We start from the raw sequence: 72,089 nt of genomic DNA on the forward strand, positions 1-72,089 counted from the left end.
TGCTGCAATTCTAACATTGTGTGGATGTTGTTGTATTCCATGTCTCCGAGGCCTTGTAAATAGAATGATAACCACAGCAATAAGTCCAGGACCAGGAGGGGGACCAGCATCATATCCACTCCTGGGGCAAGACGACACCGAGGAGGACGATGACTCCCATGACCTGTACCCAGACCAATGGAAGTATGATGACCCAGACACCGATGATGGTGACAATGATTACATCACCTCTGGGGTGTAAGCCTATAGAACATACCATGATGAACCTCTTAGTGAAAATCTCAAAAAGAAGTGCTAAGCTGGGTGATGCCTACTGTATGTTTAACAGGCGATAAACAGGAGGGGAATGTTAAAGATTTTGCATATATGTTATCACTGTTAAACATTTGGACCTTTGTCTTCTTTCTCATGAGAACGGTGTTGTGCTGTTTTACACCTAACCCTGAGACTGTATGTGTTATTCAACCTTGTTTTAGCATGCTGGGGTCAATCTGAACTGGGAATGAAGAGCTGGATGTACTTATTATTATTATACAACTTGTTTTTGTAGCCGCTAACGACTGGGAGTGAAGCATGACGGGGTCAGTCATGAACTGGGAGTAATAGACCTGAAGGTTGTTTTGACTGTTGTGATGTGATGCTTAGTGTGAAGACCAGGACACTCCAGGCAGATGCACAACAGCTGATAACTGCAACAGACGAACGAGATGTGCTGACCTCCGACGATAAGAGTAAAAGAAAGAAACTGTTTTTCCTTACAGCTGCGCTTATTGACGTATGTGTTTATGTTACGGGAAGAAACTTGTCTCGTGTTGTCCCCCCCCTTAGGACAAGTTTTATGATGTAATAAGGGCATCTCTAATAAAAAGAGCAGGAGCACAGGCCAGACTTTAGTGTAGCCTTGGTGTACAGCCTGGCCGCACTCCGCGCGTGATTAATTTGACTTTCTGTCTCACTGGTGTTTCTTGACTCTGTTTGTCTTATCAAAGGTTTTAAGAATGTTTGGAGGAGAAAATACCCAACAGTAAGTACAGACTCAACACTGGATGTCCAGCCAATACAGGATGTTCTTCTTGGTGAGACTGGCAACCTTGAATTCAGAAGATGACACCTTTGTGATGTTGGCCACTGGAACACTTTCAGCATTCAGTCCTTTGAATTTCATGGATATCGCATAATCAGTCCTGTTGTTTGGCAGGGAGAGCAGATTCTGCTCCAGTGTTTGGGTGATGAAGTGAAACATCTGCACAAAGTTATAGGCTTTGATCTTCTGAAAAATGACTTCCTTGACAACCCTTATACTAGCTTCTGCATAGTTGTTTGCGTTGTGCCCCCTAGTGATCAGCTCTGATCGGCAACATTCCTTGGGGCGGGTATACAAAGTGTTGTAGTACTTGAAAAACTTGCCGTACTTCTGGGCAAAGGAGCTGGACATGAACGTTTTGTGTAGTTCATCCAGTCTCTCTGTTTCTGCACACAGGACATCTGAAATGGCCTTCATAAGGTTTTTGTCAGCCACTTTATTCTTTGCACAGTCAGTTTTTGAGAACTGTCTACTCCATGCAAATTTACCATAAAGGTCCATACTGTTTTGTATTTCTTTGTAATTTATGTAAATAAAGTGTTGTGTGGGCCGCCAGGAGGTACTGCTGGCCCACCACCAGAGGGCGCCCTGCCTGAAGTGCGGGCTTCAGGCACGAGAGGGTGCTGCCGCCTCAGGAACAAGCCGTGGTGACAGCTGTCACCCATCATCCGTGACAGCTGTCACTAATCATCCAATCCACATCTGGAATAAAAGCAGGAAGACACCTCCACCACACTGCCGAGATATCATCTTCTACCAGAGGTAATATCCTCAGCCTTTTTTTGTGGTATATTGTAAATCAGTTTATTGTGAGTGTTTGCAGGAGTACCGGTCCTTTTTGTGGAGGCTGTGCAAGACGGCACTCTTTTTCCTCTGAGGGATCGCTGCAAGTATTGAGTGAGAGGTGGAGGTGGAATTCCCACCAGGATTGTTACTGGGTGTTCACACACCCACCCTTGATTGTCTTTGCTTTCTGCCAGCAGTACCAGATCCGACACGCCGTGAAGGTGGCCACCTGGGGACTTCGGGACTTGGCGGCTCCAGTATTCCTCGGGTTCGGTGGCAGTGGAAATCGTGTGGTTCCGGTTCGTTTCCAGATGGGCATCTCCTATCGTCGAGCCTGCCCACACGACACCTTATTGATTGACTTTTGCACATTCTGTAATCTGCTGTGTTTGGTTGTGTCATTCACAACAGTAAAGTGTTATAATTTGACTCCTTCATTGTCCGTTCATTTACGCCCCCTGTTGTGGGTCCGTGTCACTACACTTTCCCAACATAAAGTCCAAGACATATTCAGTGGCAGATTTACCATCAGAGAGCCTCGTCCAAAACTACCACAAAAGACTCCAAGCTGTCGTTGATGTTAAAGGAGCAATACACAGTATTAAGAACAGGGGTACGTAAACTTTGGATCAGGGTCATTTGGGTAGTTCTATTGTCATTTTGATTTAAATTGTTTGGCAATAAATGGCTTCACCCAACCACTGACCATGAGTGAAAAAAAAAAGTTTTTCTGTTGTCATTCATATTCTCCTAAAAATGGCCAAAAAAAGCAACAATTCTGCTGGGGTATGTAAACCTTTGAGCACAACTGTAAGTATTTGGTCACCCACAAACAAGCAAGATTTGTGGCTCTCACAGACCTGTAACTTCTTCTTTAAGAAGCTCTTCTGTCCTCCACCTGTTACCTGTATTAATGGCACCTGTTGGAACTCCACAGCCTCAAACAGTCAGACTCCAAACTCAACCATGGCCAAGACCAAAGAGCTGTTGAAGGACACCAGGAAGAAAATTGTAGATGTGCACCAGGCTGGGAAGAGTGAATCTACAATAGTCAAGCGGGTTGGTGTGAATAAATCATCTGTGGGAGCAGTTATAAGAAAATGGAAGACATACAAGACCATCTGTGGGAGCAGTTATAAGAAAATGGAAGACATACAAGACCATTGGTCCCAGCTCTCTGCAGGTCATTCATCAGGTCCCTCTGTATAGTTCTGGGATTTTTGTTCACTGTTCTCAGGATCATTTTGAGCCCACGGCATGCCATCTTGCGTGGAGCCCCAGATCGAGGGAGATTGAGATATATAGGTCCAACACCATAGTAGGAGAAACATGCCCATATCATGATGCTTGCACCACCATGCTTCACTGTCTTCACTGTGAACTGTGGCTTGAATTCAGAGTTTGGGGGTCGTCTCACAAACTGTCTGCGGCCCTTGGACTCAAAAAGAACAGTTTTACTCTCATCAGTCCACAAAATATTCCTCCATTTCTCTTTAGGCCAGTTTATGTGTTCTTTGGCAAATTGTAACCTCTTCTGCACATGTCTTTTATTTAACAGAGGGACTTTGCGGGGAATTCTTGCAAATAAATTAGCTTCACACAGGCGTCTTCTATTTGTCACAGCACTTACAGGTAACTCCAGACTGTCTTTGATCATCCTGGAGCTGATCATTGGGTGAGCCTTTGCCATTCTGGTTATTCTTTTATACATTTTGATGGTTGTTTTCTGTTTTCTTCCACGCATCTCTGTTTTTTTTTTTTTTTTTTTGTTCATTTTAAAGCATTGGAGATCATTGTGGATGAACAGCCTATAAGTTTTTGCACCTGCGTATAGGTTTTCCCCTCTCCAATCAACTTTTTAATCAAACTACGCTGTTCTTCTGAACAATGTCTTGATCGTCCCATTTTCCTCAGGCTTTCAAAGAGAAAAGCATGTTCAACAGGTGTTGGTTTCATCCTTAAATAGGGGACACCTGATTCACACCTGTTTGTTCCACAAAACTGATGAACTCACTGAATGAAAGCCACACTACTATTATTGTGAACGCCCCCTTTTCTACTTTTTTTAACTAATAGCCCAATTTCATAACCTTAAGAGTGTGCATATCATGAATGCTTGGTCTTGTTGGATTTGTGAGAATCTACTGAATCTACTGGTATCTTGTTTCTCATGTAACAATAAGAAATATACTCAAAACCTGGATTAATCTTTTTAGTCACATAGCACTACTATTATTCTGAACACTACTGTATGTAAGCCACATACCCACACAGATGCTTCTTGCTTTATAGAGTCATAGTGATACATTTACTCTGTGGCTATTCAAAAACTGAAACAAAAAACCCTTAAGATCTGCACTACCAGAATTAAGTTAGGATGGGTACTGGTAGGAATTTTGATTCACATTCAATCAATCAATCAATCAATTTTTTTATATAGCGCCAAATCACAACAAACAGTTGCCCCAAGGCGCTTTATATTGCAAGGCAAGGCCATACAATAATTAAGTAAAACCCCAAAGGTCAAAACGACCCCCTGTGAGCAAGCACTTGGCTACAGTGGGAAGGAAAAACTCCCTTTTAACAGGAAGAAACCTCCAGCAGAACCAGGCTCAGGGAGGGGCAGTCTTCTGCTGGGACTGGTTGGGGCTGAGGGAGAGAACCAGGAAAGACATGCTGTGGAGGGGAGCAGAGATCGATCACTAATGATTAAATGCAGAGTGGTGCATACAGAGCAAAAAGAGAAAGAAACAATGCATCATGGGAACCCCCCAGCAGTCTACGTCTATAGCAGCATAACTAAGGGATGGTTCAGGGTCACCTGATCCAGCCCTAACTATAAGCTTTAGCAAAAAGGAAAGTTTTAAGCCTAATCTTAAAAGTAGAGAGGGTGTCTGTCTCCCTGATCTGAATTGGGAGCTGGTTCCACAGGAGAGGAGCCTGAAAGCTGAAGGCTCTGCCTCCCATTCTACTCTTACAAACCCTAGGAACTACAAGTAAGCCTGCAGTCTGAGAGCGAAGCGCTCTATTGGGGTGATACGGTACTACGAGGTCCCTAAGACAAGATGGGACCTGATTATTCAAAACCTTATAAGTAAGAAGAAGAATTTTAAATTCTATTCTAGAATTAACAGGAAGCCAATGAAGAGAGGCCAATATGGGTGAGATATGCTCTCTCCTTCTAGTCCCCGTCAGTACTCTAGCTGCAGCATTTTGAATTAACTGAAGGCTTTTTAGGGAACTTTTAGGACAACCTGATAATAATGAATTACAATAGTCCAGCCTAGAGGAAACAAATGCATGAATCAGTTTTTCAGCATCACTCTGAGACAAGACCTTTCTGATTTTAGAGATATTGCGTAAATGCAAAAAGCAGTCCTACATATTTGTTTAATATGCGCTTTGAATGACATATCCTGATCAAAAATGACTCCAAGATTTCTCACAGTATTACTAGAGGTCAGGGTAATGCCATCCAGAGTAAGGATCTGGTTAGACACCATGTTTCTAAGATTTGTGGGGCCAAGTACAATAACTTCAGTTTTATCTGAGTTTAAAAGCAGGAAATTAGAGGTCATCCATGTCTTTATGTCTGTAAGACAATCCTGCAGTTTAGCTAATTGGTGTGTGTCCTCTGGCTTCATGGAGAGATAAAGCTGGGTATCATCTGCGTAACAATGAAAATTTAAGCAATACCGTCTAATAATACTGCCTAAGGGAAGCATGTATAAAGTGAATAAAATTGGTCCTAGCACAGAACCTTGTGGAACTCCATAATTAACTTTAGTCTGTGAAGAAGATTCCCCATTTACATGAACAAATTGTAATCTATTAGACAAATATGATTCAAACCACCGCAGCGCAGTGCCTTTAATACCTATGGCATGCTCTAATCTCTGTAATAAAATTTTATGGTCAACAGTATCAAAAGCAGCACTGAGGTCTAACAGAACAAGCACAGAGATGAGTCCACTGTCCGAGGCCATAAGAAGATCATTTGTAACCTTCACTAATGCTGTTTCTGTACTATGATGAATTCTAAAACCTGACTGAAACTCTTCAAATAGACCATTCCTCTGCAGATGATCAGTTAGCTGTTTTACAACTACCCTTTCAAGAATTTTTGAGAGAAAAGGAAGGTTGGAGATTGGCCTATAATTAGCTAAGATAGCTGGGTCAAGTGATGGCTTTTTAAGTAATGGTTTAATTACTGCCACCTTAAAAGCCTGTGGTACATAGCCAACTAACAAAGATAGATTGATCATATTTAAGATCGAAGCATTAAATAATGGTAGGGCTTCCTTGAGCAGCCTGGTAGGAATGGGGTCTAATAAACATGTTGATGGTTTGGATGAAGTAACTAATGAAAATAACTCAGACAGAACAATCGGAGAGAAAGAGTCTAACCAAATACCGGCATCACTGAAAGCAGCCAAAGATAACGATACGTCTTTGGGATGGTTATGAGTAATTTTTTCTCTAATAGTTAAAATTTTGTTAGCAAAGAAAGTCATGAAGTCATTACTAGTTAAAGTTAATGGAATACTCAGCTCAATAGAGCTCTGACTCTTGTCAGCCTGGCTACAGTGCTGAAAAGAAACCTGGGGTTGTTCTTATTTTCTTCAATTAGTGATGAGTAGAAAGATGTCCTAGCTTTACGGAGGGCTTTTTTATAGAGCAACAGACTCTTTTTCCAGGCTAAGTGAAGATCTTCTAAGTTAGTGAGACGCCATTTCCTCTCCAACTTACGGGTTATCTGCTTTAAGCTACGAGTTTGTGAGTTATACCACGGAGTCAGGCACTTCTGATTTAAAGCTCTCTTTTTCAGAGGAGCTACAGCATCCAAAGTTGTCTTCAATGAGGATGTAAAACTATTGACGAGATACTCTATCTCACTTACAGAGTTTAGGTAGCTACATTATTTTGCATTGAATCATAGACATAACCATGTGTGTTCTTCATTTACCAACCTCCATATTGTGATCTGTATCTATTTCATTTCGATGCATTTTCATGTTTATTTGCATTGTTGCTGAGTCTCGAGGAGTTGTTTTTTGAATTTTGTCATTCCTTCCCCCTTGACTGCACCTCCTACGAAGTAGAAAGAAATGTCTGTAGTTAAAGAAATATTATGCCCCCCCAATACTTGCACTACCAACATTATCAAGATAATTTTATAAATCAACATTTTCAACCAATGTCATTTCAGTGAATATAGATTTAAGCAAACCATAGACATCCTGGTTACAATGTGTTTTAGCTGCTTTGATCCTGAATTTTTAAACTTCAATGTTCTTCTGATCAAAAGCAGTTGCCAGACATATGGAGATCGCAATTATGGACATTGCAGTCCCTACAGTACTCAATGCTGCCGTCAAGATATTAAAGCCTGTAAGAAAAGTGCAAGAAAGGATCGGATTAAAGTTGAGAGTGAAATAACAGGCATGCATATGTCTTCTTCTTCTACATTGAAATAATTGTATAGATAATATAACCATTTACAATAAACAAGTTTTCATCATATATGATCAGTTTTTGCAGATTCTGCATATTCTGCTATAAATCCAGTTGCCCTTCCTTGAAAGTGGGATACATTAGCTCTTGATCGATTGATTTTATTTATTTTTACATATTTTTACCTTTTGACCAACCAAAGTGTATTTTGGTTAGTTGGCAGTTGAACTAGAAGTGGTAAAGGGACGAAGAAGTCGAAAGTCTGGTCGATATTTGACTGAATTACATGGCCAGTGTGGCTAATAATAAGGTTCCTTGACACTTGGATGAATTTGATCTCTGCATTGGCACACAATTTGGTGTGCCAGTGAGTAAACTTGTAAACTGTGTGTGAGCTGTGTGTAGCTGTGTGCAAGTGCACAAAGAAAATTGTGAAATCTTCAAAATGTCTGGCACGCATTCATTTTGTGAACTAGATGTGAATGTTGCGCAGCCTATTCAAAGACAGTGTGTCACTGCATGTCAGTGTGTTTCATTGCCGCAGTGCAGCACAGCGCATCTGAACGATTGTGATGAGATGTTAAACCCATAATAAACATAATTTTACAGATAAATTATCTAACTCCTAAGGAATGAAAATGCAACTGTTTGACTAAACCATTGCAATATAAATATTATAAATAATTACCTTTGAGATGGTTCCAAATGCTTTCTCCACCTCATGAAGCACACGAGAAAAGCTGCAGCTAATTCCTCTGTGATTCAGAGTTCCACGTTCTGAGAGCAAATAACTAATCTGCTACAAAATAATTATTTTATATAGCAGGAAATAGCAGGTTGCACTGACACGAGGAATTGCACGGCAGTGTAGGAATTAAATGCGTGCAAGTGTCAAGATGAAGGGCACGCTGCTGCGCCATGTGTCTGCATGAAAAAAAGCCATGCTCGTTGGCCTAATTATGTATTCAAGATGGCGACGAACCTTGTGTGAAATATAAAAATAATGCGTAGGGAGCCACATCAAAGCATAGGGGCCCCTTACGCTCAACTGTGCTGGCGGGAACCCTGAGCTTCCATTTGCTGTTTGTTATACTTATGTATTTTGGGTCAAGGATGAATGCTGGCAAAATGGGACGTTGATAAGAGAAGCTATGGTTATGAGCTAACAACACTGAACAATGGATGTTGGCATTGCTAACTATATTCTGGATTCACACCATTCCAGCGGGGGGTGGTAAATCATCTTTATATTAAAAGTGTGAGTGCATGATTTTATTTAGTAAGTTCTATGTAAGTGCATAATAAAATTGTGAAAACATTACAAATACATGGATGACAAAAGAAAGTGAAAACACTTATTTCCATTGTGGTTCATTTAAAAATCAAATGACAAAATAGAAGTAATAATAAAATATAATAATAATAAGAAGAAGAAGAAGAAGAAGAACAGAATAGATGTTTATTTTCATTGCATTTCTACAATGAAATTTTGGTGGCACTTTCCAAACAGCTATACACATAAACAAATTTCATTTTGTATCTTTTTTGTGGGTCCTCCCGATTGGAACACGGTTCATCTCATTGATAACTCTGAAATTATAACACTGCACAATGCAGTATTGTTAATTGAACTATAATAAATATTTTGACAGTATTTTTCTGATCTTGCCTCTGTACACTACCACAGTGATTTTGATGTGTATGGATCTTCAGCTTCAATTTAGATTGTTTTACAAAGATGTTGTGTTGTGTTGTGTGGGAATTAATTTGGGAATTTTTATACATAGTCCCTCCAGTTTTTAGAGGCCAAACATAAGTGGGCAAACTAGCATAGTTATAAATATAATGATGATTTTTTTTTTTTTCCTTTTTTTAGAACTTGAATAGAAATCTTGCATTTTGGGGGTGGGGTGGGACTTATTACATAAAGGTTGGACCTTGTTGTTGGTAATTAGACTCAAAGTGAATTCCCTAAATTATTCTTCTTTCGGCTACCCCTTTTAGAGGTCGCCACAGCAGATCAGTTATTTCTATCTCATCCTGTCCTGCATCTTTCTTTGTCACACCAACCATCTGCGTGTCCTCTCTCAGCATCCATAAACCTCCTCTTTGGCCTCCGTCTTCTCCTCCTGCATTGTGGCTCCATCCTCAGCATCTTTTTTTCCCTATATACTCTGGGTCCCTCCTCTGCACATGTCCAAACCATCAATCTCGTCTCTCTGACTTTGTCTTCAAACCGTCCCACCTGAGCTGTCCCTCTGATATGTTCATTCCTAATCCTGTCCATCTTTGTCACACTCTGCCGGCTCCAGCTCTGCCTCCTAACTTTTTGTTAGTGCCACTGTCTATAAGCCATAAAACATAGGTGCTGGGTGTGACATCTTGCACTTGCTAATTTACTCTGTCCACATCATGCAGCCTTCTCTCTCTCTCTCTCACTCATATATTGTCAAAATATTCCCTTCACCTTTTCAACTCACTCTCCTCACTTGTCAGCACATTTCCATCTGCATCCTTTATCACCCTAACCTGCTGCACATCCTTTCCGACTTGGTCCCTTTGTCTGAGCAATTGGTAAACGTCCTTTTCTCCTTCCTTAGTGTTTAACTTTATGTACAGCTCGCTCTATGCCTTTTCCTTAGCCTTAGGCACTTCTCTTTTCACCTTAAGCCACATTTCCTTATACTCCTGTCTGCTTTATTTATCTCTCTGACTATCCCAATTCTTCTTTGCCAATGTCTTTCTCCTTATGCTTCCCTGAACGTCTTTCCACCAGCCTCCTTCTCTTCTTTCCACTGTCCAGATGTCACACCCAGCACCTTCCTAGCTGTCTCCCTCACCACATCTGCAGTACTTTTCTAGTTGTACATTACTTCACCTTCATCCAGTGCCAGTGTCACCTCCTCCCTGAATTTCACACAACTTTTCTTCTTCAGCTTCGACCATCTGATCCTTTGTTGAGCTCTCACTCTTTTTCTCCACCTTGAAAGTCATCCTACAAGCCACCATCCGATGCTGTCTCGCTGTACTCTCCCCACCTGATAGAGTCTCCGGAGTCTTTTAGGTTGCATCTCTTACAAAGAATGTAGTCCTCCTGTTTGCACCTTCCTCCACCCTTATACGTCACCCTATGCTCTTCCTTTTCCTTAAAATAGGTATTTTCAACAGCTATTTCCATTGTTTTTGCAAAATCAACTGTCATCTACCCTTCTACATTCCTGTCCTTGATGCCATATCTACCCATTATTTCTTCATCACCTTTGTTCCCTTCACCAACATGCCCAGTTTTGCTCCAGTCACCACTCTTTCATGCTCTTATACAGTCTCCAGCACCTCATGTAACTCACTGCAGAAAACTTTTTTCTCCTTCATCTCACAGTGTACTTCTGGGAAATATGCACTGATGATATTCATTGTCACCCTTTCAGTTTCCAATTTCACACTCATCACATTGTCAGACACTTGCTTCACCTCTTAAAATACTCTTCCTTTAAAATGAACCCAAAACCATTTTTCTTCCTATCCACACCATGATACAGCCCATTTAACCTACTGCCTAGGTCCCTGCTCTTACTTCCCTTCCACCACTCTGTCTCTTGCGCACACACAGTACATTTATCTTTTTCCTCTCTATCATGTCGGCCAACTCTCTCCCTTTACCAGTGATACTGCCAATATTCAGTGTCCCGGTTCTCACTTCTGCCCTTCTAGTTTTCCTCATCTCCTTCTGTCTGTGGTCACGTTTACCTCCTCTTCTTCATCTTTGCCCAGCAGTAGCCAATTTCCGCTGGGAGCCTGTTGGGCAACAGCACTGGTGGTGGTGGTTGTTGTGGTTAACCCAGGCCTTAACTGATCCGGTATGGAAATCTGATTTGCAACCTGCATTAATATGCTTGCTTTTTTACACTAGATGCCCTTCTTGTTGCAACCCTACTCATTTATCCGGCCTTGGGACCGACCCTGAGTGTACTGGCTACACACCTCATGTGGCTGAGATTTTACAAAATTTAGAGTTAATACCCTGCCTCCTTGTTCCCTCCTCATTTTTCCAGGTTTGGGGACTGGCACTCAGAATGTACTGGCTGCACACGCCATGTGGCTGAGTTGTGAATTCCCTAAATTAATGCTCAGAAAAATTGGGGTCATGCATCAATGATGTTTAACATTCATGGTGCAAAATAAAATGTGTTGAGGCATTTTTATTAAGTACAGGTGACACTGTCACCAAGTAATTATGTTGTCTAAATTGTATTGAAGCAAATAAATAGTTATTTAACTGCCTGATAGAGCAGCAACTCTACATACCTTTATGTGGTCCATAGATCATGGACAGTTGGGTACAGTTACTTTTGGCCTCTAAAGATGGGAGGGAGTATGTATGAAAAAATGTAAGTGAAGCATAAATTATGGATCAGGATGCCACATGGCACAAATGCATGCTTTTAAAAAATAAGGCAAACACAAGACCCAATTCCAACAGTGAAGTGAAGTGTCCCTTCACCCCTCCACTTTGCCTTTTCCCTCCATTTTGCAAATTCCTGTAAATTGCAATGTGTCCCATTTCTCTTCTGTTTGGCTGTGGTGGAGTGATCATATCTTCTGCCAAACAGCCCTTGAAAATGACAGAGAATGCTTTAGGAACAGAGGCATTGCAAAATGATCACGACCTGTTTAATAACCAGGCTTAAAAAAAAAAAACTTTCAAGAAACCACAATTGGAATTCTGTATTTTATTTTGAATTTTTAAACACAATGGTGTATTTCTGAAGGTAGGAAGTGGGTACACATTTTAATTATAAAAGCTCATGTCCAGGGGTGCACATAACTTGCACTCATGCTGATGTGTGCTAACAATCATTGATGCACACAGAAGGATACACTTTTCCTACAATCAGTCATTGCTTTCCTCCTATGAAGTGCTTCCCTTGTGTTTTCTGCTGCACATCATTTATTTTTAGCATGTACAAGCACATTGAGTACCGGTTATGTGCATGCCTACGTATGTCATTTTCATTGTTTATAAAGTTGTTTTTTCCCCCTGTATCCCACTATCTCCAGTGTATGTGGTTTTTACTGTCGAATCTGTTTTCCCAGAACGATCTGGAGGCCAGTATGATCATTTTGACATTATGGAGCAGATTGAGATGGGTCAGATGGCCTCTATGTTCTTTAATAAAGGTAATGATTTTCTTCTTACCTGAAGCTTTTTTTCCTGATGACTTTTATTCCATTGCAATCTCACTGTGTAACTTCTAACTAAGATAAGTCATCTGATTCACAGTGCTATAAAGGTGATTGGAAAGAAGGATCACCACTCCCTTTAATTTGTGTTCAACCAGTCTGCCCGGAGGGTAGCGACCGACCCTTCACATGCACAGAATATGAGCTCCTGCCCTCTGGTAGACCTTATAGAGTCCCCCACTGTAAACGTAACCATTTCAAAATATCATTTGTGCCCATTTCAGTCAAATCTAATGATGTTACCTGAAAAATGCAATAGTTCTGTGGTGTTTGTGGGGTGCGAGCAATATGAGTTGATGCCCAGTGCTTATTGAGTTGGGGGGTGTGGGGGAGTCTTGTGATGTCAATCCATTATGTGTTATTTATGCCATATTGTCTGTTTTACAATGGAGATTGTTTTTACTTCTTATTGTACTGTGAAGTCATATGTACAGTAGTGTTCAGAATAATAGTAGTGCTATGTGACTAAAAAGATTAATCCAGGTTTTGAGTATATTTCTTATTGTTACATGGGAAACAAGGTACCAGTAGATTCAGTAGATTCTCACAAATCCAACAAGACCAAGCATTCATGATATGCACACTCTTAAGGCTATGAAATTGGGCTATTAGTAAAAAAAAAAGTAGAAAAGGGGGTGTTCACAATAATAGTAGCATCTGCTGTTGACGCTACAAACTCAAAACTATTATGTTCAAACTGCTTTTTTTTAGAAATCCTGTGAATCACTAAACTAGTATTTCTTCACATCTGCGAGGCATTAATTTTGTTGGTTTGGAACCAAGATTTTGCCCGTTTACTAGTGTGCTTGGGGTTATTGTCAGCATAAGGCAACATGACCTCTTGATCATCCTGGAGCTGATCAGTGGGTGAGCCTTTGCCATTCTGGTTATTCTTCTATCCATTTTGATGGTTGTTTTCCGTTTTCTTCCATGCGTCTCTGTTTTTTTTTTTTTTTTGTCCATTTTAAAGCATTGGAGATCATTGTAGATGAACAGCCTATAATATTTTGCACCTGCGTATAGGTTTTCCCCTCTCCAATCAACTTTTTAATCAAACTACGCTATTTTTCTGAACAATGTCTTGAACGTCCCATTTTCCTCAGGCTTTCAAAGAGAAAAGCATGTTCAACAGGTGCTGGCTTCATCCTTAAATAGGGGACACCTGATTCACACCTGTCTGTTCCACAAAATTGATGAATTCACTGACTGAATGCCACACTACTATTATTGTGAACACCCCCTTTTCTACTTTTTTTTTTTTACCAATAGCCCAATTTCATAGCTTTAAGAGTGTTGTGAAAGTGAAATGACACGGACCCACAACAGGGGGCGTAAATGAACGGACAATGGAGATGCCAAAATATATCAATTTAATGTTGTGAAATGTGCACAACGGAATACAGATGCTGCTTTTAGATAACAGTCAATTAAATCACAGATGGCATGTGGGCAGGCTTGAGGATAGGAGACACCTGTCCAGAGAAGAGCCGGGACCAATACGTGCAGTGCCTAATGTAATACTTAGGAAATTTAGGAGTGGATACGCCAGCTCCTCCAAATTCCCACAAAACTAGCTCCAAGCTGTAAGTATTCAGAAGGTTACGACTGCAAAGAGTTTACAAGCAAATATGTGCGTACGGCACAGAGACGGCTGAGAGGTTTACCTGTCGTTTAAGCTGATTTCTCGGCAGGGAGGTGGAGTCACTGCCCGGCTTTTATGGGATGAGGTGTGATGATGGGTGATGACTGACAGCTGTCAGCACTGGTGCTCCTGGTGCTCCTGTGAGGCGACTGCGCCCTCTGGTGCCTGAAGCCCGCTATCAGGCAGGGCGTCCTCTGGTGTTGGGCCAGCAGTACCTCCTCTTCAGCGGCCCACACAACAGGACCCCCCCCTCCCCCAACGGGCCTCCTGGCGCCTGACCAGGCTTGTCAGGATGGCGTGTGTAGAAGTCGGCCAGGAGGGCCGGGTCCAGGATGAAGCTCCTCTTCACCCAGGAGGCTCTTCGGGTCTGTAACCCTCCCAGTCCACCAGATACTGAAACCCCCGGCCCTTTCGACGGACGTCCAGGAGCCTGCGAACAGTCCATGCAGGCTCCCCGTCGATGATCCAGGCAGGAGGCGGCGCCGGTCCGGGGGTGTAGAGGGTTGAGGTGTGGTGAGGTTTGATCCTGGAAACACGAATAACCGGGTGGATCCACAGTGAAGCTGGCAGCTTCAGTTTCACTGCGGCCGGACTGAGGACCTTTAGGATTGAAAAGTGTCAGATGAAATGGCCCTTCAGCTTTTGGGATTCCCCTTGTTGCAGGGGCCGGGGATCGCCGGCGGTCTGCATGGGCCTTGGCCCTCGTCCGGGCCGTTAGCAGGGCAGAGCGGGCAGTGCGCCACACCCGACGGCACCTCTTTAGGTGGGCCTGGACTGAGGGAACCCCGACCTCTCCCCCCACGAGCGGGAACAATGGGGGCTGGTACCACAAACACACCTCAAATGGGGAGAGGCCGGTAGCTGATACTTGGCTATTGTGAGCGTACTCGATTCAGGCCAGATGGTTGCTCCAGGCCGTCGGGTGCGCGGAGGTCACACAGCGGAGGGCCTGCTCCAACTCCTGGTTCGCCCGCTCTGCCTGTCCGTTGGTCTGGGGATGATACCCGGACGACAGGTTCGCGGTGGCCCCCAGTTCCCTACAGAAACTCCTCCAGACTTGCGAGGAGAACTGGGGACCACGGTCGGAGACGATGTCAGTAGGAATCCCACGCAGACGCACGACATGGTGGACCAGGAGGTCTGCTGTCTCCCGGGCCGTCGGGAGCTTCGGGAGGGCCACGAAGTGGGCCGCCTTGGAGAACTGGTCCACTATCGTAAGGATGGTAGTCATACCCTGGGACGGCGGGAGGCCCGTAACAAAGTCCAGGCCGATGTGGGACCAGGGGCAACGAGGCACCTGCAACGGCTGGAGGAGTCCTTGTCCCTTTTTGTGATCTGCCTTGCCCCTGTCGCAGATGGTGCAGGCCTGGACGTATTCCCGGATGTCGGCTTCCATCGACGCCCACCAGAAGTGCTGCCGGACCACTGCCACGGTTCTTTGCACCCCTGGGTGGCAGGAGAGCTTAGAACCATGACAGAAGTCCAAGACTGCAGCCCTGGCCTCTGGTGGGACGTACAGTTTGTTCTGGGGTCCATTTCCCGGGTCCGGGTTTCGTGTCAGGGCCTCCCGGACAGTCTTCTCCACGTCCCAGGTGAGGGTGGCCACGATAGTGGACTCGGGGATGATGGTGTCTGGTGGATCTGACAACTCTGTCTTGACTTCCTCCTCGTGCACCCGGGACAATGCATTGGACCGTTGGTTTTTGGTCCCGGGGCGATACGTGATTTGGAAGTCAAAACGACCGAAGAACAATGACCAGCGGGCTTGCCTGGGGTTCAGACGCTTGGCGGTCCGGATGTATTCCAGGTTCCAATGGTCCGTGAAAACCGTAAATGGTACCGCAGCTCCCTCCAACAGGCGTCTCCACTCCTCAAGGGCCTCTTTCACCGCCAGGAGCTCCCGATTGCCGATGTCATAGTTCCTTTCAGCTGGGGTCAACCTGCGGGAAAAATAGGCAAAAGGGTGGAGGACCTTATCGGACTCCCTGCTCTGGGACAGCACGGCTCCTATCCCTGAGTCAGAGGCATCCACTTCCACTATAAACTGGCGGTTAGGATCGGGCTGCACCAGAACAGGCGCAGTCGAGAACCGGCGTTTCAACTCCCTAAATGCGGCTTCGCACCGATGCAACCAGGTGAAGGGGACTTTTGTGGAGGTCAGGGCCATCAGGGGACTAACCACCTGGCTATAGCCCTTTATGAACCTTCGATAGAAGTTTGCAAAGCCGAGGAACTGCTGCAGTTTCCTACGGCTTGTTGGTTGAGGCCAATCTCTCACCGCCGCAACCTTGGCCGGATCAGGGGCGATGGAGTTGGAGGAGATTATGAACCCCAGGAAGGACAAAGAAGTGCGGTGGAACTCACACTTCTCACCCTTCACAAACAGCCGATTCTCCAATAACCGCTGCAGGACCTGACGTACATGCTTGACATGGCTCTCAGGATCCGGGGAGAAGATGAGAATATTGTCCAGGTATACGAAGACGAACCGATGCAGGAAGTTCCGCAAGACGTCATTTACCAAAGCTTGGAACGTCGCGGGCGCATTTGTGAGGCCGAACGGCATGACCAGGTACTCAAAGTGACCTAACAGGGTGTTGAATGCCGTCTTCCACTCCTCTCCCTTCCGGATCCGAACCAGGTAATAAGCATTACGAAGATCCAGTTTTGTGAAAATTTTGGCTCCATGCAAGGGTGTGAACAGTGAATCCAGCAGAGGTAACGGGTATCGGTTGCGAACTGTGATCTCGTTCAGCCCTCTGTAATCAATGCATGGACGGAGTCCGCCGTCTTTCTTGCCCACAAAAAAGAAACCAGCACCCATCGGGGAAGTGGAGTTCCGGATCAACCCGGCAGCTAAAGAGTCCCGGATGTAGGTCTCCATTGATTTGCGCTCAGGACGTGAGAGGTTGTACATCCTGCTGTACAGGTACTCAACGCCCGGGACCAAATCAATGGCACAATCGTACGGACGGTGTGGGGGCAGCGTGAGTCCCGGATCTTTGCTGAAGACGTCAGCAGGATCGTGGTACTCGGCTGGCACCGCCGCAAGATTGGGGGAACTCGAACCTCCTCTTTAGCGGTCACACCGGGTGGAACCGAGGATCCTAAACACTCCCGGTGGCAGGTTTTGCTCCATTGAGCCACAACCCCAGACGGCCAATCAATCCAGGAATTGTGTTTTATCATCCATGGATAACCCAAAATTACTCGGGAGGTAGAAGGTGTTACAAAAACACAATCTCCTCCCTGTGATTTCCAGATACAACCAATGTTACGGGCTGTGTCTGGTGTGTGATTAGTGGAAGAAGGGTGCCATCTTGTGCCCGTACCTTCAATGGTGAAGGGAGGGCCACTAGAGGGAGCCCTACTTCCTTTGCCCATCTGCTGTCCAGCAGATTCCCTTCCGACCCCGTGTCCACAAGTGCTGGGGCGTGAAGGGTTAAATCCCCACTCAGGATCGTGACTGGGATTCATGCAGATTTGCGTGCACTTCCCACGTGTGTGTTGTGACCCACCCTTAGCCCAGTTGCAATAACCTCTGTTGTGGTGAAGTGTTTTGAAAAGTTCATTTCAAATCACATTAAGTCCAGCATTTGTCACATAATGAACCATTATCAACATGTGTACTGTCCCAACAGATCCACATAGGATGCTGTCACAACGTTAGTGCATACAACATTGACTCACCTGGAAGAACCAAATACGTACCCCAAAATATTTATTTTTATTGTCTGTACTTCTGCTTTTAATACTGTGGAGCCTCACAAGCCTCACTTTTTAAGACCTTTGAAATGACAAACATAACAACACAGATATTGAGTTCCAGCTGTTAAAGTCCACTGATGCACCTGTGATCAGCAGCTGCTGTCATTTAAAAAAAATCTGCCCACACCTAAATTGCAGCTTATCTCATAAATAATTAGAAACTTCTTAAGTTGCTACAAAATAAATTATCACCACGATTTATTGATGTTTGTGGCCATGAATTACTACTTTGCATAGGATGATACATTTTTTTGGCACACTTTATTTTACCATTAATGCCACCAGGGGTGAAACAACTTTTTTTTTTTTTTTATTTATTTAACTTTTTTTTGTTAAACGTCCTTTAAAATTTCTGTTCATGAAATTGAAAAAGAAGTTAAAATCAGAAGAAGTATATATATACTCAACAAAAATATAAACGCAACACTTGGTTTTGCTCCCATTTTCTATGAGATGAACTCAAAGATCTAAAACTTTATCCACATACACAATATCACCATTTCCCTCAAATATTGTTCACAAACCAGAGGTCTGTTAGAAAAGTAATGGACCTTTTTATTTTTTTCAAAAACTATATGGATTTGGGAGGTCCGGGGGGTCTGGGTGGCTTTACTTGAGCTGCTGCCCCTGCGACCCGACTCCGGATAAAGCGGAAGAAAATGGATGGATGGAACTATATGGATTTGAATCACATGTGCTTGCATGAGCCAACCTTCGTGCGCATGCGTGAGTTTTTTCACGTCTGTCGATTGCGTCATTTGCTTGTAAGCAGCCTTTGTGTGAGGATGGGTGTAGTCTCTCGTCGTTTTTTTCTTTGCAAGGAAATGGCAGAATGACTGGAGCAGCGCGACTGCACTGCATCAAATTATGCCAGAACCTGGGCGACAGCCAGGTGGAAACCATTCGGATTATTCAGACGGCTTTCGGTGACGATGCTATGAGCATCACACAGATTAAGGAGCGGTACAACCGGTTTAAAGACGGCCGCATAACGGTGGAGAGCGAGCCGCACTCCAGGTAGGCCATCAACATGCTGAAATGACCAGATCATTTCCAAAGTGAACTCTGTGGTGATGCGGGATTGTCGTGTGACTATCCGAGAAATTGTGGAAGAGGTGGACATCAGCACTTTTTCGGCACATTCCACTGTGACAGAAGATTTTGCCATGAAAAGAGTTGCAGCGAAATTCATGCCGATGGCTTCGGCACAAAGGTGATGGCGCAGCAAAGCACCTCTGTGTTGAAGCCTCACAGGACATGTTGTGACATGCCCAGCTCTTCCACAATTTCTCGGATAGTCACACGACTGGAAAGCCACTGAAAGCCGTCTGAATCTTCCGAATGGCATGTCACAACAGTGTGGTTATCCAAACGTTTTTTACTGCAGTTGTTTCCAGAGCAAAGGTTTTCCACTTCAAGAGTGGAGGAGAACTGAAGGAACATTAAAAATTTCTGGGCATGTTGCGATTTTATTATTTATTTATTTTTGAATGTTTGTAAAACTGAGGTGGTGATTGTCTAAAGGATTAAATTGTGAGCTTGACACCAGAGTATCCACTGTTCATATCCCTGTCAGAACATCACTAAGGGCCCCTTCACAAATAACACAAAAGACACAGAAACCAGAAGAATCTGCGAACCAAAAACAAAATGGGGAACCGCAAAACATTCCTCCTGCTGTTGGGTGGGACGAATAGTTGGACAGGTGTGCACGATACCGCAGCGATGGTTTCATGCAAGCTCATGTTCGCGTGCACGAACACAGTGCGAGCATGTGGAAAATGGTGCACACAGCAGCAGAGCAAAAAATGAATAAAACACCACAATTTCTAATACTTAATTCCTGTTATAAATAGCGGAGTTAGCCTCCACCCAGGCATACACCAAGAAGTAATGAAATGACGTGGATTACTGTTCTTCATTTTATGTTTTACTTGAATTACCTGATGCGCTCCTCTCATGAAGACATCAGCCAGGCTCTCATGAAGAGCCGGCTCCCATGTCATGAACATATCAGCCGGCATGGCGTGTCCAGCACGCAGTGATCCGCTGGTGACCATGATGCAAATGTGATATGTGTTTTAATTAATATGTATATGTTGCGGACATGAACGAGCAAAGCTCTTCAACATCTCACCATGTCATTTCCGGTTTGTGGCTTTGTCTACCATCGGTTTGTGGCTTTTTATGACAATGTTGTCCGGTTTGTGGCTTTTTCGCCACTGGGCAGATTTTTTTGTGCCATTCCCAGTTTGCTCCTTCGTTTTACCAAAGAGCGAGCTTCACTCGTGGGGAAATCCCGCAGTGACACGCAGCTGCAGGTCACAGGGGGACATGCTCCCATTTGTCCGTGGATGTCACTGCTGTGGGGGAAAAAAAAAAAACCTATACTATAAAAAAAAAAAAACAGCAAGTTACTGTATTTAATCTCTCCTATCGAGCGGACAATATGAGTATGATCCTTCTGTTCCTCTGTAGATGACACATGGTTAAAGACATACAGTTATGAAATGTCATGAATGACAGTGCACGCTTGTCATGTCCACATCTGCTGGCCCGGCATGTCTGGCAAGCGGCTCATGTGTCCAGCGAGTGGCACACCTAGGGAGAGGCACCGCGTCATGTGGACCAGAGCTTACGTGGGTGACATGACATTCAGATTGCCAGCTGAGTGTTCACATGATCAGACGGTCCTTTTCACATGGAGCAGCTTGCTGGTGTGTGCGCTAAGCAGCCGCTCCAGCCCGTGGCAAAAACAATATATATTTTTATGTATTTCCATGTGAGGACAGCAGGCACGCACCTCACGTTGTAGAGTTGTAACATGTCCTTCAAAACACTGTATGTGTTCAGTAGCTGTGACTCAGGGGTAAAGAGATCTCAACAGGTGCTGCTGTTTGGGGCCATGGCCACCTGTTCGTGCAGCACACAGAACAAAGAGATTTGGTCTTGGTGTTTTTCTAAATATAAATATATGTGTGTATATATATATATATATATATATATATATATATATATATATATATATATATATATGTTTTGAAAATCAAATCAATTTTATTTATATAGTGCCAAATTCCAACAAACAGTTGCCCCAAGGCGCTTTATATTGTAAGGCAAAAGCCATACAATAATTACAGAAAAACCCCAACGGTCAAAACGACCCCCTATGAGCAAGCACTTGGTGACAGTGGGAAGGAAAAACTCCATTTTAACAGAAAGAAACCTCCAGCAGAACCAGGCTCAGGGAGGGGCAGTCTTCTGCTGGGACTGGTTGGGGCTGAGGGGAGAGAATCGGGAAAAAGACATGCTGTGGAAGAGAGCAGAGATCAATCACTAATGCCCCGGTCACAACCCACCGTGTGTTTTTTTTCGGCGTACGTTTTCTGCAGATGCCACGGCCACTACGTTTTTGTGAAAACGTACGAAGGCAGTAGCAAGAGGAGGGAGGGAGTACGTTCAACGCACGTCTCTAGGAGTGTAACGATAAAGAGAGTTGACAATAAAGCAGTGTATGTGTGTGTGTGTGTGTGTGTGGGGTCGCTTTTCTTTTTTTATGAGCGGTACTGGAGCAGTAGGTGTTTTTCGGCGTCGGCGATGCATGAGCTTGTCCAGCCTGCAGGGGTCAGTTGTACGAGTGTTTACTTGCCTCGAAAAGTTACAGCTAGTTAACAGACTGAAGCTGTGGAGTGCGTGTTGCTGACGTTTGGAAATAAAGTCCAAGTTCAAGTGAGAAGCTGCGTTGTGCATGCAAGTCTGTCGGCCTCCATAGTATGTGGTGAGTGCCGTAATCCGTACTGCCTACGTACGGATTTGGTTAATTCAATAGTAATTGAATGAAAATGTGCTTCTTTGAATCCGTACTGAGACAGTACTCACAATGTGCGTCATCTGTACTGCTGGTGAATCCGCAGCCTGACTGCAGCGAAAGTGTGTCTACGGTGTGTCTGCGTGCTCCTAAATTTGTACTGAGGCAGTTCTTACGAAGTACGGATCTCCAAATTTAACCCACGTTTTTGCAAGTAGACTGCACGCATGTGCAAGTACGGCGGGTTGTGACCACGGCTTAATGAATAAATGCAGATTGGTGCATACAGAGGAAAAAGAGGTGAGGGGCTGTTGTCTTATATTTGATATTTTATACAATGCTATAATATTGATCATTTAATTTTTCTTTTCAGTTGGGGTCAATATGTTTTACATCTGCATTATTGTCTATCTGTATGGAGACCTGGCCATTTATGCAGCTGCTGTGCCTATATCGCTAATGGAGGTTGCATGGTAAAATCAATATGCTCATTTTACCGCAGTCATGAAGTTTTTCATACATGCAGTAACTTAAAGAAACGAGGTCTTCTATACCTTTAATTTTGAAAAGACATGTATTACTGCTTTGGTGCTGTTGTCACCCTCTGAATATTACACATATTACACATGGTATACATATTTACCATGCTGGGATGCACAAAAAAGTCTGTTAACATATAGGTGAAATGTCGACAGGAAGTCGGCCATTTTGTTTTGAAGTTTCCATTTTGAGGTCATTTTTGCCATTTCCACAGCTTATACTTGAACAAACTCGTCCTAGGGGTTTTATCCAGTCGTCTTCAAATTTGGTACACATCATCATGACCCCATGCTGATCAAAAGTTCTTAAAATAATTTCTGTAGGTCAAAAGGCGTGGCTGCTAGGGTTCGTCAAACTTTGGAGAGCGTTTCCTTCCCACTGTAGCCAAGTGCTTGCTCACAGGGGGTCGTTTTGACCGTTGGGGTTTTACATAATTATTGTATGGCCTTGCCTTACAATATAAAGCGCCTTGGGGCAACTGTTTGTTGTGATTTGGCGCTATATAAAAAAAAAATTGAAATTGAATTGAAAAGCACGCCGTTTCACTTTGAACGGCTTCAAACTTGCTCGACATGATGAGGGCTCTGCCCTGATCACCCCCATATACTAACTTCCCACTTAACATTGCATGCATTTGAAATTTCCTTCAGAAATCACGCTGGCCCATGAGGCGGTGGCGCTGAAGCGAGGCACCATCCATGACTACTTGCAATTATAGTTATTAATTATTAACATAATTTTGCAGACAAAAGCTTTTTTCTCTATCTTCCCTTCCTTTCTTCTTCTGGCTTCTGAATCTTGTAGATTTGCTTCCAGGGAGATCTTTTTTAAAATTATTTTTATTGCTGGACTCTCTCTCAGACCAGTCCTGAATTTGTAATTTCAGATTTTATGAGCAAGTTCAAATATATGAAGTACCCATTCCCCTTTAGCAATGTTTCATTGGGATGATTTTATAGGATGAACGTTTGTTTCTAAATGGACTGCATTTATATAGTGCTTTTTCATCTGCATCAGACGCTCAAAGCACTTTACAAATAATCCCTCACATTCATCCCGATGTGAGGGTGCTAAATGACTCTTTAAATTCAGGTGTTAGCCCCACGAGCCATTTTCTCTGACATAAGTATTTAGAGCTATCAACGACGCAGTTAATCTCAGTAATTTACCCGCAATACTTTCTCTTCCCCAATATGCAAAAGCTTGGATTGGCCAGGCAATTTAACACTCCTTATCTGGGGTCCTAGTAAAACAGATCTTGATTCTGCACTGCCTCAGTCCACCAACACCATAAAAATAGAATCGTTGAGAAAACATAAAATTTTTAGGCAGCCGTATGTTACGGTCAGGAGTCCAGACGGGACCAGACCGGTATTTGGCGATGGACTTGACATTCTCTTATTTAACATGGGTAAACAACGAAAGTCTCAATGAAGGACTTGTTTCCAGAAGGGCCGAAGCAAACTCGAATTGCTGGTGTCCCAGTCCAACATGCAAGCCATTACGCCACCATTTCCCTTGCAGGGAGGTGGTGACTTAAATTGCAAGGGAGCAAGTAACAGGACGGAATATGAACAAAGGAAGATTTATTAACACTAAACAATGAAATAAAGGTGGCTTGCTGAGGTGAGAGTAAGCCCGCTCGTAGCTGCATGATTCCGAGCCAGTCTTGAAGGAGAATGTCAACTAAGGTTTCAAGGACCAGGTGGAAACACTCACCTCCAAAACCAGGAACCATGGGAATAAAGACACATGTGAGTGAATGCACTCGTAATGCTGGAACCTCAAAACAGTCACAATTCATAAAAGGGTTAACACAGGTTGTTTCAGAGTTCATGAAATAAAATTATCTTCTTAAGAAAAACAGTTCACTGTTGAGCAATTGTTCATAGTCCATAAGATGTAGCCAAAGGTCAGAGGTCAAGTGCTATGTGTTGAAGCGCAGCGGCAGTTAAGCAGGATTTGATAAAGCTGGGCTGGGTTCTTCAATTGTTTGATATCAGAGTTCATGCAGTTCTTAAACAGAGTTCTTGGAATAGTTCTTTATCATAGCACAGTCAGAAACAGGAACAAATAAGAACGGGATCCCAAAGGAGAACTTAACTGGCATTTAGTCGAGACGCGCTGCACACCGGGATCCGATGAGTTCCCAAAGTGACATTGCGGTGCAGGTAGTTAGTGCCAGGGTCCAGGACCGCTTGTGAGTTGTACTGAAATCGCCTGGAACATCAGGAAAAGACATTTCGCTCTAATGCAGGAATTAGAGGGGGAGGCCAGTGTTACCTGAACTTAAGCTGCGGAAATGCTCAGCGTGTTGAGCGCACAGCTGGAAGATGCGGTCAAGGTCACAAGGCAGTAATCAGGTTTGGTCCTCCTGGTATCTGTCTGGATCATAGACAAGGCTTCAGAAACTGGCAAGGCAACAGATAGCAAAGGACATGCAAGTATCTGGCTTGGCTCTTGGAAGAATCCCGGCAAATAAATAACAAAGTCTGGGTTTAAATAGTCTATCAGAAATCAGTCACTCATCTGATCCAGGTGTGAAACAAAATTGAGGGCGTCATTTGGTGGAGAAACTAACACAACACTAGTAAAAACAAAGTTAAAACCAGGGTCCAGGGGAAATCCTGACACTGTATGCAGTAAAATTTTTGAATTGTTTCCTGTTTCATTGTCCTGATCAGTGTTGCCACAGTTACTTTGAAAAAGTAATCTCATTACTGATTACTCATTGAAAAAGTAACTTGGTTACTTTAGTGATTACTCAATTTTAAAAGTAACTAAGTTAGAGTACTCATTACTTTTATTAGTTACTTTCAGCAGCTGCTGACAACACCCTCTGCCACCTCAACATGAAAATGATAACCCGTTTTGCCAATACTCACTTTGTCGGACACTTTTTCTGTTCTGTCACCCTTTCATGACTTAAATGAATGTAAATACTCGTTTTATAAAAAATAAAATAGACATCTTTCTTGACCTCATATTTAACTGTTGACAGCACTGCAAAAGTAAAACTTTAAATTTCTAATCATTTCAATTTCAGTGAGCTGTGGCAAAAGTGGAACAAGTTTCAGATTTGATCATTTGCTTTTATAGGTCTCTCTTATCACAACAAAATCGTCACTCTTAATTATTACAGACAGCGAGTCATTGCTGAAATCATGCCGCACGTCTATAATTCTGTCCAGGTGCTCGCCAGCCTCTGTGGTCATATTTGTGTGCAAGCACATGTTCTGTTACTTAAGACTCACTATTTATAATCTGCATCTCCATGGTAGACTTGAAATGACAGTTAGTTACTGTCCTGTAGAAAAACTTGCCTTTCGTTTGTTCAGTATAAATAATTTGAGATATTTAAAGCAATAATCAGCCTGATGACATAACTTAGAATCAGCTGATTTTAATAAATGCTCAGTCTGTCACACAAAGACAGCTGATTCAGTCATCTCTATATGTTCAAACTGAAAACACTTGTCAACTATAGTAAATATTGGTGAAGCAATGTATTCTGTCATTCACACACACACCCCACCCCCCACCCCCAAAAATATGCAGTAGTCGCATGATGGTGCTAAACTTGTTACTGTGTTTTTTTGTGTTCCTTTTGAGGGGAAATCACTCCTGCAGTGCTGGACGAGGGAAGTACAACGACACAGACCCATGTTGGGGCTCTGTCTCGAGAAATAATGCATATAGGGTCTTTCTGGTAAATCTTCATTCATTATCCCCAAAATGCCAAATTGTTTTACCAGTTGCACACCTCAGACACTGGTGTAGAAATGTTTTTTTCTCTCACTCTCTCTACCTGTCTGTAAATATTGCTCTGTGTCATACAATGGACATTTCCTACATTTTCACCGTGATTTTAGGGGTGAACAAAAAAACAAGTGGAACAGTTACAATAACAGTGACCGTGGTTGTGTCAAAGGGTATCGTGGGAGACAGGTCCTGGATGGATAAGAAGTCCAACAAAATGCATATGACTGAGAGCCTTGAAACAGCTAAACAAAGGCTCACAGCTCTGGTTACTAGGTTACTACTCTGGTTATCTCCAACCAGAGAAGCAGAGGCCAAGAGAATAAATGGCCTGTTCCTAAATGAGCCATCCGGGATGTGCTTCCAGCTGAAAGGGAAAAATGATAGCACACAGACACTTTCACCCAGTGTTGAGAGTGATCTATACTGGGTGAACATCTGGGAGAAAGAAGCAACACACAGCATAAATGCCAAGTGGCTGGTGGACGTAAGAGCACACCGCAGTGGCCTCCCAGAACAAGAACCAGTCAATATCACAAATGCAGACATCCAACATGGACGGACATGAAGACCTGGACAGCATCGGGACCTGATACGATCCAGCGGTACTCCACGTGCCTTGCAATTTCACTTTATTTTATTTCAATTTATTTAGTTTATATAACATCAAATCACAACAAAGCTGCCTCAAGGCACTTCACACAAGTAAGGTTGAACCTTACCAGCCCCTAGAGCAAGCACACAGGTAAGAAAAAACTCCCTCTGATGATATTGAGGAAGAAACCTCAAGCAGACCAGACTCAAAGGGGTGACCCACTGCTTAGGCCATTCTACCAAAAAGGTTTACAATACAGCAATTGATGAGTCCATGCAGACGTCCATTCCACCATGGGGGGGGGGGGGGGGGGGGGGTGTCATTGAGCCACTCATTGCATCTGTTCCTGCAGCAGAGTCCGTTCCATGTCTGTTACAGAAATAATCTAATCCAGCACGTGGATCCAGACGCATCTCAGACAGAGAGAAAAAGAAAACAGAATCAGTCAGACAGAAATAGGCAGCACAAATAACTAGGTTGCAAACAGCACATAGTCACAATCCTGATCATGAAGGATCTCCATCAGGTTATGACACCCTCGTACTACCTGCTTCTCCATGACATGGAAGCTCCTCTCAGGCATCATCGAAACTTAGAAGGGCATTGGAAGCAGTGCCAGAGGTGCATAATACCAGCTAGTGGTCAATAGAGCAGTACACCAAGGCTCATAAGACCAGATAAACCAACCTGAACATGGTCTGGATTAACAACAAGAAAGCCTATGGCTCAATGCCCCACATATGTATACTGGAGTACTTGGCAGTAATGGCTAACAGTGCACTAATAACCTTCATCTGGAACGCCGTGGGACTGTGGAAGGCATCACTTGAGGCCAACTCCAAGGCAATTGCACAAGTCCCCAGCAAGTGCAAAGTAACGGTCCTCCGTTTCGGCGTGTCAGAGGACAAGTTTGGACATGTCTATCTCGGCTTTCAATGCTTACCAGTCCAGTAAGTATCAGTGAAATTGTGGAGAGCTGGGCATGTCCCAACTTGTCCTTTATCACTCCGAAACAGAGGTGTTCCTTTGTCTCGCTTCATCAGCGAATCGGTCGTGACGCGCAAAGCCTCCGCGCGGCTTTCCATGACAAAATCTCTTGTTAAAAGTGAAATCTGCCAGAAAATGGCTGATGTCCAGCTCTTGTGATAACCAGAGAAAGAGCACATGACGGTCTCAAATCCACAGAGCCATCCGTTTAGAAATGGTCCGGTGGCTTGTGCCGCATCGTCGCAGCTCGGAGCGCGGCGCGCCGAGCGTCCTTAAAGGGGTCCTTAAAGCTGTAGTAACAGACCTTACTCTCTGTGAAGCCCGTAAAATTTTCACTGAAAGCCAGATACATTTTTCGAATGGTTTCCAGGTGCCAGTCTCTAACAGCTTCTAAAAAATTCTGATGGAAAAAAAGTCCTTTTCATTCCGCCATTTCCAGACAATGAAAATCCGACGAGGGGGCGGGACCACTCCTTCCCAAGGCGTGCTCACAGGCGAATGACATCACCGACAGGCGTGGAAAAACTCACGCATGCGCACAAGGGTTCAAGCATGTCTGACGTAAAAACATATGAATGAAATCCATATAGTTTTTGAAAAAAATAAAAAGGACCGTTACTTTATTGACAGACCTCGTATGAGTTCAGGAGCAGATCAACCATCAGTCCTCCTCCTGTACATGGATGACATCAAGCTGTATGCCAAGAGCAAGCCAGACATTAACTCACTGATCCACTTCATCAGAATGTACAGTGGAGATATCGCAATGTCATTCAGACTGGATAACCGTGGCTGAATGGTGGCAAAAAGAGGGAAAGTGATCCAGACTGAGGGGTTGGAGTTCCCAGAAGGCAGGATAGTGGATATACAGGATAGCTGCAAGTACTTGGAGATTCCACAAGCCAACGGGAACCATAATTAAGATCTAAGATCAACCACAGCCAGATACCTCCAGAAGGTAAGGTAGGTGCTGAGAAGCCAGTTCAACATTAGGAATAAGCTCCAAGCCATTGGTAAAGACGTCCTGCCAGTCATCAGATATCCAGCTGCAATGATGACTTGGCCACAGGAGGAGATAGATACCATTGATGTCTACATGAAAACTCATCACAGTGCATGGCGATTTCTGCCAAATGTCTAGCACTTTGAGGCTCTATGAGCAACAGAAGGAGGGAGGGCGAGAATTAGTGATGATCAGAGCCACAATCCAGGATGAGACGAGGCGCATCCATGAATACATCAAAAAGATGGCATCCTTTCATTTCTTTGATGCCTCACATCTATGAGCTGTTTGTGTTTTAACGTTTGTGAACTGTGTTAAACTTTATTTCATTTGTCATGACTTAGAGGTGTAATTTTGTTTTTTGGGTCACTGTCATTCACATCTGTGCAACTAATATGTTTCTGATTAAATTACTACTGGACCAATAAATTGTTTAGAAGAGCATATAGTCCTTCATACTTCACATCTCAAAGCACAATAACGTTTAACGTTCCAATTTTTTTTTTTTGGGGGGGGGGGGGGGTGCATGCCCCCAACCACCCTGATTGGTGACATTTTCTGTTTCTTTAATGTTTAATTTCTTGTCCTCCTCATGCAGAGTATTTTCACTCTTCTTTTGGGGCCTTTCACCTTCTTCAATGCTCAGAAGACCAAATATCTTCAGATCCTCACCTCACTCCTGCGCTGGATTGGTAAATATGAGTTCATCCATTTCTTCTGTTCCGACAGTCTCAGGTGCCACGGTGCACTGATCATTATCTTTCTTTTCACTTTTCTCGTTTGTAATCACCCTCTTTCTTTAAGCACTGTTTTCTGTCATCTCTGTTTCTACGATCACATTATTTTTTTTCTGATCTCCTTTCATTTATTCCATCCCTCTCTCGTGTCTGTGAGGTTACTGCTCTCAGATCCACTGATCATAGTTTGGCTCTGCTTTATGTCTCTGATTTCCACTTTATGTCAGTCCCAACGTTTATGGACTGTCGCTCACAGGGTGGAGAATGTAAATAAACCTTCTGTCCTACACTCACTATTCAAATCAAATCAAATCAATTTTATTTATATAGCACCAAATCACAACAAACAGTCGCCCCAAGGTGCTTTATATTGTAAGGCAAAAGCCATACAATAATTACAGAAAAACCCCAACGGTCAAAACGACCCCCTATGAGCAAGCACTTGGCGACAGTGGGAAGGAAAACTCCCATTTAAGAGGAAGAAACCTCCAGCAGAACCAGGCTCAGGGAGGGGCAGTCTTCTGCTGGGACTGGTTGGGGCTGAAGGGAGAGAATCAGGAAAAAGACATGCTGTGGAAGACAGCAGAGATCAATCACTAATGATTAAATGCAGAGTGGTGCATACAGAGCAAAAAGAGGTGAATAAAAAGAAACATAACTAAGGGGATGGTTCAGGGTCACCTGATCCAACCCTAACTATAAGCTTTACCATAAAGGAAAGTTTTAAGCCTAATCTTAAAAGTAGAGAGGGTGTCTGTCTCCCTAATCTGAATTGGGAGCTGGTTCCACAGGAGAGGAGCCTGAAAGCTGAAGGCTCTGCCTCCCATTCTACTCTTACAAACCCTAGGAACTACAAGTAAGCCTGCACTCTGAGAGCGAAGCGCTCTATTGGGGTGATATGGTACTATGAGGTCCCTAAGATAAGATGGGACCTGATTATTCAAATCCTTATAAGTAAGAAGAAGAATTTTAAATTATATTCTGGAATTAACAGGAAGCCAATGAAGAGAGGCCAATATGGGTGAAATAGGCTCTCTCCTTCTAGTCCCTGTCAATACTCTAGCTGCAGCATTTTGAATTAACTGAAGGATTTCAGGGAACTTTTAGGACAACCTGATAATAATGAATTACTACAGTCCAGCCTAGAAGAAATAAATGCATGAATTAGCTTTTCAGCATCACTCTGAGACAAGACCTTTCTAATTTTAGAGATATTGCGCAAATGCAAAAAAGCAGTCCTACATATTTGCTTAATCTGCGCATTGAAGGACATATCCTGATCAAAAATGACTCCAAGATTTCTCACAGTATTACTAGAGGTCAGGGTAATGCCATCCAGAGTAAGGATCTGGTTAGACACCATGTTTCTAAGATTTGTGGGGCCAAGTACAATAACTTCAGTTTTATCTGAATTTAAAAGCAGAAAATTAGAGGTCATCCATGTCTTTATGTCTGAAAGACATTCCTGCAGTTTAACTAATTGGTGTGTGTGTCCTCTGGCTTCATGGATAGATAAAGCTGGGTATCACCTGCGTAACAATGAAAATTTAAGCAATGCTTTCTAATGATACTGCCTAAGGGAAGCATGTATAAAGTGAATAAAATCGGTCCTAGCACAGAACCTTGTGGAACTCCATAATTAACGTTAGTCCATGAAGAAGACTTCCCATTTACATGAACAAATTGTAATCTATTAGATAAATATGATTCAAACCACTGCAGCGCAGTGCCTTTAATACCTATGGCATGCTCTAATCTCTGTAATAAAATTTTATGGTCAACAGTATCAAAAGCTGCACTGAGGTCTAACAGGACGAGCACAGAGATGAGTCCACTGTCTGAGGCCATAAGAAGATCATTTGTAACCTTCACTAATGCTGTTTCTGTAATATGATGAATTCTAAAACCTGACTGAAACTCTTCAAATAGACCATTCCTCTGCAGATGATCAGTGAGCTGTTTTACAACTACCCTTTCAAAATCACTAAGGGCCCTTGGGCAAGGCCTTTAATCCTCTATTGCTCCCAGTGTGTAGTGAGCGCCTTGTATGGCAGCACCCTGACATTGGGGTGAATGTGAGGCATAATTGTAAAGCGCTTTGAATGTCTGATGCAGATGGAAAAGCGCTATATAAATGCAGTCCATTTACCATTTATCTTGTGACCAGCTCTTCTCTGACTCTAGAGGATAGAGCTGTTCATCTGCTACAAAACATTTAACAGGTAAGTGCTAAAATCTTTATCAGACTTAACAAAGGTTTTTAACTGTTTCAGATTTATTCACTTCATCTGCAAAAACATGTTAACAATCTAAAAATTATCGGACCAAAACTTATCGGAAGATAATTGGTCCAATGATGGTTTTCAAAGTTATCTGAAAAGCTAATACAATAATGAAAACATTAACTTTGATAATTAGCAGTTAGCGAATTAGCGGAATTGTGCCCACAACTGAATATGAACCTAAAAGTGAAAGCGTACCGATCTGCATTTGTATTGAAATCAGACCACATTCAAGTTTAGACGGACAACACCACCAGCTTATGACAAAAGTTGACGATTCTTTGAATTACTTTAAAATTTCACGGATGAGATGGCTGCCGAATAGCGACACTGCATGTAATAATTTCACATCTGTACAGAGAGGTTTTATGAGATGCTGTAGAAGTTGTCTTTTGGCGAAAAGATGAGCCGAAACTTCTCACATTAAGACTCTTTTAGTCGCGTTTATTAACAGACTACAAACATGGTGCCGTGCATTTTTAACAGACTACAAACATGGCGCCGCACGCCAACAGAAAAGCCGGAAACAGAACACGTCACCCGAACTCTTAAAGGGACCACTACTATTACATGAATCACAACATAGCACATAACAGAACACTTATAAGAAAGTGAATTATGCCGTCAGTGTTAAGAGCACTACACATGCCCCCCCAGAATTCACTTTAACAGGACACCTGACAAAAAGAAAAAAAAATGTATCAACGGCGTGGGGGGCGAATCAAACGTCCAGTGCGGCTCCGCCGTATTGGAGAAGGTGGAACCGCCCCCTCAGTGGCTGTCTGCAGGGCTCCCCTGCGGCATGGTCGAGGGGCAGGAGGAACAGGAAAAGGGGGCCTAGTCAGAGGCCGTCCTCGTTTTGGGGGTTGCGCCAACTCAACTGGCGTGGCCAGATCTAGGTGAGCTGGCTTAAGGCGGTCCACAGATATACACTCCGGTTTGCCCCCAATGTCTACCACGAAGTGCTTGTCCCCAGTTTCCACAACACGGAAAGGGCCCTCGTAAGGTGGACGGAGAGGTCCGCGGTGACCATCTGCTCGAATGAAAACATAGTCAGCAGACTGTAGGCTACTGGGGACGTGAGAGTTCGGCAAACCATGACAGGAAGTAGGAAGTGGAGCAAACAGCCTGGCGTTATCCAACAGGCTGGAGCGCTGGAATGTGGCTGACCAAGGGGTCGTGGTGTTAGGGACGAAATCCCCGGGGACCCGTAGTGGCTGACCATAGACCAGCTCTGCGGAGAAGGCCTGAAGGTCTTCCTTCGGTGCTGTCCTGATGCCCAGCATGACCCATGGGAGCTTGTCAGCCCAGGAACTGTCCTTCAGGCTAGCACACAGGGAGGCTTTCATTGACCTGTGAAAACGTTCGCAGAGGCCATTACTCTGGGGGTGGTAGGCCGTGGTGCGGTGGAGTTTAACTCACAAGCTTCCTGCAACAGCGTTCCAAAATTCAGAGGTAAACTGAACGCCCCAGTCCGAGGAAATGTCTGATGGGGTGCCAAAATGGGACCCCAGGTGCCAATAAATGCCCGTGCCACATCAGCCGATGTTATCGATGACAGTGGAACAGCCTCTGCCCACCGTGTGGTCCTGTCGACCATAGTGAGCACATGAGTGTAACCCTGCGAGGGTGGAAGTGGCCAACTAGGTAGATGTTGACATGGTCAAAACGTTGTTCTGGCACTTGAAACTGTTCTGGCACTTGAAACTGTTCCAGTGGCGCTTTGGTGTGGCGGTGTACTCTGGCACGTTGGCACTCCACACAGGTGTTCGCCCAGTCCCTCATGTCCTTTTTAAGACTGTGCCACACAAACATGGCTGCCACCAGCCGTTGTGAGGCCTTGGTTTCAGGGTGTGAGAACCATGGATGGCGTCAAAAACAGGTCGCCTCCACTTCGCAGGCACAACAGGCCTAGGAGAGCCCATGGAGATGTCGCAAAGCAGAGTGGTGCCAGCGTCGCCAAATGCCACATCCTGCAGCTGCAGCCCAGTAACGGATGAACGGCAAGCCTGCACGTCCGGGTCTGTGGCCTGCTCTGCTGCCATGCTGCCATAGTCCAGGCCGAGGTGGGCCGCCCCCCGCAACAGCGTGGGAGAGGAAATCTGCGACATGGTTGTGCTTTCCAGAAAGGTGTGCAATGTCTGTCGTGAACTCCGAAATGTAAGTCAGCTGCCGCTGTTGCCTGCCCGACCAAGGCTGAGTGACTTTGGACATGGCGAAAGTCAGAGGCTTGTGGTCCACAAAAACGATGAACTAGCGTCCCTCCAGCAGTGAACGAAAGTGTCGGATGGCGAGGTACACCCCAAGTAGCTCCCGATCGAAGGTGCTATACTTCCGTTCACTGGGACGCAACTGCCTGCTGAAAAAGGCGAGAGGCTGCCAGGCATTACCCACCCACTGCTCGTAAACCGCACCGACCGCGTAGTCTGAGTCGTCCGTGGTAAGTGCAATTGGGGCGGAGGAGGCGGGATGGGCCAACATGTCGGCCTTTGCCAGGGCTGTCTTAGCGTCCACAAAAGCCTTCTCTCTTTCCGGGCTCCAGCCCACAGTGTGCTTAGGCTTGCCGCCTTTCAGAGCCTTGTACAAGGGTCGCATGATTTGGGCGGCCCTGGGGAGAAAAGGGTGGTAGAAGTTAACCATGCCTAGGAACTCCTGTAAGGCTTTGACAGTGACTGGGCGTGGGAAAGTGGTGATGGCCTCCACTTTTGATAGAAGAGGAACGACCCCGTCCTTTGTGACTCTGTGCCCCAGAAAGTCTATGGTGGACAGGCCTAACTCGCACTTGGCTGAATTGATGATGAGCCCGTGCTCGGTAAGTCGCTCAAACAGAGTGCAAAGGTGCGAAAGGTGCTCTGAAGGTGATGAACTGACCACCAGGATGTCGTCAAGGTACACAAACACGAAAGGCAGATTCCGTAACACAGAGTCCATGAGCCGCTGGAAAGTTTGAGCAGCATTCTTGAGCCCAAAAGGGGTGCGCAGGAACTCAAACAAACCAAACAGCATGATTACAGCTGTTTTTGGGATGTTGAGAGGGTGTACAGGCACTTGATGGTATCCTCTGATCAGGTCCACCTTCGAAAAAATGACCTTACCAGCCAGGTGCGCTGAAAAATCCTGGATGTGCGGCACCGGGTAGTGGTCAGGCGTTGTCACGTCGTTGAGGGGAGGTGATGGTCTAGTGGCTAAGGTGTGGGGCTTGAGTCCAGAAGATCATGGGTTCAAATCCCCGCCTGACTGGAAAATCACTAAGGGCCCTTGGGCAAGGTCTTTAATCCCCTATTGCTCCCGGTGTGTAGTGAGCGCCTTGTATGGCAGCACCCTGACATCGGGGTGAATGTGAGGCATAATTGTAAAGCGTTTTGAGCGTCTGATTCAGATGGAAAAGCGCTATATAAATGCAGTCCATTTTTGAGCCGTCGGTAGTCCCCGCAAGGACGCCAGCCCCCCCCCAGCTTGGGGACGAGGTGTAGGGGGGAGGCCCAAGGACTGTTGGAGTGACGAACAATCCCCAGGCGCTCCATGGACTCGAACTCTGTCTTGGCCATGGCAAGCTTGTTTGGCTCGAGGCGTCGAGTGCGGGCGTATACAGGCGGGCCAGTGGTGTCAGTGTGATGCTCGACACCTTGCTTGGCTGTGGAAGAGGAGAAGGTGGGCTGCGTGAGTGCTGGGAACTCGGCGAGCAGATGCTGGAAACTGTCCGTGACAGAGAGCAGGCTGGAGAGGTGCAGTGCATCAGAGTCGCTGAGTGCGCATGCATACGAACAGAAAGTGACGGCATCGATCAAGCGCTGATTTTTAACGTCCACCAACAGTCCATATGCACACAAAAAATCTGACCGTAAGAGGGGAACGGCTACTTTGGCAGTCACAAAGTCCCAGCCAAAGCGTTGGCCCCCAAAACACAGTTCAACATGCCTCGTGCCGTACGTACGGATGGGGCTACCATTGGCGGCTTCCATGGGGGTGCCGTGGGTGTCAGCTACCACGTCCACCTGTGAAGCAGGCAGTAGACTCCGCTGTGCCCCTGTGTCACAGAGGAAGCGTCGGCCGGAGACGGAGTCGTGGATGAAGAGCAGCCTGCCGGCATGGCCGACGCTCACGGCCACTAGTGAGCGCCGGCCTTGGCGTTTCCCACTCCACTGAAGCTGCATGGAGAGCGGCATCGTTTGGCCTTGGGGCCAAACCTGGCATGGTAGAAGCACACACCTGAAGACTGCTGCCGACGCGGGGCTGCTGCTGCGATGAGCATATGATCATCCGGTACCTCTGATACAGCACCAGCAGGGAGGAGGGCGGCTGCACAGGGCTGCTGACTCGCCAGGAAACACTTGTCAGCCTCAGCAGCCAGTGCTCTGCAATCAGTGCTGGCAGTGTTGGCCAAAGCAGCTCTCACATGAGCAGGCAGTTGGCGTAGGAAAAGGTGGAGGAAAAGGAAATCTGGCTTGTTGTCGCCAAGCAGGTCAAGCATTCTGTCCATTAGCTCTGAGGGCTTGCTGTCACCGAGCCCTTGAAGAGAGAAAAACCTATTGGGCCTCTCAGCGTCAGACAGTTCGAATGTTTGAAGTAAGTTTTCCTTCAGAGTTTCATACTTCTCCATCAGAGGAGGACGTTTAAGAAGGCTCACCACTCTCAATGCCGTAGAACTTCCGAGGGCAGATACCACGTAGTAGTATTTAGTTTCATCAGTGGTAATCTTACGCAAGGCAAACTGTGCCTCGGTCTGAGTGAACCAGGCTGAAGCAGAAGATTCACAGAATTCGGGGAGCTTGAGAGACACAGCGTTGGCGGTCATGGCGATCTGGATACGTCCAGTAAACAAACGTCGGGGTCACCAGTGTAGAAGTTGTCTTTTGGCAAAAAGATGAGCCGAAACTTCTCACATTAAGACTCTTTTAGTCGCGTTTATTAACAGACTACAAACATGGCACCGCACGTTTTTAACAGACTACAAACATGGCGCCACGTGCCAACAGAAAAGCCGGAAACAGAACACGTTACCCGAACTCTTAAAGGGACTGCTACTATTACATGAATCACAACATAGCACATAACAGAACACTTATAAGAAAGTAAATTATGCCGTCAGTGTTGAGAGCACTACAATGCAGTAATTTGCGTAAAAATCAAACAAATTTAAAATGGACAAAATATTGAAGGCGGTCTGGCTCGACATGTTGCACAACATAAAAACAAACAAAATAAAACACAGCACCCAGCACAGTAAATTCATCCATTGGTCATGACGTGATATAATCCAATTTAAAAATATTTAGTTAATATTTACACTTTGTCTCACAGTGCTAAAGTGCCTGACAGAGCTCTCTGCTGCTCACAGATTAAAGCTACTGTACGCAGGTTTTCAACATTATTTATGACATATCCATCAAATCAAATGGCATGAAATGTCTCATCCAGTGACTGATATTTTTGGACATGAAGACATAAATCACCTAATTGGCAATAGATAAAAAAAAAAATTTCATACTAAACCGTGATATCTAAACCGAGGTGTGAACCAAACTGTGACTTCTCTGTGCTGTGATATATATATATATATATATATATATATATATATATATATATATATATATATATATATATATATATATATATATATATATATACGAGGGCTGTCCGTAAAGTATAGGTCCTTTTTATTTTTTTCAAAAACTATATGGATTTCATTCATATGTTTTTACGTCAGACATGCTTGAACCCTCGTGCGCATGCGTGTGTTTTTCCACGCCTGTCGGTGACGTCATTCGCCTGTGAGCACTCCTTGTGGGAGGAGTCGTCCAGCCCCTCGTCGGAATTCCTTTGTCTGAGAAGTTGCTGAGAGACTGGCGCTTTGTTTGATCAAAATTTTTTCTAAACCTGTGAGACACATCGAAGTGGACACGGTTCGAAAAATTAAGCTGGTTTTCAGTGAAAATTTTAACAGCTGATGAGAGATTTTGAGGTGATTCTGTCGCTTTAAGGACTTTTCACGGTGCGAGACGTCACGCTGCGCTCTCAGGCGGCGTCGTCAGCCTGTTTCAAGCTTAAAACCTCCACATTTCAGACTCTATTGATCCAGGACGTCGTGAGAGAACAGAGAAGTTTCAGAAGAAGTCGGTTTCAGCATTTTATCCAGATATTCCACTGTTAAAGGAGATTTTTTTAATGAAAGACGTGCGGACAGGTCCGCGCGTCGGGACGCAGCCGACGCAGTGCGGCGGCACAGGAAAAACACCTCCGTGTTGATAACCATTTGTAAAATCCAGGCGGCTTTTGATGGCTTTCAGTGGAGTGAGTATATGAGAAATTGTTTATCAGCTGGAGATGTTCCAACTTGTCCTCAAGGCTTCCAACAGAGGTGTTTTTCCTGTGGCGGAGCGTCGCGGCGGCTGCGTCCCGACGCGCGGACCTGTCCGCACGTCTTTCATTAAAAAAATCTCCTTTAACAGTGGAATATCCGGATAAAATGCTGAAACCGACTTCTTCTGAAACTTCTCTGTTCTCTCACGACGTCCTGGATCAATAAAGCCTGAAATGTGGAGGTTTTAAGCTTGAAACAGGCTGATGACGCTGCCTGAGAGCGCTGAGCGACGTCTCTCACCGTGAAAAGTCCTTAAAGCGACAGAATCACCTCATAATCTCTCATCAGCTGTTAAAATTTTCACTGAAGACCAGCTTAATTTTTCGAACCATGTCCACTTCGATGTGTCTCACAGGTTTAGAAAAAATTTTGATCAAACAAAGCGCCAGTCTCTCAGCATCGGTGGGGTTCGACAGCCCCGCTTTGGCTTCTTCTTCGTGCACCCGGGACAATGCATCCGATTTTTGGTTCTTGGTCCCGGGGCGGTACGTGATCCGGAAGTCAAAGCGCCCGAAGTACAGAGACCAGCGGGCTTGCCTGGGGTTCAGCCGCTTGGCGGTCCGGATGTACTCCAGGTTCCGATGGTCTGTGAAAACCGTGAAAGGCAACGACGCCCCCTCCAGCAGGTGTCTCCACTCTTCAAGAGCCTCCTTCACCGCGAGGAGCTCCCGATTGCCGACGTCATAGTTCCGTTCAGCTGGGGTCAACCTGCGGGAAAAATAGGCACAAGGATGGAGAACCTTATCAGCCTCCACGCTCTGGGACAGCACAGCTCCTATCCCTGAGTCAGAGGCGTCCACTTCCACTATGTACTGGCGATCAGGATCAGGCTGCACCAGAACTGGTGCAGTCAAGAACCGGCGTTTCAACTCCTGGAACGCGGCTTTGCACCGATCCGACCAGGTGAAGGGGACCTTGGTGGAGGTCAGGGCAGTCAGGGGGCTAACTACCTGACTGTAGCCTTTAATGAACCTCCTGTAGAAATTTGCAACGCCGAGGAACTGCTGCAGTTTCCTGCGGCTTGTTGGTTGGGGCCAATCTCTCACCGCCGCAACCTTGGCCGGATCAGGGGCGACGGAGTTGGAGGAGATGATGAACCCCAAGAAGGACAAAGAAGTGCGGTGGAACTCGCACTTCTCGCCCTTCACAAACAGCCGGTTCTCCAACAACCGCTGTAGGACCTGACGTACATGCTGGACATGGGTCTCAGGGTCCGGGGAAAAGATGAGTATATCGTCCAGATATACGAAGACGAACCGATGCAGGAAGTCCCGCAAGACGTCATTTACCAAAGCTTGGAACGTCGCGGGGGCGTTAGTGAGGCCGAACGGCATGACCAGGTACTCAAAGTGACCTAACGGGGTGTTAAATGCCATCTTCCATTCGTCTCCCTTCCGGATCCGAACCAGGTGGTACGCGTTTCTAAGATCCAATTTAGTGAAAATTTGGGCTCCATGCAGGGGCGTGAACACTGAATCCAACAGAGGTAACGGGTATCGGTTGCGAACCGTGATCTCGTTCAGCCCTCTGTAATCAATGCATGGACGGAGTCCGCCGTCCTTTTTGCCCACAAAAAAGAAACCAGCACCCATCGGGGAGGTGGAGTTCCGGATCAGCCCGGCAGCTAAAGAGTCCCGGATGTAGGTCTCCATTGATTCGCGTTCCGGACGTGAGAGGTTGTACAACCTACTGGACGGGTACTCAGCGCCTGGGACCAATCAATCAATCAATCAATTTTTTTTATATAGCGCCAAATCACAACAAACAGTTGCCCCAAGGCGCTTTATATTGTAAGGCAAGGCCATACAATAATTATGTAAAACCAAATTGATGGCACAATCGTACGGTCAGTGCGGGGGAAGAGTGAGCACCAGATCTTTGCTGAAAACATCAGCAAGATCGTGGTACTCCTTTGGCACCGCCGATAGATTGGGGGGGACTTTAACCTCCTCATTAGCCGTCGTGCCGGGAGGAACCGAGGATCCTAAACACTCCCGGTGGCAGGTTTCGCTCCACTGCGTCACAACCCCGGACGGCCAATCTATCCGGGGATTGTGCTTCACCATCCATGGAAATCCCAAAATCACTCGGGAGGTAGAAGGTGTTACATGGAACACGATCTCCTCCCTGTGATTTCCAGACACAACCAAGGTCACTGGCTGTGTCTGATGTGTGATTAATGGAAGCAGGGTGCCATCTAGTGCTCGCACCTGCAATGGTGCCGGCAGAGCCACCAGGGGGAGCCCTACTTCCTTTGCCCATCTGCTATCCAGCAGATTCCCTTCCGACCCCGTGTCTACCAGTGCTGGGGCGTGAAGGGTTAAATCCCCACAAAGGATCGTTACTGGGATTCGTGCAGATTTGCGGGGTTTCCCCGCGTGCGTGTTATGGCCCACCCTTAGCCCAGTTTCTAAGGACGGGCGTTTGGGGCAGTTCTTCTGCCGGTGCTCACAAGAGCCGCAGACAAAACACTCCCCGTGGGCCAGCCTCCTTTGTCTGACGTTTGTTTTTACTTTGGCCCTGCTCGTGTCCATAGCCTCCTCAGCAGGGGGAGCTGTAGCCACACGGAGCTCTCTGGCAGTGAAGCGTGGGGACGACGTCACCTTTTCGGAACCGGAAGGGGGAGGGACGGCTCGTGCCCGGTCACGCCCCCCGGCCTGCTCCCGACGAAGCTCATTTAAACGGTTGTCTAAGCGTATAACCAAATCGACAAGCCCGTCAAAATCCCGCGGTTCCTCCTTAGCCAGCAGGTGCTCCTTCAGGACCTGGAGACAGTCCATTTACGAAGGCGGTGCGGAGCGCAATGTTATTCCAGCCGGACCTCGCTGCCGCGATGTGGAAGTCGACTGCATACTTGGCTGCGCTGCGGCGCCCCTGTCTCATTGACAGCAGCACGCTCAAAGCGGTCTCGCCTCTGTTGGGATGGTCAAACACTTGTTTGAACTCCCGTACAAACCCAGTATAAGACGTTAGGAGCCGTGAATTCTGCTCCCAAAGCGCCGTAGCCCAGGTGCGTGCCTCTCCTCGAAGCAGATTAATAACATAAGCCACCTGGCTGGCGTCTGACGCGTACATGACAGGACGCTGTGAAAAGACAAGCGAACACTGCATGAGGAAGTCTGCGCACGTCTCAACACAGCCCCCGTACGGTTCCGGAGGGCTTATGTATGCTTCAGGGGACGGTGGGGGGGGGGGGTCGTTGAACGACCAGTGGAACGTCTGTTACAGGCCCAGGACCAGCAAGAGGAGTGGCTGCAGCAGCGCCCTGATCGTGCGCTTCCACCCTGGCAGTGAGAGCCTCCACTCTCCCGTTAAGGAGAACATTCTGCTCGGTCACTAAATCTAGCCGAGCCGTGAAGGCAGTTAAGATCTGCTGCAGCTCACTCAACACGCCTCCCGCTGACGCCTGCGCTCCTGGCTCTTCCATTGGCCGTTCAAGCTTGGGTTGACGCCCCTTGGAATCCATGACGATTGGCCTTGAAATCCTGTTGGGAAGGTGTCGTAGCACAGACCCACAACAGGGGGCGCAAATGAACGGACAATGAATAAGCCAAAAAGTAACAATTTAATGTTGTGACAATACACAACTAAATACACAAAATTTGCAAAGTCAATTAACACCAGGTGACGTGTGGGCAGGCTCGAAGATAGAAGACCCCCGACGAGAGAGAAGCCGCGTCCCACACGGCTTCCACCACCAACGGTCTGAAGAACACCGGAGCCGCCAAGTCCCGAGTCCCCAGGTGGCCTCTGTCTTCGGCTGTCGACCCTGGTACTGCTGGCAGAAAGCAAAGACAAGATGAATGAGCGTGAGTCCGCACACTCAGTAATCCACAGTCTGCACACAGTTAGGAGGGAGCACCTCCACCTCCAGTCACACACTCGTGCAGCTCCTGTTTAATCCACTTATCTGGTTTGGGGTGTGAGGCGAAGCCGTCGCTGTCACACCAAACGCCAATCCCACAGATAAGGAAAGCACCAGGAAAATGGCTGCAACAGAAGTTCAGATTATTACTCAACGTATGAGTCAGCAGAGAAAATTACCTCTTCGGTAGTCGATTTCTCGGCGAGGAGGTGGAGTTGCAGTCCGGCCTTTATGGTGATGATGATAATGAATGAGTGACAGCTGGTGCAGAGGATGAATGACAGCTGTCACTTCTTCTGGGTCTGGCGCCCTCTCCTGCTTGGAGCCCGCACTCCAAGCAGGGCGCCCTCTGGTGGTGGTGGGCCAGCAGTACCTCCTCTTCAGCGGCCCACATAACATCTGCAAATCAGCCGATTTATCAATTATCGGCATTTTTTCATCCAAATATCATTATCGGCATTGGCCTCAAAAAATCCATATTGGTCGGGCTCTACTGTTTGTATTTCTTCATAATTGATGTAAATAAAGTCCACCTTCACCATCAGAGAGCCTCGTCCACAAACTACCACAAAAGACTCCAAACTGTCACTGATGTTAAAGGGGCAACACACTGCATTAAGAAGAGGGGGATGTAAACTTTTGTTCAGGGTCATTTGGGTCATTTCTGTTGTCATCATGATTTAAAAAGAGGAAACAGTTGTTTGACGCAGGGGTGGGGGTGAAGTGGTTGGTGCACTTGGTTTCAGTGCAGAAGCTTCCCGGTGTCGTAGACCGACTGGTCCGTCCCTAAAAGTCAGTCCGCCTTTTGCATCTGTGCATGTGTCATTTCGGAGCTCTGCTGCTTGTCTGAGATGGACTCTCTTTACCCAAAGTGAACAAATGGATTAATGGGATTATTAACCACCAGATGAAGAAGGTAAAACCTAAAGTCAGTTTGAAGCAGAAACGAGGTGAAATTCTGTGACGCTTTGAAATGGCTGACACGCAGTGAATGCATCAGCTAGCAGCTTGTTTAGCCGCGGTGCTCTGATTGCTACCGCCGCCTTTTATGATGAAATAATGCTGAATTTATGTGGAAATGATTGTTTAGTTATCTGTCACTGAGACAGATGATGACTGGAGGCAGTTTGAAGCAGAAAAGAGGTTTTAATCTGTGAACTGTGGCTAATGACGCATCTGCAGATGCAAAAAGCGGACCGATTTTTAGGGGGGACTGTTCAGTCGGCGACACCAGTTCAAACCTCACCCTTACCCCATTTCTCCATGTAACGTGGAGGTGTGTCAGGAAGGGCATCCATCGTGGAATGTGTGCCAATTCACTATGCAGATCCACCTCGGATTTGCTGTGACGACCCCGAGTTAAAACAAGGGAGCAGCCGAAGGGACTTACTACACAGATGTTTTAACAATAAATGGCTTCACACAACCACTAACCATGAGTGATTTGTGTGTGTGTGTGTGTGTGTTATCATTTATATTCCCCCCCAAATATTCTGCCAGGGTATGTAAACTTTTGAGCACAACAGCATATATGTACTATGTGGATTTTTGTGCACTGTACATTGAATAATGTTTTATTAATAACAAACATATGATAGTTCAATATATAAGTCGCAGGGCTTCCCAAGCTAGTAAAACAACAAACAAACAAAAACCCCACGACTTATACTCCAGAAAAACACGGTAGTAACATTTTAAAACTGAAAAAACAGTGATAAGACCGCAGAACCCAGCCGAAAGGATTTTGGATTAATGCAGATACAAGCAGATGTTTCTTCACTCCGTCTCTGGTGGCTTTGAAGTTACACATGGATTGAAATTAGCTTGTTTCTTAGTTTCTTTCATTTCCGACGCCGTTCTGGTGACCATCAAAGCCACTGCTGTTTGTTAAGATAAAACTGAGCATTTTAAAATTCGGGTTGTGTCTTAACAGTTAGCACTATTGCCTCACAGCGAGAAGGTTCTGGGATCGCTGCCCACCTAGTCCTTTCTAAAATGAATGAATGAATCTTAAAGTTCCACTGGGTGGTGGGGTTTTGTGCCAAAACATGGGAATGTCCAGAAAGCGGTTTGAAGTTCAAGCCCTTGTTCCTGACCGACAGCTGAACTCCCTGCTGGCTGTCTTGTGCTGCACTGAAGTTAAAAATATTTTCCAGTGAGTCACAAGTTCAAATGAATGTCCATTTAAAGCAAATGACAACAAAATCCAAGAATGTATGACAGCATGTGATTGATCGCGCACGATGTTCAAACCAAAGCTTCTGGACTGTCTCACGGGGAAGCCCGAGTCTTCCTGCTGCAGAGAAACGTGATCAGTCAGCACGATGGACGCACACTGAAAAGACGCCTGCAGATCTCAGGACTTTTCTGAAATGCTCTCATTGCTGCATATTTGCCTCATTTGAAGCCACCAAGCCCTTGATCAGCACCGCACGCTATTGCTGCTTGACCAGGAGGAAATTCAACCTCTCCTGTTTTAGTTTTGAAAGATAATCTGGCAGGGGTGGATTGCACTGCAATGACATCACTCTGGTTGCATGAACAAAAATACACTCAGCCTCGCTCAGCTGTGAGGCAAGTGCAGAAACTGTGTGCAGCCAGCATGCACCACCATGCTCCATGATGCCCATGGATCACCTGGCGGTTTCAGATCGATGTGTACTCCTGGCAGGTGGGCACTGACCAGTTGTCTGCCTTGGTGGTTTCATCATGTGGTGGATGCTGGAACCTGAGGTACCAGCATCCGACCTGACTGTAAAATCCGTTCTGGACTGGTTCAATGCCAGCCATGTCCCATTCTACTTAGGATTTGACCTTTTTCTGTTTGTATCTGCTGCTGTGCTTCCCCTCCCCCTGCAGTTCTGTTTGTCTTGTGAGTTTTTAGGCGGAGCGGGGCGGGGCTGACCTGCTTGCCACTCGCACCTGCAATCAATCATCAGTCTTCTCCAGTGCAATTTAAAAGACCGGCTCATTTATCCACTACTCGCCACACCCACCATCTGTTTTGCCCTCCTATCTATCTATCTATCTATCTATCTATCTATCTATCTATCTATCTATCTATCTATCTATCTATCTATCTATCTATCTATCTATCTATCTATCTATCTATCTATCTATCTATCTATCTATCTATCTATCTATCTATCTATCTATCTATCTATCTATCTATCCATCCATCCATCCATCCATCCATCCATCCATCCATCCATCCATCCATCCATCCATCCATCCATCCATCCATCCATCCATCCATCCATCCACCCACCCACTCCAGCAGTGTTTCCATTGTGAAGTCCACTTAGTCCAGGATGGTGAGTCAAGCCGCTGTCGTCCTCACCCTCAGCTGATCCCACAGCTGTCATTAATCTCTGACAGTCCGGCGACATTCTCTGTTCTCCTGACTGATCCCTTTATTTCAGACTGAAAGCACCAGAACTTTGTTTCATGTCTGTGGTTACTATGTCCACAAACAGCCCCAAATGCATCACGTCAAGACACCCAGACAACCCAGAAGAAGTTTAAAGGGCCTTTCAGACTGAAGGTGTCAGCCACGGCAGACCCCCCCCCCCCACCCCCAACGCATCAGTGATGTTAGATGTATCGCGTCGTACGCAGCAATGGGGGGTGGAGATTGCTACATCACACTTTTCCACAACTCAAAAAAGCTGAGTGATCGCCATCTTGGATATGCATCTGTAGAACCACGATAAAGCTTAAAACAAACCAGCAGTAAAATTAATCTCCCATCACCCTGCTGGGAGAAGCTTTTTTTTAGCTACTTGTCAGAGTGACGCTGAGCTGAGAGAGGACTTATGACTTGGTAGGGTATCGATCGACCCTCGACAGCATGCAGAGCCACATGGAGGAACTGGAGTTCAGGCCTCATTCCAGGGCAGAGGAGAAGATGGAGCCGAGGTGATGGAGCAGACTCACTAAATCCAATTCCTCACTTTTGGATACGTACAAACACCCCGTTTGACCAACGGAGCTTAGGTCTGCAGCTTAGTCTGAGGTGAGAATAATTTAAAAATTAAACGTGATGTTACTGCACTGCTGAAGGTTTAATGCTCGGCTAATGTTAGCTTAGCCTTTTAGCACAACTGAGCAGAGTGAATGGTTTAATTTGTAAATGATTCAGTCTATTTTTATTTTAGCCAAATAAAGCTACAGCTTTATTTGTTACTTCTGAGAACACAAAAAGCTCAACTTTAAATAACTTAGATTTTGTGGGGAGCATTAAAAAAAAAAAAACTGTTTAGTGTTTCTTTATATTTTGAGAATTCTGTTTTCATTATTTGTCCCACTATCAGGAAAATTTGCTGTGCAGACAAGCTAAATTCAGATGCACTTTAAAAACTTCCAGTGATGAGCTGAACACCATGAAGTCGAGTCAGAAGAAAACATCTCTGCTCTTCAAAATGGGAGAAAAATGTCTTCAAGAACTCCACCAGAGGTCGAAGCTGCAGAAGAGACCTTCATCTGGTTAAATGTCCTGAGAGTCCAGCAAACCAACACCTACTTCCACACTTCTAAATAAAACAAAGGCTTTTAAAACTGGAACTATTTTATTATTTTTTAAAAAGCTGTTTCATTTTATATTTTAACATTAAATGAATGAATCATTAAACATGTCCATGAAGTCAAAGTTCAGTCAAAAGACATTTGCACAGGTAGAAGAAGCCCCACCCCTACTGTGCACAATTTTAAAACATTCACAATCACTAGTCAAATTCATATTTTAGAAATTACTCTGTCGTGATTGCAACACTAAAGGAAACCACATATTCTGACATAATTACAAGTTGAAATGACTCAATTAAAAAATGATTTCATCATGAGGTTGGCGAAGGACACCCATTGATGCATGCTACTTCTACATTGGAAGATCTACTGAAGATCTGGGAAAAAGAGGCAGGAAACCACCTGCTCCTAGAATCATCCTAAGGTAGCCTTAGGTATAATTCATTTATTCATGTAATAAAAAAAAGCATACAGTAGTACATAAAAGGCCCGCATCATACATAAATAGAAATCTAAAAATGGTCAATAAATATACAAAGTATCAATAAATATAAAAATTGCCAGAAATATAAAAATTGAGCTAATAAATTTTAAATGAAAGTGAGGTGAGAAATATAAAAAAATAGCCAATAAATATAAAAATGGTCAGAAATATACAAATCGTCCAAAAACATAGACATAAAAATTGTTGAGAAACATAAATATTCTCCAAAAATATAAAAATGGTCCAAAAATATATAAAAATTGTCTAGTAATATAAAAATGGTCAATAAATATAAAATTGTCAGAAATATTAAAACTGTCCAGAAATAAAAAATGGTGAGAAATCGCTCTTAGTAAATTATTCTATAATTATGTATTGACCTGTTTGTAAAACTATGCTTGTTGATAAAAAGCGTTAAAAAAAATCACACATAATACATAAATAGAAATATAAAAATGATCCATAAACATAAAATGTCAAGAAATACAACTTTATCCAATCCAGTTTATTTATAGAGCACATTTAAAAACAACAAAGTTGACCAAAGCGCTGTAAAGACATAAACTAAATCAATCAATCAATAAATAAATAATCACACGATTTTATCATAATTAATACCTGAAATTTGCACTTTAGTGCGGCACTGCCAGTTATTTTCATGAAGAAAACCCTTCTTGAGTCTTTCTGCTGTGTTTTCCTGCCTCGGACGGTTTTTACGCATGTCGCGCAGAAAGTGTGCGCAGCCCGTTTTGTGAATCCGGTTCCGGCGTGTCGACGACACCGCTGCCTGGCGCACACTCACGGACCGATCACTGGGGCTTCTTTTTTTTCTTCCTTTTTTTTTTTTTTTCCAAACCGAACAGCCCTGAATGGTAGCAGCTGACAGCCGCCTGTCGGGCCGAGGGTTCCCGAACCCGGAGGATTTGGTGCCTCTCATGGACTCGAATGCGCTTCATGCGCGCGCCTGTGGACGGATGACAGCCTCCGAACAAACCCGCAGAGCAAACTTTCAGCTCTGCGTCTGACGTAGGTTGGTGTGTTATTCGGGGTTTTATTTTTTATTTCTGAACTGTTGTTATTTTCGGCGGTGGAGGACATGATGCAGGTGCGGAGTGCGGGTGTCTGAGATGAGCCGCTCGGCGCTGACGCGGTTCTGCGTGCCGTGCCAGCCCCGCATTGTCAGTCAGATGCCATTTTCCTCTGCCTGCGGAATTCCAGCGTCCTGGGCCTGCCCGCCCGCCCGTGCGATCAAAAGTTGGTGAGACTGTGAGCGATGACCGGCAGTCGGAGCTGAAGCTTTATGGGGAAGAAGAAGTGCGCTGCGGCTCGATCGGCTTCACATCTGGAGCGGCTGCAGCCGCCCGCGGCCTGCTCGGACCCGAGACTCGGAGGCGACCGACGGAGCCTCATGTAAAAGAGAAGCGGAGAAGGAGGAGGGTCGAACATTTCGCCGGGACTTATTTTTGGTGATCCACTGCCTGTTTGCTCCAAAGGAGGAGGAGGAGGAGGAGTGGAGGCGGAGGAGAGGGGGGTTTATGGATTTTGCGTAGCGAAGTCACGCATCCGTTAAAGGCAACGCCAGGGTGACATTGCAATCTTGGCTTATTTCGTCGCTGGACCTTAAATCTACCGAGGAGTGAAAGTGGAGTATTGTCCGTCATACGTGTCAGCGCAGTGGGATTTCTCCGTGTGGTCGGCGTTCCCCCCCACCCTTCCCGCGGTGACGGTTATGGGTCGGAAGCGGTGTGTCGGTGCAGATTGTTCCAAGATGGCGGCCGGGTGCTGCGGGGTGAAGAAGCAGAAGCTGTCGGGATCTCCCGGGTCGGGGGGTCCCGGCGGGGTGGGGGCGGCAGGAACCGGACATTGTGGATCGGATTTGGGGATCGGCTCCTCCGCGAGCGTTGCAGCGGCGGCGAACGCGAGCAGAGTCAACGGCCTGGGGGGACCCGGGGTTAATGTTAGCGGCGGCACCAACGCGCTGTCCCCGGCCGCGGCTGGGTACAACTCATCCGGCCTCTCCCCGAACCTCAGCCCGGGACCCGGCTCGGGAAGCGGAGGCAGAAAAATGGTGGTGTCGGCGGAGATGTGCTGCTTCTGTTTTGACGTGCTTTATTGCCATCTGTACGGATACCAACCTCCGAGAACACCCAGGTTTACAAACGATCCCTAGTGAGTAGCTCTTTTTTTTTTTGGTCACACATCACCTCTCAGCACACTGACCGCCTGCAGCTTTTGCTCGCAAACTGTGGCGTTAAAACAACTCTTTCCATTGCATTAAAACCGGATAAAAACAAGCGGTCGTTCGCCGCCCGATCTGAGTAAGTTTGAATTCGGGCCTTGTCGTGGCGTCCGGCCTAGCGGCTAGATAGGCTAACGCTAGCTTAGCTCCACCGCCACAATGGGAAGTTAAATATACAAATAAAGACCAGTTTTATCGAGAATGCCGCTGTATTCGCAACATTTTAGCTTTCAGATTTTCTCTTTAAAAAGCGGCTGCGATCATATTTTGTCCAACTGGACGAGCATTAGCCGAGCCTGTTTTTGCTGCTAGCTTAAAATATTAGCCACCGGATAAACTGTTTTTTTTATTTTATTTTTTATGTAAGTGAAGGTTTGACAAGTCGCGTCGAAAAGGCACGTTTTTGTTTTGATCCACGTGAGACAGATCGTTGAGTTGAAAAGACAAAAACCTGGACTTGAATCTTTTTTTTTTTCGATCTGCACTCAGTGAACTCTGCTTTGCCACATGCTAGGGTTAGCTTTGTTAGCCGGCTAAGCTACTTCGGGACGTAGCATTAACGCTCTTGTACTAAAGTATTTTTCTGTCAGTTGAATCAAAAAGGTTTTAAGGAACCCAGTTAGAAAATTGTACAGTTGCTTAATTCGTTTCAGACCACGATTTAAGTGTTTAGTCGAGTGTGTTGAGTTGAGCGTCATCCAACAAAGAAAAGTTGGTTACGCTACTAGTGTTAACAAACTCCAGTGAACTGTCACATCTGAAGTGTCAACAAAGCATTAAGAGTCAGTTTTTAACCTTTTGTGACATGCACCACATGCAATTTGTGTTTGTATAACCGAATTAACGTACTACTAATGGCAGATTTATGCCTTGAGGCTGGTGCGTCCTTCAGTGTGACATCCAGAAGCTATTACGAAGGGAAAAAATTAACTTTTTTATTAGCTAATTTTTTTTCTTTGGAGACTCAGACATCAGCAAAACTGCAGCCAGCTGAGCAGAGTGTACTTTATGATAAGGTGTTTGTCACTTCGGTGTGTTCAGTGACACTGCAGTGTAAATATTGTTAATCAGTTTAATGTGATGTAGGGGACGCACTGTTATTACTGTCTGATCTTTGTAGCTGTACTTCTGGTTGTATGCTAACCTGCACAGCCAGTGTCAAAAATACATCAAATAAGTGTAAACCACACTGGACAACCTCAGAAATAAATGAGTGAATGCATATTCTTTAGCACAACTTACACTGTTGGCGCGGAGGCTTAGCGGTTGGCACTGTTGCTTCACAGCAAGAAGGTCCTGCGATTGATTCCCACCTGGTTCTTTCTGTGTGGCATTTTTATTTCCTCCCCATGTGTGTGTGGGTTTAATTCCACTATCAAAACCATCCTCATTTAGGGTTCGCCCCTGACCAAAGCAGCACCTTTACATCTGGACACTGTTGTTGCCCACTCCTTGTGATTGGATTGTGTCTACCTGCAATTAGGATGGGTTAATCCTAATGACAATAAAGGTTCGTCTTCCACTACTATGCAGTGTTGCCAGACACAGATGATCATTTCTGGTCCAAAGGCTGTTCACAACCTGCCTTCAGCCTGCAAAATTAAATTCAAAACTGCCCAGTCTGGCAGCATTGCTCTTCTGCAATCAGGGATTTAAATACGTTGTCACTCTGCACATCATTTAAACAATCACAATATTTTTGTAGATTTATATATACCTATCTGTGTGTATTATACCAATAAGGAATGTTTAGGAGTGCAATGGTAAGAATAGGTGAAAGATGTAATGAATGAAATATTCTTTCCATTGTAAGATTGAAAAACTATTAATTATTTGTTTGATACAATGGCTGAAATAGATCCTTGTCATTTGAAAATATATTAATTTATAAACAAAGGACAGGGACTTACATTTTGGTGTATGTCACTGGTCCCTTTGATGTCAACAGATTCCAAACAGTCCAAAACGAATTTTATATAGCAGTCCAGTCCAATCCGAAATTGTTCAGTCAACTTGCAAAAACAATCCTGATGATGTAGTACATAGCTGATGCTGTCCATTGACTTCTTCGTGTACAGAATGTCATCTGCTTGTCTCAGTCCAGTGAAAAATTACGACAGAAATGTGTTGAGTTCTTCATCCCACAGCTGTTCCACTTCACCTGGAGACATTCCAGCAAATACTGCCAATGCCGCCAGGTTACTTACAACCTACTGGATTAGTTTTTTTGTGTTAGAAGAATGAACATGTCAATAAGCTTGTTCAAATCATTTTTGTCTCCAAAACAAACCACACCATGTTTGTTTTAAAGCTAAATGCCATTGCCGCAAGTATGACCGCACACGGTGGTCCGAGCGTGCAATAGCACAAAGCGTATAGTACCAAAATTACACACGAAATGGCACTATTGCACATTAAATGGTATACAAATAATGTTTGAGTTCAATGGTACAAATATTTCATGGGGTGAAAGTTGGAACAAACCACTCAACTCGGCTCGACTCATTGAATGGCATGTTCCAGCTTTCACCAAATGAAATATTCGTTCCATTGAAAGAATGTAAAAACATTCATTATTTGTTTTATATAACAGCTAAAATAGATCCTTGTCATTTGATATTTTATTAATTTATCAACAACAGAAAAGGGACTTACATTTTGGTTTTCCACTGCTGCTAAAGTCCAAATTGTGACATGTAGTCCAGTGATGCAGTGCACTGACTTCGGACTTCCATTAAAAACAGGCTTTGTGTAGTTCCTCAGTCCAGCCAAAAATCACGTCAGCTTTTCATCTGTACAGTTCTTAATGCATTCAGACAGCTTACAGCGGAGTGGAATTTTTGTGTGTGTGTGTGTGTGTGTTACAAGAATTAGCAGCGTCAGTTAGCTCAATCAACTTGTCTCAGTAGAGTTGTTGTCCCTGGTGCGTGCACACACAACTGGGTCGGCGCTTGTGCACACCTGTACTACCAAAAAAAACAAAAACAAAACCTACATCCTCAATGCAACGAAAAAAAAATCACGCCAGAAATTAGTCCAACTTTTCATTCTAACGTCATTCTAGCCTCCAGACAGCACAGTGGATTTCTTTTTTGTGTGTGTGTGTGTGTGCGTTGTGTGTGTGCGCGCACGCACAGAGTGCAGTGGTACCAAATGTATGGAAACAAATTTGCACTCTAAATTTAACCAAACTGCACTCTAAATGCAATGCAGCACAAATGGGACAAATAATCCATGTCATGTGACATACAAAGCACCAATCAAATGACAAGGATCCACTCAGCCATTATATAAAACGCAATGTCAAATGGTATGACTAATCCATGTTGCGTGATATACAAACCACCAAATGACAATGATCTATTCAGGTGTTCGGGGGTGTGATTCTTCTGGATAAGTCCGAATTTGCTGACCCGTAAATGAGGCTCTCATAAATCATTGAAATCCGCTTTTTTGGGGGGGTCAGTGCACACAGTCTGTGAGTCATAACCACAAAATTAGGAGCAAAATTACAAAAATGAGTGAGGAACATGACTCTGCTGGGAGGAGCTTTTTTTTCAGTCGGCTGGGGGAGCCAGAGGCCTACAGACCCGGTCAGCGAGAGATGGCAGTCAGTTGGTGTGATTCGAGCAGACGCACTAAATCCGAAATTCCTCTTTAAGATATATTTACACTCACCCAGTTTGAGCAACGAAACTTTAGCAAATTGTACTCCTCAAAATGTGTCTGTGTGAATAAATCAAGTGAACCCTTTCTTCTTCTGGCGTTTAACGGCAGTTGGCATCATTATTGTTGCATTGCTGCCACCTTCTGCATCAGTCTGTTACAGCAGTACTAAATCCTCTCGTTGAGTCCAGTGTCTTTCAAGTATTTAAAAAGCCAACGCTTCCCTCTCCCACTTGACTCTGTCTAAAATACTTCCTACAAAAACTTATTTCAGGCCTATTCTTCTAAATTCTGAGAGAAGCTCTTGTTTTCTCTGGAACATTTATCACATGAGGACATGCTGCACTGTCTCTGGCTGTGTCGTTCAGCTAGCTATTGAAAATAAAAGACAATACACTTGCCCTCTGCTTTGGAAAGACTAACACTGATGTCTGTTTTTTTTTGTGTGTGTGCGCGTGCATGCACACGAGGGTTCAAGCATGATCGGTGTAAACGCACGTCATTCAAATCCATATAGTTAAAAAAAATATATATATATATATAAAAGGGTCGGTTTATTATCTAAGAGACCTCGTATATACCGTATATAGAATTTATCGCATACCCCTTGGTAAACACTCTTCCAAAATGGGATGAACTTGCACTACTTTCTCATAGACGGATGCAGAAATAAAATGTTAATGTTGGGCACTGCAAGAAAAAAAAGGAGATAGAAACCTCAGCTGACTGGTGGGGAGAGGAGCAGAAAACAACAAACCCAAAATCTTCCGGTATTTTCCTGGTTACTGGCGTGCCGCTCCTGTCACCGGCGCACACATGTATCTGTGGATTGTGGCGGGAAACTCACACCGACTCATGAACATACAAACTGCACAGAAAGGAAATGGACTTTGGTGGAATTGAACCGAGACCCTTTTGCTGTGAGCCATGAGTGCAGGTTTTCGGGTTATTTCAATCCTGTAAACCAGCATACAGCTGTTCAGTATAATTGATTATTTTTCATTTTGTATACAGCATTCCCAATTTGTGTGTGTTAACTGGGGGTACACGTACCCACTGGTCATAAGCATTTGGGGTACAGCAAAAAATGATCGCAATAATTCACTAAAAATGAATACTGTTGCTTTATCTCTTATTTGTAAACTGCAAACACAGAATTTGGACGCTGGGCCGCGAGGGGAGTTGATCTGTTAGGAAATAATTCTGTGATGGTCACAGTCTCATGATATTATGAGACGATAACAGAGGAACTGAGAAACAGCTGAGACAAAGACCAACTGAAGAAACAAGAAAGTGCACGGCCACATTAACTGAGAACTGATCTAAAAAAAAACAATTCCTGAACAAAAATGACACGACTCAATAAATAATGAATACATTAAAATCTATCTGGCTTGGTGACAGACTGGAGTCCTGTCCAGGGTGACCCCACCTCTCACCCAGTGACTGCTGGGATAGGCTCCAGCTCCCCTGTGACCCTCAGGGACTGAATGTAAGCTTAAAAATAATAAAATCAGCTGTTACTGAAATATAAACATTTGCCTTTTACTTGACAAATACTGTTCCAGTCAGTCGTATAGTTTAAAATGTGTTAACTGTCCAAATCTGTGCAGTGTCGTAGTTAAACAGTAATAACTGTCATGCATGACCTCCCCCTTGGCGATAAATGACTGAGTGGACCAAAAAACAAAACACAAGGTGGCAGGTTTGTGCACCTTTTTCTTTGTTGTGATTGCTGAAAAACATGGATTTGTCTCCACAGTAAACTTTGTTTAGTTTCGGCACGGCCGGTGTTGCAGACCAAACCCCCCCCCCCCCCCCCCCAAATGGCCCCCCTTTTGCATATGCGCATGCACGCAACAGTGGTGACGTGTATTGTTTATTTTCAGGAAAATTGCTCCCCCCTGGCGCTTTGCTGCCGAAGGAATAAGACACTTGCTATACATACATTTTTTTCAATGTGGAAATCTGATTGTCATAAATTAAAAGGATCTATTATGCTCATAATTTTTAAATGTGACAATCTGATCATGTCATAGTATTAATAAAATAAAAGGATGTATTAGGCTCATCATTTTTAAATGCAACAATCTGATCGTGTCATAATATTAATAACTTAGAAGGATCTATTACGCTATTTATTTTTAAATGCGATGCAAAACCATGTTGCACCACGGCACTTATAATAGTTTTGTTACAAATCAATACATATGGCTTAGTAACGTAAGACTGTGTCGCACCACAGTGCTTTTTTTTTCGAGCCTCTCGCCACTCCAACCCGCATGAAGGTGGAATGATAAAGTGTTTGAAAAATTTAAAAACACAAAAACTTACTTCACTGCCCTCGTCTGGATTTTGGTAAAACCAGCGGGGTAAGTGAAATCCTTCAAATACAGCTTAATCACCTCCATTAGCTCATCAAAACTCCGTCGTCCAAACCTCCGTCGTAATCACCTCCATCAGTTCACTGTAGGCACTAACAGTCTTTCCGCCATCCAAAACACTCTGTTCAGTGGCATCCATTTATTTATATATATATATATATATATATATATATATATATATATATATATATATATATATATATATATATATATATATATATATATATATATATACGAGGTCTGTCAATAAAGTATAGGTCCTTTTATTTTTTCAAAAACTATATGGATTTCATTCATATGTTTTTACGTCAGACATGCTTGAACCCTCGTGCGCATGTGTGAGTTTTTCCACGCCTGTCAGTGACGTCATTCGCCTGTGAGCACTCCTTGTGGGAGGAGTCGTCCAGCCCCTCATCGGAATTCCTTTGTCTGAGAAGTTGCTGAGAGACTGGCGCTTTGTTTGATCAAAATTTTTTCTAAACCTGTGAGGCACATCGAAGTGGACACGGTTCGAAAAATTAAGCTGCTTTTCGGTGAAAATTTTAACGGCTGATGAGAGATTTTGAGGTGATACTGTTGCTTTAAGGACTTCCCACGGTGCGAGACGTTGCGCAGCGCTCTCAGGCGCCGTCGTCAGCCTGTTTCAAGCTGAAAACCTCCACATTTCAGGCTCTATTGATCCAGGATGTCGTGAGAGAACAGAGAAGTTTCAGAAGAAGTCGGTTTCAGCATTTTGTCTGGATATTCCACTGTTAAAGGAGATTTTTTTTAATGAAAGACGTGCGGGCGGATTGCAGCGTCGGCTCGCAGCCGCCGCGACGCTCCGCCACAGGAAAAACATCTCTGTTGGAAGACTTAAGGACAAGTTGGAACATGCCCAACTGTTAAACAATTTCTCATATACTCACTCCACTGAAAGCCATCAAAAGCTGCCTGGATTTTACAAATGGTTATCAACACGGAGGTGTTTTTCCTCTGCCGCCGCACCGCGCCGGCTGCGTCCCGACGCGCGGACCCGTCCGCACGTCTTTCATTAAAAAAATCTCCTTTAACAGTGGAATATCCGGATAAAATGCTGAAACCGACTTCTTCTGAAACTTCTCTGTTCTCTCACAACGTCCTGGTTCAATAGAGCCTGAAATGTGGAGGTTTTCAGCTTGAAACAGGCTGACGACGGCGCCTGGGACCGCTGCGCGACGTCCCGCTGCGTGGGAAGTTCTTACAGTGACAGTATCACCTCAAAATCTCTCATCAGCCGTTAAAATTTTCACCGAAAACCAGCTTAATTTTTCGAACCGTGTCCACTTCGATGTGCCTCACAGGTTTAGAAAAAATTTTGATCAAACAAAGCGCCAGTCTCTCAGCAACTTCTCAGACAAAGGAATTCTGACGAGGGGCTGGACGACTCCTCCCACAAGGAGTGCTCACAGGCGAATGATGTCACCGACAGGCGTGGAAAAACTCACGCATACGCACGAGGGTTCAAGCATGTCTGACGTAAAAACATATGAATGAAATCCATATAGTTTTTGAAAAAAATAAAAAGGACCTATACTTTGACAGCCCTCGTGTGTGTGTATGTATATGTATGTGTGTATGTATATGTATGTGTGTATGTATATGTATGTGTGTATGTATATGTGTGTGTGTATATATATATTAGGGGTGGGCAAACATAAAAAATCTTAATCGCATTAACTCAATGACTTTCTGTGATTAATCATGATTAATCGCATAGTATATGTGAAACCCAAAAATGAATTCAAAAGCCGCTTAAAAGCACAGTTTTATTTGAAAATGTAAATGAACATTGCATAAATTTGAAAATGTAAATTTCAACTGAAACACACTAATGAAATCAAATATAAAACCACTGGCAGGTCATTTGTTATCCTGTTTCATATCAAAATAACAATATTCATGTCCATGACTAAATGTACTAAAACAAATGCATCACAATTGTACACATACCACAATTTGATATGTGTACAATTGTGATGTACTTGTTTTAGTATATTTAGATTTTGTTGTGATTTGGCACTATATAAGCCGATTAAACTGAATTGAAATTGAACATTTTATTGAGTCTTAAAGTAAATAAATATGAATTTGGTCACTGGATCCTTAAACTTTGTACATAATGAACTCTACATGGTGAATCCTTGATCTCTGGACATAAATAGGAATAAACAAAATCTGTAGTTTTTGTCAAAAGCATTTCCTTTCAGACATTGGCATGAATGTGTTTCCATATATCTGAGCTGAGCTCTTACAGCTGCTGTGCTTCACTTCAGGATGTAATTTGAAAAGAAAATACAGCACGTTTCATTTTGGGAGGAAAAAAAAAAACGTTTTAGTCGATTGTAGTTTCTTGTCTGTATTACATTTGGAAAGAGGTGTCATTTTATTTAAAGCGGCGATTCATTTTGAAGTTATTAATTCCGACTGGACTCTGTCTCAACCGCGCAGCGTTTCGAGCTGTGTGAACGGAACGGAGGACGATTCTCGTTTCTTGACAGCAACAAGACAAGAGTCCCAGTTAGTGACTTTAATCCACACAAAAGTGACTGACGATATTTTAATGGCTTTGCGAGGGGTTAAGAAGTGGCTTGCCGTTTCTGAAGAACAGTGAATCAAAGAACCAACGAGCTACTGGATCGAAGCATTGCTTCAATGGTTCATGGTTTCAAAGTGGAGCCGCACTGCAGAAATAGTTTATTACAGACCAAACCCTGAATATCCGACTTTATTTGTACGTCCGTATGACTGAAACTCGAAAAATTCATATCATTTACGGACTATAGGTTGACATGAAAACCACCGAAAAGCTGTGTACACCGCGGGGACACGTTCGGCTATTCGAGATTATTCAAGATTTTTTTTTTTACCGATGACAAACGATTCCTAAAAAAAATTTGACCGATGCAGCTGCATCGGTCCAAACCGGTCTGGATCCGGGCCTGATCCTGTAGAACTTTGTACCGAAAATGTCCATTCAAAAGTTCGGCGTCTTTCTGCATTTTGTTTTGTTGTGCATTGCATAGCCTGTACTTTTCTCGATCCTCGTGTCGTTTTCTGTGTGAACTCAGCTATCAGCAGGAAGCAGCAGCATAAGCTCGCCCCCGACTGACGCTTTCAAAATAAAAGGCAACGAGCAACGGTCATAAAAGGCTAAAAAAAAAACAAACAAAAAAAACCAAACGCAGCGTTAAGGGGAGGAACAAAATTGTCGGAGATAATGACCTCAATAATTAATGCAACGTTAGCGCGTTAACATTGCCCAGCCCTAAATAAATATATATATATATATATATATATATATATATATATATATATATATATATATAGCGAAAAACCCAGGGGGGACTAACTTTCCTGAAAATAAATAATAGCATATGCAAAAATGTAAACTGGTTTTTAGGGGGGACCATTCGGTCTGCCACACATGATTTAAAATGCTGTAAAAAAAGAAAAATTATTTTTATTTTTTTTAGAAATCGGTACTTAAAACATCACTGAAATATGAAATCAGCACATTAATTAATGGTACTTGTACATGTTATATGTGCACCTTTTATGTTTTAACATGTCAACAAAGATTATAACAAATGATAAAATTTGTATAGTCTCATTTAGAAGAGTGAAATAAATAAAAATAATAAAAAAATAAATTTAAATCAATATGTCTATTTAAACCCCCCAAAAAATATCAAAAGTCAGGACTTTTTAACAAATAGTCTATTTATTTATTTATTAAATCTGGGCACAGTATGTGACGTGTTGCGCGCATCACAAAGCACAAACACATCTACCAAATGTGTCTTTATGTGGCTTCTGGGAGCACGTAGTGAATGGTGACAGCAGATCTTGGTGTGTGTCCATAATACACTACACTCTGTGACAGATTTTCATCCCGAGGCGAGCAACATCATGACACTCAGTTGTTTCACCGACAGTCAAGCAGATGTGACTGAATGGACTCCACAGCCTTCGTGAGATGTCTGGTAAATTAGTGCGTGAGGGGAAAAAAAATGAAGTTTTAAAAATGTTTACATTTCGGAGAAGGTAGCTAATTATTTACTCGTTAAGGATTTCTTCTACTCACGGTGCCATCTGAATCTGTGTGTGCCGGCATGCAAACGATGTTCCAATTTTGCGTGCATGTTCATATTTGTGCATGAATCATGCACTAGTGTGTGAATGGGGATACTGATATTTTGATAACTTTCATACTTTTCAGTAGTTTGTTTTTTGAGTGCACCGTGTGTGTGTGTGTGTGTGTGTGTGTGTGTACGCATGTTCAGTTGTATGTACAAGGAGGCCAACTGTCAAAAAAGACAAAACTGACACTTCTGAAGTCTGTTCAATAATCTCAGTATTGACATATGACTAATAAAAACAAAAGACTAATTTTATTTTTCCTTTCATATTTTAGCATTCACTTGCATAACGAGAAGCAAACTTGTTTCAAATAATGTCCAATAACGTGGTCTAGAATTATGGTAAATAACAGTATTTTATCTCAATGCTTTAAAAAGTTTTTACAAAAAAGTAGCTAGCCAAAGTTGTCAGGAGTGTAACACAATGTACAGTCATGATTATTATTCCTGTACCACCAATGATTTCTGTATTCTTTCAGGCGTGGTATGAAGGAAGAGAATCAAAGAAGAAAACCCTCCAGCAATTATAGACAGATGTGATATTTTAAATATGTTAGGAGTGTAACGCCCTGACTCTTATCAGTGTTACACTCACAACAATTTTTTGTCATAACTTTTTAAAGCATTGAGATAAATTAGTTATTTACCATAATTCTGGACCTCGTTGGAAATTAATTGAAACAAGTTCGCTTCTCCTTATGTAAGTGAAAGCTAAAATATGTAGGGAAAAATAACAATTTGTTTTTTAAATTATGCGTAATTGTAACTATGATTTTTGCCGTATTTGAGCAACACTGCCGTAATGTGCATGTTTAATACATGGTTAATGTACAGGTTGTAATACAGCTTCAGTGCTGAAGAATATATGAAACCACCTCAGTGTTTCACTTTCGAACTTTAGAAAACCAACGCAAACCTCCTCCAGCAGTGTAATATGCTGTTGTAACCCAAAGACCCTCCACACAAAGTGTTCAAGCCTGTTCTTTGTTTTTGACAGGCTTTGTCAAAAAGTGGAGAGATGAGTGATGACATAACCTTTGCCCTCTTGTCATTTTGGCAGATGGAAAGTATTCAGTGCTTGTTGTAGAAGTTGGAATGCAAAAGTAACCCTTTTTCTTTTTTTGCATTTATATTTGCCTGAATAATCTATGAAGATTGATTCCAGCATGCTGGCCTTTGAAAGAAAATTTGAAAAGTTGTGTAAATCTGGACAATCTTTTGTTTTCCACATCCATTTAAATTGTTTTTAGAATCAGTAACCCTCCAAAGGAAAACCTTTGAACACCCAAACAGGAGAGGCGGTAAAAGTTCAGACTGGCTGGTGGATACAACATAATGATTTGAGGATAAGATGGTGTACTTCTAGTGTGTCCGTGTCAGATGTTCTTTTTTCCGTACTTGGAATGTCTGGATTCACACACAAATGAGTCACCAGCGTTCTTTCTCACTGCCCTGGAAAAACTCCTCCCAGGTTCAGTGAATCCTCCAGTTGAATCATTGAAGAGATGGATGAATAAATAACAATAATTCTGTTTTAAGTAAAGAGTCCCTTAAAATTAGAAATGCTCGGCAAGAATCCAAACTCTCATGGCGACACATTAGCGCCAAAGCACTTGCACAGTAAAACAAGCATTTGCCAGTGTATTATATTAATTCATGTGTGTAGATATTAACTGCGAGCGCGTAAATTATCTCTGCACGCACTCAGAGGAAACTGCTCCCTGAGCGCGGAGGAATATATGACCAGCGTGCCAAATAACCACTCAAAAATCACCCCACTCTTGAAGTGATTTTCTGCTTTCGCGCGAAACGTTTGGCACAATGGGGAGGAAAGCAGGGTGGGTACTGGCTCTGCTGTGATTGGTCATTTCTGGAGAGTGAGATTTGATTGACAGTCCTCCTCTCAGACATGGAAGTCTGCTGAAATGAGCCACTTTTCTCGTTCATCACAAATGTCCAAATTCAGTCAAGAGTTTCTTACCTGAAGGAACCTTTGCCCATACACTGTTGTCTTCTTCGTTCCTTTGCCCAGATGCCGTTGTCTGAGAGGAGAGCTGTCAATCAAAGCATCAAGATAAAAATGCCCCCCCACCCTTTGTGCTAGATGTTTCGAGCGAGACAGCAGAAATCCACTTAGCATGAGCAGAAATCAACTTTGAGAGCGCGGGGTGATCTTGGAGTGGTTGTTTGGCTGCGCTGCTCATATATCCCTCCTCGCTCACAGCACTTTTTTCCTACCAGAGGAGCAGTTTCCTCTGACTGCACGCACAGAAACAGTTTGCGTGCTTGCAGTTAATATCTAGATGTGTGAAATAATATAATACACCCGCAAATGCATGTTTTATCGCGCAAGTGCTTTGGCACTAATGTGTCGCCATACACTTTGGCTTCGTGTTGTAGAGGCATCGCGGCTGACTAGTCGGTTGGTCTGAGTTATGGTTATTGTTCATGTTGGGGAAGGTGAAGGTGGCAGTGGACAAGCCTAAGAGTAACATTTCTTATTTCATTCTAGGGATCTGTACCCATTCATGGTTTTATCGGAGTACCAGTACATTTGACACATGTACTGGTATTCTTGTTCCCACATTTCGATGTATCAGCGCTGTAAACGGCGAGCTGTTAGTTTGCTGTTTTGTGCAGCAGGTTGAGTCTCAGCACAGTAGCGACACAACAAACGAGCAGCACATCCGCTGTGTTTTAGAAACATTAAATGCTTTGCTTTCTTTCAAACTCTGTGCGCGTTGTCTGGCTGTTTTAGCGCTGCTCCGACAGCAGCTAACAACGGCACAGCAGCATATGTGCGGAGAGTTTAAAAAACAATGCTAACGCTTTCTTTAAAAAATGCGTGGTCTTTTTCTGAGAATGGCACAAGATGAAAAGCACGGATAAAACCATCTTACCTGCCAGTTAGGTTCCACGTACTAAGTGCACGACTCACGAGTTCTCCATTCTTTGGTCAGGTTAGACCTTACTTGTGTGAATCGCCTTGAGGCAACTTTGTTGTGATTTGGCGCTATATAAATGAAAATAAAATGAAAATTCTTCCTAATCACTGCCAGAGGCTTAGCCAGAGGGCCAGAGTTTGAGAGGCGGGGTTCACCCCGGACAGGCCATTAAGGTCTCCGGTTCATCTAACCTGCGTGTCTTTAGAGGTGGGATGAAGTCTGATCGCCCAGAGGGAACCCACATAAACACGCAAACGCCACACGCAAAGGACCAGGCAGGAACCAGTCCTATGACGTTCTTGCTGTGAGACAACAGTGCTAACCGCTAATCCACTGTGCTGCCACAGTGTTTATTTAGCAGCTAATTTACAGCTTTAATTAATGGTTCGTGTTTTATTTGATGCAACGTATCAGTTCAGCAATCAAAGCAAATCCAGACCCACACCCCTGGAATGTAACAAAATAAGTGAAATAGCTGCTGTGGGGCAAAAAGCAGCAGCAGAAGATGGACCGGCACAAACCCCTGGAATTTTTTCCACCGCTGCCTTATCTCCCACGTGATGTGAACTCAGCATCAGAGCCGGTCAGGCCGTCCACCATAACTGTAAATAAACACCAGCACAAGTGTGTGATGTCACCGGGCGAAAGGTCTCCACATGCTGTCTTTTTGTGAAATCACGCTAACCAGTGGAGCAATTCCTGTGAATGTGACTTCATATGTTGTTTCATAAGTCGTGCTCATGAATGACAAAATATTCAAATGTTCTTAAGTCATGTTTGTTTAAAGATGCTGATTTTCTTCAAGACTCCCTGAACTCAGCAGACCGGCCTGTTACAGTAGTGTTGTTGTTGTTGCTGTTGTTTTATAAATGCTTTCAGGACTGAGTATTCATATTTGACCCTGAAATTGACAATCAGGGTGTGAGATCACCTCCCCTAATATGGGAGGCCCCCGCTCCCCAATTTAAAAAAACAAAACAAAAATGACAACAACGGGATTTTAATTTGTGAAATGGTTCATGCCTACTCTGCACCTCTAAGCTGTTTGTCACACTCGGTTTGGGCTCATGTGCTCGGGGTTCTCTCCAGAAATTTTTAGTATAGTGGTGCTGTTGGCAGTTATCACCTGAGGCGTCGCATGTTGCTCTGCCTTGGTTGACTAGCTATGGGGTTTTATACCTCTAAAACTTTCAACTGTAAAATAAACCGTTAATTTCTCAATTTATCAGTAGCTACGCAGACAGGAGCTCTGGATTATGTATTGAAAGATTTTGATTGAGTTTTTGTCTTTCAGTGAGAGACGCTGTGCTGTGCTCTGCTCTCCTACTCTGAGCTGTAGCCACACACATGGCTGTGGGCTGAGTGCAGGGGAGGGGAGAACAAGCACACACTATTGTTTTTATTGTAATACTGTCCTGTGCAAAGTCCAACTGTTTCTCAATTAAATGTATTCAAAGTCACTGTGAAAAACAGGCCTGGATTCTGAAGAACTTCTCTTGCAGGAGATCCATCTGTTCTGAACCTTGAACAATGGACTAAAACAGTTTTTATAAAACACAACATGGGTGTAACAAAGGCGGACCATATTTTGCAAAATCCTTCCCTTATTGGTCTCCGTGGGCATTAGAGGGAGGTCCAGCCCTTCCCCATCACCCACGCAATAACGGAACATATTGTAATTAATATTGTAACTTTTTGTTATAAGTGGCAAAATCTGTTCAACCGAGTTCAGCATGCACATTTAGGCAAATAACAGACTAAAAGTACACCAAACTAAGAATATAACCTTTTAAGTAAAGTAATTATGTAATACCTAAACAAATAGCAAAGAAAACAAAATAATATTTAAACACACAAATATATCTGACACTATAATGGTGCAATGATAAGAGTATAATGGTGAAAAACCATTATTCCATTGTCTGGGGAGAACCCTGTATACTGGTGCCACACATTGCTGCATCCACCACACTCTGAAACCGCTCTGAGGCCTGGATGGCAACCACCAAGGCAAGCAACTGGTGCGTTGCCACCTCTCGAAAGTTGTCAGTATCTCGTGCAGCCAGGTGTGGGTATCGTTCATTCATTCATTCATTTTCTGCTGTTTTTTTTTTTTTTTTAATGGCAAATGGACTGCATTTATATAGCGCTTTTTCATCTGCATCAGACACTCAAAGCGCTTTACAATTATGCCTCACATTCACCCCGATGTCAGGGTGCTGCCATACAAGGTGCTTACTACACACCGGGAGCAATAGGGGATTAAAGACCTTGCCCAAGGGCCCTTAGTGATTTTCCAGTCAGGTGGGGATTTGAACCGAGGATCTTCTGGTCTCAAGCCCAACGCCTTAACCACTAGACCATCACCTCCCACCATCATATTTTTTCATAGGCTTGTTTATTGAGGTTACAAAGACACATAAGAATCATAAAAAACAGAAACCGTGACACGAGAGGGGCGATAATGTACCCTCCACCAACATCGTTGGGGGAATAAGTCGAGGCCAAACCTCCAAGGTGTCTCCATCTTTGCAGCAGCTCCCTGTGTAATCAGATTTTTTAATTCCATATAAATCCAGTAACTAAACTATCTAATTTATGAAAGAATGACTGGTAAGGAAAGATAGGACAGTTTGGGGACTGTGTTCATATTAAAGCAATGAACCTGAACTATCAGGAATAAAGGCAGTAATGACCATGTTTTATTCAAAGAGGTCCTCAAACTTTTTTCCTCAAATTACACCTAAATACGAGGTCTGTTAGAAAAGTATCCAACCTTATTATTTTTTTCAAAAACCATATGGATTTGAATCACGTGTGATTACATCAGACATGCTTGAACCCTCGTGGGCATGCGAGAGTTTTTTCACGCCTGTCCGTTACGTCATTCGCCTGTGGGCAGTCTTTGAGTGAGGAGTCGCCCACCCTCTCGTCGTTTTTTCATTGTTTAGGAATGGCTCAGAGACTGCTGCTTTGTTTGATAAAAAATTTTTCAAAAACTGTAACCATTCGATAAATTCAGCTGGTTTTCGGAAAAAATTTTAATGGGTGATGAGATTTTGGTCTGGTAGTGTCGCTTTAAGGATGGCCCACGGCACCTGACGGCGATCTGCGCTTCGAGGCGGCAGCGTCTCACCGTTTCAAGTTGAAAACTTCCACATTTCAGGCTCTGTTGACCCAGGAAGTCGTCAGAGAACAGAGAACTTTCAGAAGAAGTTGGCATGAGGAGTTTATTTGGACATTCCATTGTTAACGGACATTTTGTAATGAAAGAACATGCGGGCAGAGTCGCATGTCGGGCCGGACCCGACCGCGGGGGGTCGCGACAGGAAAAACACCTCTGTTGGAAAACTTAACGGGCAAGTTGGAACATGCCCAAGCTGTTAAACAATTTCTCAGTTACTCACTTGTTGAAAGCCATCAAAAGCCGCCTGAATTTTACAAATGGTTTTCAACACGGAGGTGTTTTTCCTGTCGCGGCGCACACAGATTCGCCGAGTCGTCACGGAAACGACTCGGCGAATTTGCGCGCACATCTTTCATTACAAAATGTCCTTAAACAGTGGAATGTCCGCATAAAGTCCTCATGCCGGCCTCTTCTGAATCTTCTCTGTTCTCTCACGACGTCCTGGGTGAATTAAGCCTTAAATTAGGATGTTTTCAGGTCGAAACAGGCCGACGACGGCGCCTGGAAGCGCTGCGCGACGTCCCGCTCCGTGGGAAGTCCTTACAGCGACAGAAACACCCCATAATCTCTCATCAGCCGTTAAACTTTTCACCGAAAACCAGCTAAATTTCTCGAATAGTGTCCACTCGGATATTCCTCACAGGTCCAGAAAACATTTTGATAAAGCAACGCGCGCCGTCTCGAGCAGCGTGTGAAACAAAGGAATACAGCCGAGAGGGCTGAACCACATCTCACTCAAGGCATGCTCACAGGGAAAAGACGTCACCGACACGCGTGAAAAAACTCACGCATGCGCACAAGGGTTCAAGCATGATTGGTGTAATCGCACGTCATTCAAATCCATATAGTTAAAAAAATAAATAAAAGTGTCGGTTTCTTATCTAATACACCTCGTATGTCAAACCATATGGAAAATCTTCTTACTGGCTGCATCAGTTAAAGGAAACGACTTGCTTTTGTCCAAATTAAGTTTTCCTGAAATGCAACCAAAACAATGAAGAATGTAAAGGGCAGCTGGGACCCAAACTTATGGCCCAGTCACACGGCACACGACGATTCCTGAACGAAGGGAAAAAGTAAAAAACGTTACAATTCATTGAGAAAAGGTGGACGAAAGAGCTTTTATCACCGAACAATCTGCGAAGCAAGCGCGCAAAAGGGACGAAAGAGGAACTTAACAAAACCGAAGCTCACGATCTCGACGAAACGCGCCTGTAGCCACAGCTGGAGCAGTGCATGTCTGCTCCAGCACTCTGTGCTGGGACGGAGCTCATAGCGCCTGAGTCCTGGAGAAACTGCAGACAGAATCTGTGGGGATCTGTGTGCATGTCGATGGACCACCTGCTCTGGTTCCTTGTCCAGAACAAAAGAGGGATCATCTCCATCATCATCAGAATCCACACTGTCTGTCGACACGATGCGTGCTCCGTCGTGCTTCAATTTATAAAAAAAAAAAAGTGTTCCGTGGATTGATTTATAACAGAAAACTGTCAAAAGGGAGAATAAATGTAAGTGTAAAGACGATTGAATATATCAGAGCAGTAAATTAAGTGCGTGTGAATGCGCGCATTGACTCGTGCGGTTATTTCCACCAGCTGATCACTGATCCACAACATGAAATCTTCCTTCCAGAACAGCTCTTTATATCATCATTTTGATTCATTGCCTGTTGCCACATGTACAGAAGGACTGGATTGTCATTCCTGCACTCATATTGTTATATTTAATACAAAATAAGTGCACGCAGGAGCTCCTGCTGCCGCTGATGCTGCATTCAAGTACCGTTGGAAATTACACAACTTTTTCGTTGTTTCAAATTCAACAGTTGCTTGTGGCAAAATAATTAATATCCACACAAAAGATTAATTCTGGCCTATGTAATGTGCCTGAGCCCATTGAAGCTGCCCCCCCACACAGATAAAAAAATCCAAGCAAGCAGGCTGAGTTTGCCCTGTAATTTCCGACAGTACATGAACGCAGCAGCAGCCTCAGCGCTCACAAACCGGCTTGTGCACTGTGTGAAAACATTCAGCTGCTCCAACGAAGTCAAATTAAACAATAACGTTACAAAAACTACACAAACGATTAAAAAACGTCAAGAACAACAGCAAAACGAAACACAGACGAACTGAGGTTTTCGTTGCCCTTCGTTCAAATTTTTCAATAGTTTAAAAATCCAGACGAAGCGCCCGCTGCAGGAATGTAGCTGCGTGAAGGTTAACGATGTCAACGACAGTCAACGAAAGTCCAGATTTCTTGTTTCGTCAGGGCTTCATCACCCTTCGTTAAGTGCCGTGTGACTGGGCCATAAGAGATTAGACATATAAAGTAACAGATCATAAGCATACAACAAAACTAGCTGTCTGAACGCATTCCTGGTTACTCCGGTTATACAAGGTTCAGCACGAAGCATAGCAGCGAATGGTTCCATAGCAATGGCAAATACAAGAGGACTCAAAGGGCAGCCCTGGGGGTGGAGCAATGCAAAGAAAAGTATTCTGAGGGACTATTATTTGTCCTGGCTGAAGCCACGGGATGAATAAAGCAGCTTTGCCCAAGTTAGGAGCTTTTGACCACAACCAAATTTCTCCAATGTATAAAAAAGCTAAGTTTGTTTCACACAAACTGGCCCTTTTAATATCCCAACAGAGTCTAGTCTACTTTTGCTATATCCACTAAGTTAAAAAAAGTCAAATGCAGATAATAACCACATGGAGCCCAGATGCATATAAAGACGAATAATCCTGTTTAAACTGATGGTTAATTTTTAACAGGTCTGTTATTACCCTGGAGGAAGAGTGAAGTTGTGGAAACTGATGAGAAGTAAAAGCCTGTTGAAGCCGGCGGGTTAATAGGTTACTCATTTTGTCACAGAAATCATAGTAAGGACAGTTAGCTTCATTCTGCTAATCAAGTCCTCGACTTGATTAGCAGAACGAACATCAAACTCTGTCTGAAGCAAAAGACGCTCCTTATATATGTTTGGGGACGGGCAAGAGGCATAACTTATCAAGCTGGATAACTCCTTGACTTAGTTCACTTAATTCTTCTGCTGCTTATTTTCCAAACTGTGATATGAAATAATTTTACCCCGATTGTAAGCCTTCAAAGTCAAACAGAAAGGAAGGAGTCAGTTTGGTTTGCAACAAATATAGTGAACTCCTCGTTGGATAACAAACATGTATTGACACTCGGGGGGGGTACATTCCTTTAGGACTGCAGGCATCATAAGATGACCGAACTGTTTGGTACGTGGGGGGGGTGGTCTCTGGCCTGATGTAGAATGTTGTTCCTCAGGTAAAAAGGTGAACTCTGATAACAAAGGGCCGGGACCGTTCACCTTCCGTGGGTTTAGGTCGGCACAAATAATGCTTGCAGTCTAGCAGAGGAACCTCATCCGGGCCGAGGGTGTCCTTCAGCAGCTGGGCTTCATATTTGGTCAGGCGTGCACTCTCAACCCCCTCTGGGACCTTGACCAACTTTGTTATGGATGGATTCCTCATGAGTGCAGAGTTTTTCCTGTATGGGTTCCATGATGCTTCTTAACTCCTCTCTTACTGAAGAAATCTCGACACACAGGTCAGAAGACAAAGAATCTATTTTGCTGCATGTGTCCCCTGCAAATAAATCCAACATGGCTTGGAGACGTTCCACGTTGAACGCGCTGTCTGAGCCGGGAGCCTCCCTCGGCAGTGACATGGACTCAACCCAGTGCCGGGACTTCGTGTGGACTGCATGAGCAAAGTCCACCTATGCATGTAAACTTGTCATCAGTGATTTAAAAAACAAACAAACATCCCAACAAAGGACGTTGGAGTGGTTCACGAGAAGCACCTGTAAAAATAAGATTTTTATTATCAGAATAATCAGAAACGCACAGAGCAGTGAGGATACATGTCCTACATTCTCCATACTCGACAGTGTTACCTAATTTTGTGCCATTTATCTGGGTCTGTGTCCCAGTGGCAATAAACTGTGCAGCTGATCCCACACTTCCCTATCCTCGGCCAAGTCCTGTAACTCTTTCCAAGGTCTTGCCAAGCCAGCTGGGAAGACTTCCAGTGTGTCCTGGATCTTCCCCCAGGATCTCCTCCCAGGATCTCCTCCCAGTTGGACCTTTTCTATTTGCCTGGGTCCTCAACACTGAAGTACAGAGAGGTGATCATGCACAGAGATGCACCACATTGCTAAAATCTTGTAATGTTGTCACCGATGTTCCCCCATAATGTGGTTACAACACCTCATCTGATTGGCCCAGAGTAATGCTTGTGTGACACAGTCATTCCAGCTATTGATCCTCCAAAGTGGCCCAATACCAGAGAAGTCCGCTCGCCACTTTAGATCACTGCTTAACTTCCAAGTTTCACAAACGTACAGTAAAACAGATGACATTCCAGTGGAGGCATGGAAATGTCTAGGAGAGATGGCAGTAGAGTTTCTAACCAGATTGTTTAATAAAATCTTGGAAAATGAGAGGATGCCTGAGGAGTGCAGATAGTGTGCTGGTTCCTATTTTCAAGAACAAGGGTGATGTGCAGCGCTGCAGTAACTACAGAGGCATAAAGTTGATCAGCCACAGCATGAAGTTATGGGAAAGAGTAGTAGAAGCTAGACTTAGAAAACAGGTGAAGATCTGTGAGCAGCAATGTGGTTTCATGCCAAGAAAGAGCACTACAGATGCAATGTTTGCTCTGAGAATACTGTTGAAGGACAGGCATCACGGTACACGTGCAACAAATGCAGCAGAACTTGTCATTTGCACAGTGGACTGACAAGTCATTGACACAGGTGAAAATAGAAACAAAAGACAAAAATTCCTGTATATTTGTATTGTCAACCTCCCCCCCCCCCCCCCCAAAAAAAACCCATAATGTAATTTTGAGACCATTTATTGTGCAGATCTCAAAACTCAAAATTAAAACTTAGCACACTAGGGTGCAAAATAGTGCAAACGAACACAAACACCATTTTTATAACAGAATGCAAATATAACTTACACATTCCAAAAACATGAACAGATGTAACAAAAAACAAAAAGTTATATACAACTACTTACATTAAAATTCATGAAATGCTTCAAGCATTTTTTTTTTTTTTTTTTTTTTGTGCAATTGGCAGTGATGAAAGTCTTCCGGAAATTACTGGAAGTCAGGATTTTTACTCACATGGTTATTTTTGGTAGCATACATCAGAATCCATTCATTCAGTTTCAACCAGTTCCGCACCCAAACAGTTGGTGGCAGTAATGCACCATGTTGGTTTGTGAGCCGCCAGTAATCTCCAAAGAAGAAAAAAGGTTATTTTAAAGGAAGAGTATGTTAAAAGTGTGTTGGAGGTTAAGCGAGTGTCTGACAGGGTGATGAGTGTGAAGTTGGAAATTGAAGGGGTGATGATGAATATCATCATTGCATATGCCCACAGGTAGGTTGTGAGATGAAGGCGAAATAAGGTTTCTGGAGTGTGTTAGATGAGGTGGTGGAGAGTGTGCCCGACCATGAAGGGGTGGTGATTGGAGTGGACTTCAATGGGCATGTTGAAGGGAACAGAGGTGATGAGGAAGTAATGGGTAGATATGGTATCAAGGATAGGAATGGGGAAAGACAGATGGTAGTTGATTTTGCAAAAAGGATGGAAATGGCTGTGGTGAATACCTATTTTAAGAAAAGGGAGGAGCACAAGGTAACATATAAGAGTGGAGGAAGGTGCACACAGGTGGACTACATTCTTTATAGGAGATGCAAGCTAAAAGAGATCAGAGACTGTAAGGTGGTGGCAGGAGAGAGTGTTGTTAGACAGCATAGGATGGTTGTAGGATGACTTTAGAGGTGAAGAAGAAGAGAGTGAGAGCTCAACAAAGGATTAGATGGTGGAAGCTGAAGGAGGAAGACTGTGAAATTTAGCGAGCAGGTGAGTGAAGCACTGGTTGGGGGGGGAAGCAGTTTTGGACAACTGGAAAAGTACTGCAGATGTGGTGAAGGGAGACAGCTAGGACAGTACTGAGTATGACATCTGGACAGTGGAAGGAAGACAAGGAGACTTGGTGATGGAATGAAGAGGTCCAGGAAAGCATAAGGAGAAAGAGATTGGCAAAAAAGTTTTGGGTTAGTCGGAGAGATGAAGAAAGTTGACAGGAGTACAAGGAGATAAGGTGAAAAGAGAAGTGGCAAAAGTGAAGGAAAAGGCATATGGTGAGCTGTACAAGAAGTTGAATAGTAAGGAAGGAGAAAAGGACTTGTACCGATTGGCCAGACAAAGGGACAGAGCTGGAAAGGATGTGCAGCAGGTTAGGGCGGTAAAAGATGCACATGGTAATGTGCTGACAAGTGAGGAGTTTGTGCTGAGAAGGTGGAAGGAATATTTTGAAGAGCTGATGAATGAAGAAAATGAGCGAGAGGAAAGGCTGGATGATGTGGTGAGAGTAAATTAGGAAGTACAAGAGATTAGTAAGGAAGAAGTGAGGGCTGCTATGAAGAGGATGAAGAGTGGAAAGGCAGTTGGTCCAGATGACATTCCAGTGGAGGAATGGAAATGTCTAGGAGAGATGGCAGTAGAGTTTCTTACCAGATTGTTTAATAAAATCTTGGAAAG

General features: G+C 44.0%; 2 protein-coding genes and 1 pseudogene across 2 annotated transcripts in view; 2 read left to right on the plus strand and 1 right to left on the minus strand.

Annotated features, from left to right (window-relative positions):
- Positions 1–12,283: 12,283 nt before the first annotated feature.
- Positions 12,284–29,584, plus strand: LOC117517901 (transmembrane protein 104-like). The gene is made up of 6 exons (XM_034179038.1): positions 12,284–12,323; positions 12,419–12,502; positions 22,157–22,256; positions 25,936–26,032; positions 29,266–29,359; positions 29,562–29,584. The coding sequence occupies exons 1-6, from the start codon at positions 12,284–12,286 to the stop codon at positions 29,582–29,584; spliced, it is 438 nt and encodes a 145-aa protein (XP_034034929.1).
- Positions 29,585–32,387: 2,803 nt separating this feature from the next.
- On the minus strand, positions 32,388–36,481 carry LOC117517903 (annotated as a pseudogene).
- Positions 36,482–47,974: 11,493 nt separating this feature from the next.
- Positions 47,975–72,089, plus strand: part of ammecr1 (AMMECR nuclear protein 1) — a 36,791-nt gene continuing 12,676 nt past the window's right edge. Inside the window, exon 1 of the mRNA XM_034177709.1 lies at positions 47,975–49,089. Within this exon, the coding sequence (XP_034033600.1) occupies positions 48,650–49,089 (440 nt within the window). The 5' untranslated portion in view covers positions 47,975–48,649. The remainder of the gene's footprint in view (positions 49,090–72,089) is intronic.

This window comes from Thalassophryne amazonica, chromosome 9 (genome assembly GCF_902500255.1).
Source record: "Thalassophryne amazonica chromosome 9, fThaAma1.1, whole genome shotgun sequence".
NCBI classification, from domain to species: Eukaryota; Metazoa; Chordata; class Actinopteri; order Batrachoidiformes; family Batrachoididae; genus Thalassophryne; species Thalassophryne amazonica.

Bases quoted from the DNA above. Each gene is read 5' to 3' on its own strand.
- LOC117517901 (XM_034179038.1), top strand. From the start codon at position 12,284: ATGTACAAGCACATTGAGTACCGGTTATGTGCATGCCTAC. The intron at 22,257-25,935 runs GTAAAATCAATA...GTTCCTTTTGAG, and splicing joins TCGCTAATGGAGGTTGCATG to GGGAAATCACTCCTGCAGTG. The intron at 29,360-29,561 runs GTAAATATGAGT...CGTGTCTGTGAG, and splicing joins CTCACTCCTGCGCTGGATTG to GTTACTGCTCTCAGATCCAC.